The 72,089-nt window shown below is 36.1% G+C and overlaps 3 protein-coding genes across 4 annotated transcripts; 1 reads left to right on the forward strand and 2 right to left on the reverse strand.

The window, feature by feature from the left end:
* Positions 1-8,733: 8,733 nt before the first annotated feature.
* pxmp4 (peroxisomal membrane protein 4) lies at positions 8,734-19,159 on the reverse strand. Of its 2 annotated transcripts, none has more exons than XM_073851785.1 (5): positions 19,020-19,159; positions 18,672-18,734; positions 17,062-17,260; positions 14,092-14,353; positions 8,734-9,236 (listed from the first exon to the last, which is right to left on the reverse strand). In XM_073851785.1, exons 1-4 carry the CDS (start codon positions 19,130-19,132, stop codon positions 14,093-14,095), a joined length of 636 nt encoding a protein of 211 aa, XP_073707886.1. In that variant the 5' UTR covers positions 19,133-19,159; the 3' UTR covers positions 8,734-9,236; position 14,092. The 2 variants fall into 2 exon arrangements, with proteins under 2 accessions (XP_073707886.1, XP_073707887.1); XM_073851786.1 differs by lacking the exon at positions 8,734-9,236 and adding an exon at positions 9,247-13,560.
* Positions 19,160-21,647: 2,488 nt separating this feature from the next.
* acvr1bb (activin A receptor type 1Bb) lies at positions 21,648-42,973 on the forward strand. Its single transcript, XM_073851208.1, has 9 exons — positions 21,648-21,760; positions 32,227-32,472; positions 32,565-32,813; positions 33,808-34,038; positions 34,133-34,300; positions 36,380-36,536; positions 36,669-36,793; positions 36,916-37,046; positions 39,983-42,973. The coding sequence occupies exons 1-9, from the start codon at positions 21,697-21,699 to the stop codon at positions 40,106-40,108; spliced, it is 1,497 nt and encodes a 498-aa protein (XP_073707309.1). The 5' UTR covers positions 21,648-21,696; the 3' UTR covers positions 40,109-42,973.
* Positions 42,974-44,895: 1,922 nt separating this feature from the next.
* prkag1 (protein kinase, AMP-activated, gamma 1 non-catalytic subunit) lies at positions 44,896-53,040 on the reverse strand. The gene is made up of 13 exons (XM_073851213.1): positions 52,875-53,040; positions 51,627-51,678; positions 51,275-51,375; positions 50,267-50,348; positions 49,506-49,564; positions 49,376-49,421; positions 49,240-49,294; positions 49,032-49,158; positions 48,649-48,814; positions 48,488-48,525; positions 47,556-47,702; positions 47,288-47,387; positions 44,896-46,264 (listed from the first exon to the last, which is right to left on the reverse strand). The coding sequence occupies exons 1-13, from the start codon at positions 52,881-52,883 to the stop codon at positions 46,254-46,256; spliced, it is 993 nt and encodes a 330-aa protein (XP_073707314.1). The 5' UTR covers positions 52,884-53,040; the 3' UTR covers positions 44,896-46,253.
* Positions 53,041-72,089: the final 19,049 nt, after the last annotated feature.

Genomic DNA, 72,089 nt, shown 5'->3' on the forward strand with positions numbered 1-72,089 from the left:
ATAATCACATCATGTACAATGTATTTCCTGTTGTGAAAACATCCAGTGAATGCTCCTGTTTTTTTTTTTTGTTTGTTTTTTTTATTGCTGAAGAGTGTTGAACTTTCTTCTTCTGTGGTCTACTGTACAGACATGAATTTATATTTCCTTCAGCCCGAGACTTTTGGTGTAAAAGACCTGACTAACAAATTACTGATTCATTTCACCATAATAGAGGGAGAGTGATGAGAGGTGAAGAAGGAAGTAGCATTTTTAATTCACACACCCATCACAACAAACACACCTTAAAAAATTTGGAAGGTCATGTTTTCCTTCAGTGGATTAAATGGTCGTCCTTCATAGTTGATAGTCACTGGGAAGACCTGTCCAAAGTTCTATACCATTCTCTGCTGTTGGTTTGTGGACAGTCATGGCTAAGACAAAGGAACTCACTGAGGACCTGCTGTTGCGCATTGTGGCTGCTCACAAGTCAGGAAAGAGCTATAAGATCATATCCAAATGTTTTGAAGTTCCAGTGGCTACAGTGCATAGTACTATTAAAAAATACAAGACGTTCCGCACTGTGAAAAATCTCAAAGGTCGTGGTCAGAAGCCAAAAGTGACACCTGTGCTGGTCAGGAGGATAGTGAGAGAGGTAAAAAAGAATCACCAGCAAGGCCATCCTGATGAATCTGGGCTCTGCTGGTGGCAACATCTCAAGGCAGACAGTCCAACGGACACTGAACACCGCTGGGTTCCACGGACACTGACCAAGGAGGACACCACTTCTTCAGATAAGGCACACAAAAGCCGCTTGGCCTTTACAAATGCTCATCTGGACAAAGAAGAAGACTTCTGGTCTTCTGTTTTATGGTCAGATGAAACAAAAAATGAATTGTTTGGCCACAATGATGTAGCCTTCATTTGGCGTAAAAAAAGGAGAAGCCTTCAACCCTAAGAACACCATCCCCACTGTTAAACATGATGTTTTGGGGTGTTTTTCAGCCGGTGGACCAGGGAACCTAATCACAGTAAATGGCACCATGAAAAAGGAGCAATACATCAAAATTCTCAACAACAACATCAGGCAGTCTGCAGAGAAACCTGGCCCTGGGCACCAGTGGACATTTCAGCACGACAACGACCCAAAACACACAGCAAAAGTGGTCAACAATTATAGGAAGTGTTTGATTGCTGTAATAGCCAATAAAGGCTTTTCTATTGATTATTGAGAAGTGTATGAATAATTTTGGACATGGCTCTTTTTGTTCAAATGTAAATAAAAGATGAGTAATCATTTTTTCCACAATGATGCCTCTTGTATACCGTATTATTATCTCCTGGCAAAAGCCTGTGTCATTTCTAATTAAAAAAAGAAAAAAACTTGCTGGTTGAATAATATATATATATATATATATATATATATACTATATACAGTGTGTGTGTGTGTGTGTGTGTGTGTGTGTGTGTGTGTGTGTGTGTGTGTGTGTGTGTGTGTGTGTGTGTGTGTGTGTACAGTAAGACAATGGTGAAATCGTAATGATTCTGACCAAAAAAAAAAAAGCTTAATTTTCTTTAAGCAAAAGAAAAACGTGACTAATGCAATGCAGTCTCTTTTCCGGGGCAAAATATGAGATGCCCTTAACAGGTTTCGATTCACACTCATAGATGACTAATAATATTTCTTACTTTTTTGTGTAAGTTTGTAATTAACCTGCATTCAATGTAGGCAGACTGAACAGTCTGGATTTACAAAACACAACATGGTGAAGCTCAGTCACGGAAAGGGCTTGAGATCACACACCCTTACTCACGTCAGTTAGAGTGAATATTAGACAAATCATAACAGACACAAGAGACCAGTGTGCAGAAGGTGTGGAGGTGTCAGGCCTGGTCTCAGTTTCATGTCGGGTGACACCCATGTCACTCCTGTACTCCGCCTATTTTCCGAAATCTAATTATGACACTCTCGTACAGTAGCAGTATTACAAAACACTGTATATGGCATATGACGACATTCGCACTTACTAGGAAAAACATTAGTGGTATTTACAGTGTCAGTGGTGGTGATGAAGATTTCACAAGTCATGAGGAATTTCCTGTGTGAAACTTTTTGAAGTTGTATGTACAGTAGATGCCTGCATGAATACATTTTAAACAAGATGTTTTTATTGAACAAACTTCACAGCAATTTTCATGCATCTGTAATGGACAAAAATAGGTGTGGTTTGATTTCTGCTGCCAATTTGTATCCTACACACTATAATTTATGTGATTCAAACTCATTTGCATAGTAATTCATTCTGGTTCTGGATGCTGAATAGGATTTACAAAAATAAACAAACAGGCAGTACGAGGAAATAATATAGTTTATTAATCCAGGGACAGTTACAAGTTTGAGGACCTTCCCAATGTCAACACACCTTCAGTTCAGGTTTCTGAAATGACTCACTAAGCTTCACAAAGCCATTAAACAAAGCCACTTGATGATTCCAAGGAACTGAAGTGGATCATAAATGCCTTGTCAAACACTAAATGTACAATTCTATAGTCTAAAAGCACTCTTACTCTTGAAAAATTAGGCTGCTAAAGAGTCTGGTTCTTCAGGAAGGAAACAAACAAGTCTTAATGTCAAGTGAATATAAATGACAGAACGGCTTTCAAAAACAATGTTTCTACCAAAATCTGATTTTAAAATACTTTACAGAAAGTGAAAGTCTGGTTTTGGGAATATGAAGGGTGCTTTTGCTGAAGAACAGTTGAAACTGAATGTTTTCTTAATTTGTGAAGTATTGTTATTATATTTATAACATTAAAGGAGAAAAAATGTTTTATTTTAACCTTGAAAGTACAGTCATGAGGACATAAATCCATGCTTATATATATATATATATATATATATATATATATATATCTTTTATATTCCACTTAATTGGCATCTTTATTTTATTTAAAACAGCCAGTTAAAATACATTTTGGATTACAAAAAGCAAGTAAGGGGAAAAAAACCTGAATACTTTCCCAAAGTTTCAAGTTCCGTTATAGACATAAGTAAATAAGCATGTGCATAATATGACAATCTATGGATAATAAATATATTAAAAACAATATTAATGGGGGGTGGTCACGTGACCCGGAGCAAGATGGACGCCTGAGACTTTGCTCCTTGCTAAACCACGGTTAAAAGTTATTTTTTCTTTCAGCAAACGTCATTTAATCAGTTAATTTTTTATCTCAAGTATGCCTAAACCTCATCGTGACAAAGATTTTCCAATTTTTTCGTCGTCTGGCCCGTCCACCGGGAAGAAGAAAGCGACGACTCGACCGATCGCATGCTCTACTGATGAGGATAAGCACGCCGAAATCGACACCCCGGAGTCCACCTGCACGACTACAATGGATCAGATTTTGATTGAAATCAAATCTGTAGCAACCCGTGTTAATAGCATGGATGAATCTGTCGAAGCTCGCTTGAATACTATAAACAGTGCTCTGGGTGACATTAAAACATCTATCGCGTCAGTTGAGCTTTCTCTTTCCAATTTATCCAATCGGGCAACAGATTTGGAAAAGCGGATGGACGAAGCCGAAACTCGGATCTCAACTACCGAGGATAGTTGCGACAATCACGAAGCCCAAATATCAGCTATGCAAAAGATAGTGGATATGCTACAGCTGAAGGTTGACGACCTGGAGAACCGCGGGCGTCGGAAGAATTTAAAGATTGTCAATCTCCCGGAGAAAGCGGAAGGCTCCTCTTCACTCGCGGACTTTCTCCAAACTACCATTCCAACCTTAGTCGGCCTACCTGCTGACTTTCCTTCTCTGGAGATTGAGCGCGCCCATCGCGCCCTGGTCCCTGTCCCGGGCGCGGGTAAGCCACCAAGAAGTATTCTGGTGCGATTTCTCCGATACTCTCAGAAAGAAGCGGTTCTCAGGGCAGCTTTGAAGAAGCGCGACATCCTCTACAATGAATCCAGATTAAGGTTTTACTCTGACCTTTCGGTGGAGGTCCTGCGCAAACGTCGTGAGTTTGATTCCGTGGGGAAATTGATGGCCAGTCGAAATATGTATCGTGGCTTTGCTTACCCTGCGAGGCTTCGCTGCCTTCACAATGGGCAAATTCGTCTTTTTGATACCCCTGAATCAGCCGCTGCCTTTTTGGAATCTCTTACTTGAGGTATTTTTGCTGCTACTCTCGTTTGTTAAAGAGGATTATTGACTTGAATTACAGCGAGTCCCTTCCATTATCTTTTATTTTCTAATGACTATTTAAAGGAGCCAACCTTATTGCTAATGTCATTTTCAGCTACGTATTTATAAACATTTAAGTACTTTTTATTTTTTTTATTTTTTTTTTATTCCTTACTCAAAGTAGTTTGTAATAACTAAGAGGTTTGATTAATCTTAAGTATAGCTCCCCATGTATATTGTAGTTTCCTTTTATTCCTAAGGGACTCTCTTTTCCTTTAAGTGTTTTTATGTTTTTTATTCAGTCTCTTGGTTTGGCCGTCGTCTCTAGCAACTGAATTGTTATTGTGGTCACTAAATTGAGTTTGGATTTGCATTGATTATTACGTTCGTTGACTTCATTATGGGGGGTGTTACTCTGTCGTTTGGGGACAGAGTCGGGGTGGGTACGCGCTGCAGGGTGTTCTCTGATGTTTTATGTGTTTGTTGTAAGCCAACTCTCTGTTGTCTCTTTTCGCCAAACAAAATCGCTTTATCTTCGCTATTAATCCGTGTCTTTTATGGCAGGTTCACTTAAACTTATCACTTGGAATGTTCAAGGGATTGGACATGTAGTTAAAAGGAAAAAAATTCTAACGCATTTGAAAAAACAAAAACCCGACATAGTACTGCTTCAGGAAACAAAACTATCCGATGCAGAACACTCAAAGCTAGGGAAAGACTGGGTAGGTCAAGTCTACTTTTCTTCTTACTCACAGAACAAAAGAGGGGTGGCCATTCTTATTAATAAAAATCTACCTTTTATTTTAGAACATAAAGAATCAGATCCTGAAGGGAGATTTATTATGATCACAGGATCAATCTTCAAACATCATATAGCAATTCTCAATCTCTATGCTCCAAATTTTGATTCCCCTAACTTTATAACCCAGATGATTTTACTGTTCACTCACCACTGTAAAGGCTTTGGTTTTCTAGCTGGAGACTTTAATTGTATAATGAATACCTCCCTGGACAAATCCTCATCTGCAAATGTATCAAACCCTAAATCATCTAAGGTGCTCAATAACTTATGTTCTGACTCCGGTTTGATAGACGTATGGCGTCAATTAAATCCTAAAGTGAGAGATTATACATTTTTTTCTCACCCCCACAATTCATATTCCAGGCTTGACTATTTCTTTCTCCCCAAACAATTTTTGCATGCAGTTCAATCTTGTCATATTGACTCTATAGTCCTATCAGATCATGCAGCAGTACGTTTGCAAATTGATCCTGCTTTTAGTATTCCTAGAACTTCAAATTGGAGATTTAATACTTCACTTTTAAACAGTGATCCTTTTTCATCTTTTGTTTCAGATAGTTTGTCTCAATTTTGGCTCGACAACAGAGATTCTCCTGTGTCTTCTGCCATGATTTGGGATGCAGCCAAAGCCACTCTACGCGGTCATCTTATTTCCTACACTTCTCATCTTAAAAGAGCCAAAGATAGTAATAGGAAAAATCTTGAAAAGGAGGTGACCAGATTGGAACAAATACATAAACAATTCCCTACAGTTGCAAATTTAAAAGTACTGGTGAATGCAAGAACTAAACTAAATATGGATCATACCTCCCATATTCAGAAGCTTCTTCTCTTTACTAAACAAAAATATTATGAATTTGGCAATAAATCTAGCCGGTTACTGGCATACCAATTAAAGAATCAAAATAATGACAGGTCAATTAATATGATACGGAGTATAAATGGTGTCACTTCTAGTGACCCTTTAGTCATAAATAGTACTTTTAAGGAATTCTATAAATCGCTATATAGTTCTGAATCAAAAGCGAAAAACTCAGACATTGCTGCCTTTTTAAGTAATATCACATTACCGTCATGTTCTGAGGAGGATCGTTTTAACCTAAATGCTCCATTTTCAGTAGAGGAGGTTTGGGCAGCAATTCAAACCATGCCAAATGGAAAGTGCCCCGGTCCAGATGGTTTCCCATTGGAATTTTTTAAAAAATTCTGGCCCAATATCCATCCAATATTTATGCCTGCGATCAATGATATCTGGGATGGTGAAATTCCCCCATCGTGGAGACAAGCTTCAATTAGTTTACTCCTAAAAAAAGATAAAAATCCTCTAGATTGTTCTTCTTATAGGCCTATTAGTCTCCTTAATGTAGATTATAAAATAATGGCAAAAGTTTTGGCCCGTAGATTGGAATCTATTCTTCCTAAGGTTATAAATCCTGATCAAGCAGGCTTTGTGAAATCCAGGCATGGCTCGGATAATGTACGTCGAGCTCTCAATGCTATACATTATTTTAATACTCAGAAAAATACATCAATGATATTATCTTTGGACGCCGAAAAGGCTTTTGACCGTGTGGAGTGGCCTTTTTTGTTTTTAGTTTTGGAAAAATTTGGATTAAGCTCTAATTTTATTAATGTTATTAAGCATCTCTATTCAGATCCTATTGCCTCCGTCAACACAAATGGTTTGATGTCCGAAGGCTTTCCAGTACGTAGAGGTTGCAGATAGGGATGTCCCTTATCGCCCTTATTGTTCACATTATTTATTGAACCTTTGGCAGAGTCTATCAGGACTAATCCTGATATATCTGGAATTATAATTAATGGGAAGAAGCATGTCATCTCTCTGTATGCAGATGACGTCCTTTTATATTTAGAAAATTTACAGACCTCTACTTCTGCAGTTCTGACTTCCCTGGCTTTGTTCAGCACTGTGTCGGGATACAAAGTTAACATTGAAAAGTCTGTTTTTATGTCTTTTAATTACTCTAATAATCCTACGATACAATTTCCTTTTGAGGTTTCTAAGAAAGGTTTTAAATATCTGGGCATTTTCCTCACTCCTGATCTGAATAATTTATTTGAAGCAAACTTTTCTCCTTTAGTTCAAAAAGTTAAAAAAGATTTAGAAAAGTGGACCGCTCTGCCAATTTCCCTTCTTGGAAGAGTAAACGTCATAAAAATGAACATACTTCCTCGATTTAACTATCTTTTTCAAAATCTCCCATGCTACTTAGCTGCATCGTTTTTTAAAACTTTGAATTCTTACATATCTCGTTATATCTGGAATAATAAGCAACAGAGAGTTGGTCTTTCTAAACTTTGTAAACCAAAGGATCTTGGGGGTCTCTCCTTACCCAATTTCCAGCTTTATTATTGGGCTGCTCAACTCAAAATGATAACAAGCTGGGTTATGAATAGGCAGGATGCTCTGTGGATTGATTTTGAATCTTTATTTTGCCATCCAAGAAGACTAGATTCCCTGTGGTTTATTAATAATATAACTCAGATAAACTCTCTTACCGATAATGTGATTGTCTATAATACATTATTGGTCTGGAATGATGTGAAAAAATATTTGAATATCCCCCAAACTATATCCATCCACTCCCCTCTGGCTTTGAACGCAGACTTTCCCATTCAGATTAGGAGCATTGGATTGCTGGACTGGAGTTGTAAAGGTTTGTCTGACTTCTCAGGAATGTTTAGCTCTGAAATTTTGAGATCATTTGAACAAATTAGAGAAGAGTTTGATATTCCCTCCGGAGACTTTTTCAAATATCTTCAAATTCGGCATTTTATAGAGTCTCTTTTAAAGCAAAATAAATTCAGATTTAAATTATCGGAACTGGAAGAAACCATATTATCAGTTAAATCATTCAAAGGACTTATTTCAAAATTTTATGCCTTACTAGCTTATTCTGATTCTTCAATTTATGATTCTTTGAAACCACTATGGGAACGGGACCTAGGAGTTTTGTTTAATTCTGAAGATTGGACCAAGATCTGCGATGGTATTTTTCCAAAATGTACCTCAATTTCCATACATGAACAAAATTTTAAATTTTTCCACAGAATTTATTTTACACCGGTTCGCCTGCATAAAATGTTCCCAGGTTGTTCCGACCTCTGTTTTAAATGTAAAACTTGTAAAGGCACATTCTTTCATGTATTTTGGTCCTGTGTTCACATCCAACCATTTTGGAGAGGGGTTCACTCTGCAATCCAGGTGATAATAGGGAAACATTTTATTTTATCCCCCTCACTTTTTTTGTTGAATGACATTCCTAAAGACCTTTTTGACTCGGACCTCAAATCTCTGTTTACCACCCTTATATTTCTAGCTAAGAAATGTATATTACTGAAATGGTCTACATCTCAGATTCCAACTATTTCCATGTGGATTTCTCAGCTGTCAGCCTTTCTTCCTTTGGAGAAATTAACTTATGACCTCAACCACAAACAGGACAAATTCAGGAGACTCTGGGAACCTCTCCAATCCTTCCTACACAAATTTTGAAATTTTGAAATTTTTATTTAAGAGAGTTTTGGCTTTTTTTTTCTTTTATTTTTTTTTTTTAAGTACACTTGTACATTTTATTTAACCTGCAGCGCTTGGGATTTGTTTGTTTGTTTGTATGTTTGTTTGATTGTCTTTGTCTTGATTGTTTGTATTATTTGAAAATCCTTAATAAAAAAAAAAAAAAAAAAAAAAAAAAAAAAAAAAAAAACAATATTAATGACTCAACCAGACATTCTGGTTCTGTATTTCATTCATGTATTTAATTATTTCAATAATTAATTATTACGTACATTCTTACATCAAATCCACACCTACAAAATTACTCAAGAACACAATGGCACAAAATTACTTTTGTATTTCAACATACTGAATTGTTGCTCATAATGGCCTGTGCATTTTGATTTTTAAGTGTTTTAACAGAAGAATAAAATATTTTAAATTCACAGCCAATTTAGCAATGCTGTGGCGAGAATCCGGAATAAACTATGGACCCACAAGACCACAATTAATTGTAATAAAACAATAATCAAAAGAATACATGATGGCAATCATTCTGTTTAAATTTTGTGTCCTTTTAGGTTAGTTATAATGTAATGTGACAGCAAAAAGTGCTGCTTTACAAAACAGTAGTCAGATCTGGCAAATTTACGTTCATTAACATACAGTACAGACATCTAATGCAGTAACGGCAAAAACACCAGCTGCAGAATCTCACCAAAACATGCCTGGGTCACATTACACCTGAAAAAAGAAGAAAAGAAAAACAGGGAATTTTAATTGCATGCAGAAAGTGACATTTTGACAGGTTTCATGATTCACAGTTCTCATTATCAGTATGCAAAAAAGCATATGTTTTAAATTGTTAAATATTTAGACATCATCACTTAGAGAAACAAACTATAATGGTAATAAAAGCAATAATTTTCCATATACAAAATGTAAGCTAAATAATTGCTTTAGGATGAAATGTGGCCCGAAATAGTTTTTGAGAGATTTAAAATCATGTTGTGTTTCTGTTCTTACATGATGGTTTAACAAAGTTAACTTAATCTCATTTAAAATGGAGCGAATACAATCAAGAGCTAGAGGAGCTATCTACTAATCACAAAGTCAGTAGAGTTTCGTCATCCGGGTTGCCAGCTCTGCTCTAGTTGCAGCTGCAGCTACGAACGTATCGGATAACACATGTATAACGTTACGAAACCTAAAAGCCTCGTTATGAATCCGAAATACGTCGTGACAAAGTCCGAAATAAAATTTCTAATGCTAATTTTCTCCTGGACAGGTAAGATTCATCTATGTTTGGCTAACTTTGCTTCCGTACAAAGTGGATTTTCCACGGTCGCCCGTGCTAAATGCGTTCATAAAAAGCTTTATATCGCACCACTAGCAGGGTATGAAAACAATCTATGTTCTGACTGAAATGTGGTATTACAGTACATCTTTACGAAATATTTGGCTAAGCGCCGTTAGTAAATTTTTGCGATACATAATTACTTCACAAAACATCTCTTGTGAAGCATAAACATAATTAACAGAAGAAAAAAAATTACTCCTTGTAGCACGTTCCTGCTGGATTCTGCAGCTTAGCTGGCAACCTCGAGTCAGGGGGGATTGGGAGGGGATACACCGTTCTACAGTATTTTGAAAGTGATTACAGTACCAGTTTTGGCCACAATCCTACATACGGTTCCTTTAAGCACTCTATGTACAGTCAACCCCTAAATTATTCATACCCCTGGCAAATTCTTACTTAAAGTTACTTTTATTCAACCAGCAAGTTTTATTTTTGTCCATTCATCTTTAGCGATGAGCTCCAACTCTTTCAGGTTGGAAGGTCTCCTTGCCATCACCCTGACCTTTTTTTTATTTCCCTCAGGACTCTGGCTGGGCCACTGCAAAATGTTAATGTTTTTGTTTGCTAACCATTTCTTCGCCACTTTTGCTGTGGGTTTTGGATCGCTGTCATGCTGAAATGTCCACTGGTGGCCAAGGCCAAGTTTCTCTGCAGACTGCCTGATGTTGTTGTTGAGAATTTTGATGTATTGCTCCTTTTTTATGGTGCCATTTACTTTGATTAGGTTCCCTGGTCCACCGGCTGAAAAACACCCCCAAAAATTGTCACAAAAGGTGTCACTTTTGGCTTCCGACCACATCCTCTGAGATTTTTCCCAGTGCGGGACGTCTTGTAGTTTTTAATAATACTTTGCACTGTAGCCACTGGAACTTCAGATATGGTCTTATAGCCCTTTTCTGATTTTGTGAGCGGCCACAATGCACAGCCGCTGGTCCTCAGTGAGCTCCTTTGTCTTAGCCATGACTGTCCACAAACCAACAGCAGAGAGCTTCTGTTTTTCACCTGTTGAGTTGATTAAAACAGCTGTTCCCATAAATCATGCTAATTAGGATGCTTTAGAACAGCTTGGACTATTTGGAATGGTATAGAACTTTGGATTTTCCCATAGACTGTGACAGTTTGTAAAGGGTATGAATAATTTTGCACATGCCGCTTTTTGTTCAAATGTAAATAAAAGCTGAGAAATATTTTTTGTCCACAATGATTCCTCTTGTACATCGTCTTATTATCTTTTGGGAAAGGCCTGTGTCATTTCCGGTCAACAAAAACTTGCTGGTTGTATAAAAGTAACTTTAAGTCAGAATTTGCCAGGGGTATGAATAATTTCAGGCTTGACTGTATGTACTCTAATGCTGATGAATGAGAGAAGTTGATGACTGCACTATGAACAGAGTAAAGTTAAGTCTCTCTTAAACTGCCTCTTTGTTAGAAGTAACACATGGTGACATTACAGAATTGATTGAAGTGAAGCACTATAGACTAAAATGTCAATCACATTTTTTTTTTTTTTTTAAGTTATGAAAGTATGTCTGTTGTATTGTCGCTGGTTTACATAATCAAAATTGTGCAATTATTGCTCTTGCATCCATATCAATGTCGACATCAAACCTACGCCCTTGATTATTATCAATGTTCATATTTCTCTGAAAACCATGACACATTACCATTCAGAGAAAAAAAAAAAAAAAAGAAACTAGTACTTTTATTTGGCAAGGACACATTAAATAGTTTAAAAGTGACAGTAAAGGCATTTATAATGTTTTCTATATCAAATGAATGCCGTTCTTTTTAACTTTTTATTTTACGATTGATTATAGAATTCTGAAACATAAATTGTATCTCAGTTTCCACAAAAATATTGGGCAGCACAACTGTTTTCAACACTGATAATATTCAGAAATGTCTCTTGAGCAGCAAATCAGCATATTAGAATGATTTCTGAAGGATCAGTGACACTGAAGATTGGAGTAATGATGCTGAAAATTCTGCTTTGATCATTTTGGTCAAATAAATGCACCCTTGGAAAAAAAACTTAACTTGGCAAAGTTCCAAAGACTCTTGAACAACTATCACTAAACAAAAAACACAGCAGTGGATCATTCAGGGAACAACACAGTATTAAGAATGTAACTATGTAAATGTCTTTTATGTGAAATATCTTATTCAGGTCAGTACTAAATAAAAAAAATAACATGCATTTTGTATGATCCCTCTTATTTTGATAAAGTAATTAACATTTTGCAGATTCTGTAAGGTGTATGTACATTTTCGACCTATATTATTAAGCACCTTTACAGCCTCAAGTCTTTTTGGGTCTGATGTGACAAGCTTTGCACATCTGCATTTGGCAATTATCTGCCATTCTTTGCCTCACCTTTTCACCTCTCAAGCTCTGTCAGCTTGGATGGGGGCTGGCAGACATTTTCTAGAGTCCTAGTTGTTCCAGTCATCTTCCATTATGGAGAATGCTTCTGTGAATCTTCAATGCAGCAGATTTTTTTTCTGAACTTGGTTTTTGCTCTGATATGCATTTTCAGCTGTTAGACCTTTTCTGAGAGGTGTGTGCCTTTCTAAATCATGCTCATTCAAATTAATTTGCCACCGTTTAACTCCACTCTAAGTGTAGTAACATCTAGAAGCAATATGAATGCTCCTGAGCTAAATTTCGAGTGTCCCAGAAAAGGGTATGAATACTTATGCAACGGGATCTTTTCAGTTTTTTATTTTTAATAAATTTGCACAAATGTTAAAAACCTATTTTTTGCTTTGCCATTATGAAGTAGGGAGTGTAGAAGGGGTATGAATAATTTCGCAAGGCACTGTAAATCCAGACTCAAAACTCATATCATATAATACATTTATTTTTTACATTATATTACATTTTATGTTGATGTTCCCCTTAGTCTATTGACTATAAGCAGCTTTGCAAATACATGTCAACTAACTCTTCTTAGAGTATTAGTTGACTTAGGTTAAGGTTAGAGTAGAAAGTACAGTCATGAGGACATAAGTCCATTAATATTGTTTTTATTATATGCGCTTGTTATTGTTTACGTCCTTGAAGTGTTTTTGAACTTTATGGTCATCTGTATGAGAAAGCAAAATGTTTAAAATTATTTAAAAATTGATTTAAAGTAAATTTAAAACAGTTAAACATAGAAAAGGATTATACATAAAATACAGTGCAATCAGTTTGGACATGTGCTGATTCAGTAAATGCACAGCTAAACACATGAGTTTTAATATGAAGGGAGCTTTTGCTCAAGAACAGTTGAAAATGAATGTTTACTTAATTTTTTTTAATTATTGTAATTTTGTTTATAACATTAATCGAGAAAAAAGGTTTTATTTCAACCTGTGCATTTTGATTTTTAAGTGTTTCAGCAGAAGAATAAAATATTTTAAATTCATAGCCAATTTAGCAATACTGTGGCGAGAATCTAGAATAAACTATGGACCCACAAGACCACAATTAATTGTAAGAAAACAATAATCAACAGAATTAATGATGGCAATCATTCTGTTTAAATTTTGTGTCCTTTTAGGTTAGTTATAATGTAATATGACACCAAAAAGTGCTGTTTTACAAAACAGTAGTCAGATCTGGCACATCTACATCCATTAACATACAGTACAGACATCTAATGCAGTAACGGCAAAAACACCAGCTGCAGGATCTCACCGAAACATGCCTGGGTCACATTTCACCTCAAAAACAAAAGAAAAACAGTTTTAATTGCACACAGAAAATTACATTTTGAAAGGTTTCATGATTCCCAGTTCTCATTATCAGTATGCAAAAAAGCATATGTTTTAAAAATGTTAAATATTTAGGCATCATCGCTTAGAGAAACTATCATGGTAATGAAAGCTAAATTTGTCCTTACACAAAATGTAAGCTAAATAATTGCTTGAGGATGAAATGTGGCCCGAAATTGTTTTTGGGAGATTTAAAATTTAATAAAGGTTTAATAAAGTTAACCTAATTTCATTTAAAATGGAGCGAATATAATCTAGACCATGTGCAAATAAGTCACTTAGTGCAACCTGTAACATGTAAGGCAACACAGTTTTGAGAACGGTCCAGGTTAGGCATTTTTGATTTCTATATGCATCACAAATAAATTTAGAAATTAAACTCTACAATACATCAAAAATAAAAGGAAACAAAAACTCTAACGTGGTCTTTTATTTGGCTAATTTCTATAGTTTAATGCAAGATCTTAGACTTGTCAGTACCTCAATTTGTTTTTGGTTTGTTATAGATGAGAAAGTCTGAAATGTCATGCCAAGTGTTACTGTCGTGATAGAGGTAGTTCATGGAGGACTGGAGGGACGGCTGGAGCGTATGAGGATGATACTCAAACAGCCAAAGCACGATTCCCCACACCAGCGTGGCAAACAAGGGGAACGGGTCTTTCTTGGGCTGCGGGATGAAGCCTTTTTCCACGGCCAGTCGAGACAAAGCAAACAGAATCCTGGACAGCAGGTACATATTTATCTGGGGGAACAGACCAAAATAGCAGTAATCAAATTAGAGATATTACAGTTCCGGTGGAAATTTAACAACTGAAATACAATATACTACATATAACATACAAGTGCATATAAGAGCCCAGACTAAAGCATATACCTACAAGTATAGGTTTACTTTAACACAAAGTTTTTAAACAGCATGTGGAAAACAAACTGTTAGCTGTATTGTCCACAAAATTAAAAACAACACTGAAATAAAAGCTTGTGGTTTGGCTGTCAATCAGATGCACAAGAAAAAGTTGTGATCCTTACTAGAACAACAAAGCGTTCAGTTATACACACACACACAAATATACTGTATAATTCACACCTTCTTTAAGCGCTCTATGTACAGTCAAGCCCGAAATTATTCATACCCCTGGCAAATTCTGACTTAAAGTTACTTTTATTCAACCAGCAAGTTTTTTTTGTTCATTAGAAAGGACACAGACGTCTCCGAGAAGATAATAAGACGATGTACAAAAGGCATTATTGTGGAAAAAATTATTACTCATCTTTTATTTACATTTGAACAAAAAGTGGCATGTCCAAAATTATTCATACCCTTCTCGATAATCAATAGAAAAGCCTTTATTGGCTATTACAGCAATCAAACGCTTCCTATAATTGATGACCAGCTTTTTGCATGTCTCCGCTGGTATTTTTGCCCATTCATCTTTAGCCATGAGCTCCAACACTTTCAGGCCTGATCTTTAGCTCACTCCACAGATTCTCAATTGGATTTAAGTCAGGACTCTGGCTGGGCCACTGCAAAACGTTAATGGTTTTGTCTGCTAGCCATTTCGTCACCACTTCTGCTGTGTGTTTTGGGTCGCTGTCGTGCTGAAATGTCCACTGGTGCCCAAGGCCAAGTTTCTCTGCAGACTGCCTGATGTTGTTGTTGAGAATTTTGATGTATTGCTCCTTTTTCATGGTGCCGTTTACTGTGATTAGTTTTCCTGGTCCACCGGCTGAAAAACACTCCAAAAAACATTAGGTTCCCACCACCATGTTTGACAGTGGGGATGGTGTTTTTAGGGTTGAAGGTTTCTCCTTTTTTACGCCAAATGAAGGCTATATCATTGTGGCCAAAACAATTAAATTTTTGTTTCATCTGACCATAAAACAGAAGTTCAGATGAGCATTTGCAAAGGCCTTATCTGGAGAAGTGGTGTCCTCCTTGGTCAGTGTCCGTGGAACCCAGCGGTGTTCAGTGTCTGTTGGACTGTCTGCCTTGAGATGTTGCCACCAGCAGAGCCCAGATTCATCAGGATGGCCTTGGTGGTGATTCTTTTTTACCTCTCTCACTATCCTCCTGGCCAGCACAGGTGTCACTTTTGGCTTCTGACCACGTCATGTGAGATTTTTCACAGTGCAAAAAGTCTTGTATTTTTTAATAATACTTTGCACTGTAGCCACTGGAGCTCCAAAACATTTAGATATGGTCTTATAGCCCTTTCCTGACTTGTGAGCAGCCACAACGCGCAGCTGCAGATCCTCAGTGAGCTCCAACAGCAGAGAGCTTCTGTTTTTCACCTGTTGAGTTGATTAAAACAGCTGTTCCCAGTGAATCAGGGTAATTAGGATGCTTTAGAACAGCTTGGACTATTTGGAATGGTATAGAACTTTGGATTTTCCCATAGACTGTGACAGTTTGCAAAGGGTATGAATAATTTTGGACATGCCACTTTTTGTTCAAATGTAAATAAAAGCTGAGAAATATTTTTTTTTCCCAACATGATGCCTCTTGTACATCGTCTTATTATCTTTTGGGAGAAGCCTGTGTCATTTCCAGTCAAAAAAAAACTTGCTGGTTGAATAAAAGTAACTTTAAGTCAGAATTTGCCAGGGGTATGAATAATTTTGGGTTTGACTGTATGTACTCTGATGCTGATGAATGCAAGAAGTTGATGATTGCACTACTAACAGAGTAAAGTTAAGTGTCTCTTAAACTGCCTCTTTGTTAGAAGTAACACATGGTGACATTACAGAATTGATGTCACAGTGAAGCCACTAAGTTATGAAAGTATGTCTGTTGTAATGTTGCTGGTTTACATAATCAAAATTGTATAATCAATGCTCTTGCATCTATATCAATGTCAACATCAAACCTACGCCCTTGACTATTATCAATGTTCATATTTCTCTGAAAACCATGACACATTTCCCTTCAGAAGAAAAAAAAAAAAAGAAACTAGTACTTTTATTTGGCAAGGACACATTAAATAGTTTAATAGTGACAGTAAAGACATTTATAATGTTGCAAAAGATTTCTATATCAAATGAATGCTGTACTTTTGAACTTTTTATTGTACTATTCATTGAAGAATTCTGAAACATAAAATGTATCACCTGTTTTCACCTGTTTTCAATATTCAGAAATGTCTCTTTAGCAGCAAATCAGCACATTACAATGTTTCTGAAGGATGAGTGACACTGAAGACTGCAGTAATGATGCTGAGAATTCAGCTTTGATCACAGAAATATTGATAATTTTGGTCAAATAAATGCACCCTTGGAAAAAAAGAAAACTTAATTATTCCAAAATTTAAAAGAAAGTTCCAAAAAAAGAAGTTTATAGTGCCCCCAAATATAATTGAACACCTATAACGTATGAATGATAAAATAGATAAAACATTTGACTAAAGTAAGTTATTAAATGATAAATCTGACAATGCGCTCAGTTCCACTAACCTGGCTGTTGATGTTGTTATTTTCTCCAAATACCAGCCAGCCTCCAACACACGCAGCCAGAAACGAGTGAGACTGTAGTGTTTTCCCCTGTAAGCGCTGCTGGAGAGCCTGCAGACCTTTATACGTGAACACAAAGCAGGCTAGATTCCTGGAGTGAGTGTATGTGGCCTGAGCGATCGCCCTGAACTTCTCTCTCAGACTGATGATGATGATGATGATGATGATGATGTGCAGAGATAAAGCAATGATTAGATTTTATTGATTGCATGTTTCAAGCCATGCCATATATCTGAATATTCATCACATACAGCAGCAATGGAATTGCCACATCCCACGAAAGAAATGGCTATGTTTACCATATGTTTGTAATAATTATATATTGTATTATATTAGTATTATAAATTGTATTATATCAGATAGTACTGCATTTTAAACATTTTCCACAGCTACCAGAACAAAGCCATGTAATGCAAAAAGAAAAAAATTAAATAGTACAACAAATATATATTAAAAATGTGAAAAGAGAGAAATACTATGTTAATTAATATATACATGCAGCTGAAAAGTTTACATACACCTTGCAGAATCTGCAAAATATTAATTATTTTACTAAAATAAGAGGGATCATATAAAGAGAATATAATAGCTGAATTTATAAAATGGAACTGCTCAAAAGTTTACATACACTTGATTTTTAATACTGTGTTGGTACCTGAATGATCCACAGTTGTGTTTTTTTTTTTTTGTTTGTTTAGTGATAGTTGTTCATGAGTCCCTTGCTTGTCCTGAACAGTTAAACTGCCTGCTGTTCTTCAGAACAATCCTTCAGGTCCCACAAATTCTTTGGTTTTTCAGCATTTTTGTGTATTTGAACCCTTTCCAACAATGACTGTATGATTTTGAGATCCAGCTTTTCACACTGAGGACAACTGAGGGACTCATATGCAACTATTACAGAAGGTTCAAACACTCAGGTTCAAAAACAATGCATTAAGAGCCAGGGTGAAAACTTTTTTTAATTTGAAGATCAGGGTAAATAGTCCCTCAGTTGTCCTCAGTGTGAAAAGATGGATCTCAAAATCACACAGTCATTGTTGGAAAGGGTTCAAATACACAAAAAAATGCTAAAAAACCAAATAATTTGTGGGACCTGAAGGATTTTTCTGAAGAACAGCAGGCAGTTTAACTGTTCAGGACAAACAAGGGACTCGTGAACAACTATCACCAAAATAAATAAATAAAACACAGCTGTTCGATCATTCAGGTAGCAACACAGTATTAAGAATCAAGTGTATGTACACTTTTGAACAGGGTAATTTTTATAAATGTAACTATTATTTTCTCTTGTGGACTATATATAAATATCTTTTATGTGAAATATCTTATTCAGGTCAGTGTTAAACAAACAAAAAATAACGTGCATTTTGTATGATCCCTCTTATTTTGGTAAAGTAATTAACGTTTTGCAGATTCTGTAAGGTGTATGTAAACTTTTAACTTAATATTATCCGTATTTCAACAAAAGCAGCAGAACATATGCGTGTGCCAGACAAATTTATTTTGACATGAAAGTGACATGGCGCTATCTGAGAGTTCAAAGTTCACTTCACCTGCCACTTCTGAACAGAAACGTCATCACCAGGGCGTGAGGGGCACGAATTTTTGCCCCATATCTGAAAAATACAAAAATTAAGTAAGCTATATGACATCCTCTTTATATAAACAGCACATAATTACATGTTTACAGTGAGTCGCATGTCTAAAACTAGCAATTATGCAAACCTATTAATATGCATAACGTTCAAATAAAATAAAACAGTCATTTTCATACGCAAGATGAAATATAATTAAAAGTTTTTTCATGTCCAAAAGTAAACAACATTAGAAGTACAGATATATAAATGCATTTGATAGCAAACATGCATGAAAACGCTGTTGAAACGATCATTGTAACTCACACAGCTCCATTCCTGAAGCCTTTGACGACTGCCAGGGCAGTTTTGTATTTCTGTTGTTGCAGGAGATTGTTGATTGTGTATAATAAAGTTTTAAAGAGATCTGAGGCTGCCATGACATCCTTTTAAGACGGGCACTTCACACTGTAACACACGCGTGCGTGCGGCATTCCACACGAAAACATTCTTGTTCATAACGGTTCCGCTTGAAATGACCAGGAAAAACAATCACATGAAATATTCAAACTTTAAAAAAAATATATATTTTAATATTTTTACAAATGAAATATGAAATTTAGAAGGAGTTTATAGGGTTTTTCCATTCAAGTAAGGTCAGAAGAGTTCACATGTACAGTTGTCATACAGTATTCACCACTAAATATTAAATTTACTAAAAATATTGTAGTACCCTAAACTTTTGTACAGCGCTTTGCAACGATTCGTATTGTGAAAAGCGCTATACAAATAAACTTGAATTGAATTGAATTGAATTGTCATTACTGAGGTTCAGCATGAGAGGGCGCTGCTGCACGTGTTCTGTTTGTTTAGTCACACCTGTCAGTCATTCCTCACCTTTATCTTTAACCTTTATAATATATTCGTAATCTTTATGGCATTTTTGCATTCCGGTTCCTTTTGGCCCGGAAGAGTTATTTTATAAAACAGTCATGACTTAATATTTTACAACTAAAACCATATTGTACCTGATCATCAACTTCTTATTAATCATAAAGATTTGAATGTTATCATGTTATTACCATGTTATTACTGCATTTACCTTTCTTTTATTACTTAAAACATTCAGAAATTCCTTGAAATCTCTAATTACACATGAACGACCATTTGAATAATGTGATTGCTCGTTTGTAAAAATGATAAATTTATGAAAGCTATGTATTTATTGCTAAGAAAACAACAACAACAACAACAACAACAACAACAACAACAACAAATCTTTAAAACTAAATTAATTTTACTTGCGTAAAGTTCTCTCTCAGATGAAACAGTGAATAATTTCTCATACTGCAATGGTTCGTGTATTTGCAGGTTTAGCAACGAAGTTTAATGCCAAACGTTTATGTAATATGGGGAAAGGGCTTTTAATATATTTTTTGAGACTAATAAAATACAGATAATTTTACAAAAGTGTTTTTGACTAATACCCAGGTCCAAAATGATCCCAACGCATTTTTAAAAATCTTTAAAAAATAAATAAATGAAATTAAAATAACTGTTAATAAATAAATGTATAAATAAAAGAAACTGTTATAAATAAATAAAATAAAAAATAACTGTTAAAATAATATGTTAAAACTTTTACATTTATCTTTAAGACTGTATTTTTTAACATGGCAAGAATATAATTTAATTGATTATTAATAATGCATGCTCTTACATGAACATCCCCTCTCAGATGAAACAGTGATCCATTTCAAACCGCAAAGGTTTGTATATTTTCAGGTTTAGCAAAAAAAAATTCAATGCCAAAAGTTTGTAATATGGGGCAAAAAAGGCTAAATATATTTTTTGAGACTAATATCATACAGATCATTTTTAAAAAGTATTTTTGACTCATATCGAGGTCCAAGTTTAAAATAAATAAATAAATAAATAAAACGTTTAAAATAATAACTGTTAAAAAAGATATGTGTTTTGAGGGTATCAAAACATTTTACATGTTTTAAATGTATCTCTTTTGGGTCAAAACAGACCCAAACTTTTACATTTAACTTGTAACTTTAAGACTGTATTTTTTTAAATGGCAAGAAAATCATTTAATTGATAATTAATACTGCATGTTCTAACATAAATGTTCCCTCTCAGATGAAACCAAATGATCCATTTTTCATACTGCAATGGTTCGTATATTTTCAGGTTTAGCAACAAAATTCAATGCTAAAAGTTTGTAATATGTGAAAAAAATTATAAATATATATTTTTTTGAGACTAATATAATACAGATAATTTTTAAAAAGTATTTTTGACTCCAAGGTCTCCAAAATTTATTTATTTAAAAAAATATACTTTAAAAAATAATAACTTTTAAAAATTATATGCGTTTTGAGGGTCTCAAAACCCAGACTTTTACATTTAACTTTTAACTTTCATACTATATTTTTTAACATGGAAAGAATATAATGTAATTGATGATTACTTAGATAAAACATTGATCCATTTTTCATACCGCAATTGTTCGTATATTTTCAGGTTTAGCAACACAATTCAATGCCAAAGGTTTGTGATATGGGGGGAAAATGCATTATTTTAGACTAATATAATACAGATAATTTTATAAAAGTATTTTGACCCAGGTCCAAAATTACCTCAACACATTTTTGAAAATCTTACATAAATAAATAAATAAATAAATAAATAAATAAATAAATAAATAAATAAATAAAACTTTTAAAATAATAACTGTTAAAAATTAGGGTCTCAAAACATTTTTACATGTTTTAAATATCTATCTATCTATCTATCTATCTATCTATCTATCTATCTATCTATCTATCTATCTATCTATCTATCTGTCTGTCTGTCTGTCTGTCTGTCTGTCTGTCTGTCTGTCTGTCTGTCTGGGTATTGCGCGTGCTTTGTGAGCGCGCACTCGTCTAGCCATTGACGCGCGAGCAGCGGCCGTATTCACGCGCATTTTCAGTGCGATGGGAGTCCTGTGAGGATGGACACACGGCAAATCCTGCGACTCTTGATCGTTTTATCAGGATTGAACGGAGTGTGTGAAGGTGAGAATGAAGTGTTTGTTTAATCCAGAAGTGTTTTGTTTACAGCCGTGTGTCGGTTTGCCTCGTTTAGTGTGTTTTAGTCGCTGAACGTTTGGCGTTCAATATAACAACAACATGGCGCTGGGATTTAACCACTGGCCCCATAAACTCTCTGCCTTTTCACTGACTTTCTGTCTTTCTCCGTCAGAAATACGAATATCTCATGTGCTTGAAGTCGTGTTTTCTATATGTGGTGTTTAAATTACAATAATAACGCTGGATGAACCTGTTTATGATAGAAACTCAACGGTGAACGGCTAGCATGCTAACAGGCTAACGTAGTTAATATGGCTGTAAATTCGGATATAAACTTTAGAAAAACTAAAATCAGTTAGTGTGATCAAATGCCCTACGTTTAGGTTTATGTGAGTCTTAAAGTGGTAAAGTTAAACGAGTTTATACACTCTGAATTGTCATCTTTAACACATTCAGTAACGTTTAATTCTGTTTTAAAGCTACTTTACTGATCTTGTGTTTGTTTATAATTTTGTGTGTATTTGTTTTTCTGTCTAGGAAGTAATATGAGATGCTTTGTTATTTACATGACCACTGTATCATTTACAGTAAACAAAAATGGCTTTATTTGCCTGTAACATGTTTGTTTGAGTCAGAATGTAATTTTTAACAGTCAGATGAGCTTACATAAACACCCATCTTTGCTGACCCGCTGCACATTAACACAGGTGTACGCTCCTCCAAATGTTTATTGTTATTTTTGTTTTTAAATTTGGGTTCATGTGTTAACTAAGTAGTAGAGAGAAGCTCTTAGTTCACTATAAGTGCAGTGGAAATCAAGCAAATGGTTGCTCTCGGTATGAAATGATATGTTAATGTCAGGACAGAAGGAGGGTGTGTGGTCTGCAGGTCGAAGTATACGTCTGCAGCTTTCCTTTGAGTGATGATATGGTTTTGAGTAACTTCTGAGCGCAGGTTATGATAATGGTTGGGTATCGTCTTGTCACTGTCATTCTGTAGCACTGTGGAGCTCTGTCACAAAAACAAATTCCTAGTATGTGCAAACATACCTGGCAATAAAGCTCATTCTGATTCTGATTCTGATTCTGATTGTGTGGGTTAAATCTCAGTTCTTTGTGAAGAAGGGACAAAATAAGGATGTGACCGAACAGTGACCCCATTTTTCTTAGATATGCCTGTCTGACTCTTTCTCTCCGCATCATATAGAAACACAGCTCGTCTTTGTTCGTGTTTGGTTTGCCAGGGGGTTTTCTTTATTGCTGTTAAGGTTTCTTCTTAACCCGCTGCAAAAAAGCTCTTAATGTTTTCTGCATATTAAAAGTTGGCAGGCTTGGACCTGCACCCTAGTTTAAGAGCTCTGCATTTCCCCTCAAGGTTCAATAAAGTGCATCTATCTGTCTGTTGATCTGTTGATCAATACGCCCGGCTAGGAAAGAATAAGTTCATGGTGTTCTCTAATGATCTTTAAAAGCATAATACTTTAAATGTATTAATGTATAATACATTTGAATGGGGTTTAAAATTGATGATAATGTTGATACTTGGCAGCTACATCTTAGAGCTAAAATTGTAATGCAGCCTTTGATGATATTTATTATTGATTTATACATATATTTGTAACATGCAGCTGCACACTTTAACTCAGTTTATATTCTGCAGTGTTTACGTCTGACTTTGATAAAGTCTTCACTTTAGTCAGAAGTAAACTTATTGGAGTATGTTTTACATAAAAAAGCAATTTTAATCTTTCTATTTCTAACTTCATGTTTAATTCATTGTGTTACTTGCCATTTCCACATGATTCATTGTGAAATTTACTAGCAATTTTTCAGTGAAAACTGTTTCTAAACCAAATTTATTCAGTGTATTGTTCTTCACCGTTTTGCAACAGCATGGATAACATTAGTAATCCTCAGATAGCAGTTAATGCTCTTCCCACCTTGACTTACAACAGAGTAAATAGAGATTGTGTATCATATTTAATGAGAGCAGTGAAAAGCTTATCTGAACACACGACTGAAGCGTGCGAGGGATTACTCTGCTTCAGATACAAGGCATTAATGTGCAAATCTCAAAAAAATGCAGGGTGCAGAATTATTTTGGCACATCATACATAAATATGCATATAAAAAATGTAACTATTTAGCAGTTTTTTCCTTGTTTTGTGGTGTACAGCACAGGTCATCATGTCAATCACAGCATCATATTCAAGATGAAGCAGTCTGTGTCTCATCGCTGCATCAAGTGGTTTTGGGTTTGGTGAAAATCCCATGTCTGTCACCACATGGAGTTCTTGAGAAGAAACTCTTGATGTGTTAGCAAAACTTCTGGGAATTAGTTTTGCACAGAGAAGTTGTTATTGACAGACTCGCGACAGTCACTGATGTTTTCATCAGTAGGTGACGGTTTGTTGAACTGCTAACGTCACTTACATCAGTGAGGGTCTGGGTGAAAAAGAAAACTCTTAGTTATTATTGCTTTCTTAACCTAACTGATTTGTTGCAACCAGTTATTTAAGTACCTACTATTATAATTAGATTTAGTTTTATATTTTCTGTTTAGTCATTTTGTTGCATCATGTTTTTGTAATTGTTTTATTATTATTTTTTATATGGTAATGTCGTTTTGTATTAGGTTTTTAGTTAGTATCGTTAAATAAACGAAAATGAGATGTTGTCTTGGCAAATAGTTGACATTTTTTTTGTTTTTTTCAGTTCAGGTATTTTGTAATGTAATTGTAAAATCACTGGTTAACTGGCAAGTGACAAGTTTTATTTACTCAATATTTAATCGCTTTTGTCATGTTGAGGGTTTATTTTGGGCCCTCCTTGTATGTAATAAATATTTTTAATGTCTTAAAGACATATTTGACATTTATTTTCAAGTGTATACAGTTCCTAACATCATATTATTGTAATTTTTTCAAATGTCTTTGTAAAATACTCTTTGCAGAAGTAAAGTTTTCCAGTGTACCTTCAGTTAATCAGATACATGATTGTTAATTATTGTTTTAGTCTTAGTTGTGTTTTACAAAAAGTTTACTAGTTTATACTCTTCACAGTTGAGAGATTCCAGCTTTCTCTTCAATGTGTGTCAGATTGAGACGCAGGTGTATCATTTACGTCAAACGGTTGCCAAATAAGTAAGTGTTAGTCAGTTCGAAACTATCACTGGCAGAAGCAGGAAGATGTGGTTGCATCTGAAAGTCATTTCCAAGTTTCAGTCTCTTAAAAACAAATGTCATCATTGATAGTGTGGCAGTGACAAACTCACCTGTCAGAACACTAGTCATTAATTCACATGTGATATTTGTAAATAACATTATTTTATAGCAGTTGCACAAGGAGAAAAAAATAGCTTGATTTGCAGAAGGATAAAAATAAGCAAAGAATCATTGACTGAATGCTTGTCACATAACAGTGCATCAAGAACTTTTCTTTTCTGTTTTTAAATGAAACCAAGTCATTATTTTTGCTTTGCATCTCTCTAACCTAAGTTGTTATTTTGAAACATTGTGTAGATGACATTATCTGAGCTTGCCAGCCACTGCCATTAGCTGGTTATAGATAAGCAGGCTTAAAAGTGCCATAGCAGATCCAGTTTAACTGGTCCAGAACAGCCTTTCTTTGGAGGAATTGTCTGGAACTGGGATGAAAACGTGTTGTAAAAGTGGTTACTACAGAGAAACCACTTTTTTTTTTCAAAAATAGGTAGCATTACTGCATATCCATTTACTTGAGACCACCTGCATGTTTCACAGCTCTGCTGAAAATGATGCTCTTTACATAGAAAAGGCAACACTTCTGGGTAATCAAATACTGCTTGGCTGCACCAAAATCCCAATAGTAAAGTATGTTTAGGCCAGTGTTACTGTTTCAGGACTTGGCCAGCATTGCAGGCATTGAGACCAATGAGTTAACATTTAACCAATTGAAAAATGTATATGATGCATTATGCACTGGCTCAATTTACAACTGATTTATTGTCAGCTGAACATTGTCAACCAGAACTAAGTAGCTTCAAAGACACCAGTAGTGTGAACGGCTTTAGATAGACTTTGTGTTTGTATCTTAGTCATACCTTTATCATGCTTGTCAGTCATACCTTGAGCTGAAAGGAGCCCATTGTGAAATGTAAAAGTAAAAACCTGAACTTAGTTTAGATTTATGCCACACTAAAACAGTCATATGACGGCATGTGATATATATGTCTGGTATGGTTTAGAAATGGCGTTGTAGTTTGTTGACAATGTGAGCAACCCCATTGTTGATCTAGAATCATTTTTATCCATCAGCTGTAACTTTACATAAATGCAAGTGTCTGATGTTCTGTCCTGAGCTGTTCGTGACAGCACTCAGACAGACCTGCGAGTCTCGCTGTGTTTTGCACATGTGTGGGTGTTTGCTTGGAACGCAGGGAAATTGCCAAATTATTGAATTGTTCTTTGAATAGAAAATTAAGACTTACGCTATTAAAAGCCTATGAGTTTGCATGGATCTGTACATCAGGAAACACAAACCTTTGAGAGATCAGGGCCTGTACACAAGAATCAGACATCCAAGTTCACTACCTCTAAAGTTCCTAATTTTTCCCCCAAGGGCTGGCCTTCCGATTAAAGAACAGCTAGACTGGCTAATATTCCCATCTGGATTTGAATGGTTTCCTGTTATCAGGGTGTAGAGCCTCAATGATGTTTTCCATATTGTCAAATGGTATTGCATCATATTTAGTAATGCAGTTAGACCAAACTCTGTAAATAAGGACCAAGGACTTATTCACTGCAGATGATTTCATGTAATTCAAGAAACAATTAACAAACACATTTTATATTCTACTATGTAGAAAAGGACACAAGACCTGCACACATGACTTTAAATTACTAACACTGAGTCATAGTGTCTCATATTTGCTAAACATGCTGTTTACGGGTGTTTTGTTGTAGCTGCATGTTAGCAGTTCTTTGTAAGTAGTATTTAATTTTTCCCATTCACAAACTGTAAAACAGTTACGCATTTTGACATGTCCACTGTGGAATTTTATGATGTCGGTGTTCCATGTGAAAAAAACAAGTTTCTAAAGTATTATGCAATATTTATTCACACTTTTTCTTTGTGTGTGTGGTTCATTAGTGAATAGCAGTGATAGATTTCATTTTATCAGTGAGGGAAAATATGGACTGTTTACTGCATAATATACAGTGGATAATGTCAGTTTTTATTAAATAATATGAGATCTGATGTGGTATAAAACTTTTCAGCAGTAGATTGTTTTCACTATGGTGCACATTTAATTCATCAGGTGACATCTAGTCTACAAAATAAAAAGGTTCATTGTTCATTTTGGCTTAACATCTTGTCTTAAGGTGTCAGGAACTTTATTTTGGAAATGTATCAGCACTTTACCTGTGTACCTGTGCAAGCACTAACACGTTTATGTCAGAATGAGGATATAGTGTCCTGAAAGAAGGATTTAGTAGTGAGATCATATTCTCATGCGATTTAGCTTCTGTTTTACTTTGCAATACTATTATACACTACCAGTTTTGAATAGTAAGATTTTCAAGTTTTTTTTTTCTGCTCACCAAGCCTGCATTTATTTGATGTGAAGTACAACAAAAACAGTACACTTTTGAAACATTTTATTATTTATAAGAACTAATTGAGTATATTTTAAAATGTAATTTATTCTTGAAAGCTGGATTTTTAGCATCATTACTCCAGTCACATGATCTTTCAGAAGTCATTCTAATATTCTGATTTGCTGTTCAAAAACATTTTATTATTATTATTATTATTTTGTAAAAAAAAAAAAAAAAGCTGAGTAGAACAGCATGAAAATATAAAATATAAATCTTTTATAAAAAAAATTTAAAACAATTTTTTACATTGAGCATCAAATTGCAACCTAAAAGTTCTAAAATTGAGTAGTAAGCAGGTGTACTTAAATTAAATTGCGATTAATTTGCAGAGGCATATTTTTTAATTGCATATAGTAAATAGGAAAACATAATTTTGCTCCCTACTGTTCCTTCAAATTTAACAATAAAGGGATGTGAGATGTGCTTTCTTCTTCCTGTTGGTAATCCTAATTATTTTGCAATCCTAAATGCATGATTATATGAGCAAGTTGAATTTTTATTATTGGCATTTAGAACGGAACGTTGTTTTTCCTTCTGTCGCTATCAGATAAGACTCATCAGTTAAATCTCAGTTTTCAAGTGCGACATCGACCACAAATGACAGCATCATAACATCTGTCCTCGAGTAGTTTCACTCACTTAATAGCCTTCAGGGGAAGCTCCCATGATGATAAGGCGTCTCTTTACGTCATATTGTGTGAATGGGTGTAAATAACAGGAAATCCTGTCAATTAACTGTCACTATACATGCAATAATGAAACAAGTTCGGTGGAAAACCAAGCTCACATGCTAAATTTAAACATTCTGCAATGACCTACATACATGCAAACACTTTTATTAGTAAAGCAGAAGTCCTGTGCTTGTCTGTTGCTGAAAGCGGAAAATGTAGAAACTCCCTAGCCAATGCTGCAAGAGTATACCGTAAAAACCAGATCCTCTTAATGTGAATTGATCACAGGCTTAATTTGTTTAATCACTCTGCGTTTTTGGCTCGAATCGAGTCCTGTTGGCATGAGCCGGAACTGTGTTCAGTCACGCCACAAATGCAACACGCCGCAGCCTGCATTCAGCGCTGTGAAAACAGAGAACGTTTTGGACACAATCGCAGCAGCTTTTTTTCAATTTTCAGTTCACACTTTCTAATTATCCATATGCCGTGAAAAAATATCTCAATAATCACATTGTGTAGGAGCTTCAACAGAGAGTGAATCAAGCGGCAAACGAATGTTGCTCTTTAGAGAGGTGCAGCTGTTGCGTAACTCCTTAACACGACTTGTTACATGACTTAGGACTGCCAGCAATTAGTAAAGCTGTGTTTTACACTTAGATGGCATTTTTTTCCCCAATGAAATCTGTTGTCATGGCAGTTAGTCATGGTTTCCTATACCCAAAAAAGTAAGGCTGTTGCTGCAGTATGTTTCAGATTTCTGTATGCAACTCTTTTATAATTATTTATAAATGTATAAATATTTTTAAAAATGGAACATTGTGATTGCATCAATGTACTGGCAAAGTTCACACTGTTATTTATCAGCGCATGCAGAGATGCTGTAAATTAATAGGTGTTATGTAAACGTTGGTGGTCGATTTAAAAAATCCACTCTATGCATAGTGATGGGTTGAGATGGTTAGTGAGGTCAGTATTTTTATCTTCAGCTTTCGTTAAAAGGGATTCAACTTCTTGGAGAGGATTTTTAGTAGGGCTGGGCGATTAATCGAAAAGTAATCGAAATCGACATTCAGAACCTATAATCGATCAAATTTTTCCAGGTCAATTATTTCAATTACTTTCCCTTTAAAAACACTACTGCGTGTGGAGTCACGTGACCCCGCTCCGTTACGTTGCGTTATTCCGCCGACATGTCGATGGAGAGCTTAAACAGTATCTATACAGTAAAAAGTATTTACAGGATATACAAGAGTAATTTTATTTAGAAGAGATACTGCTTATTTTCTACTTTTAATATTTATTATTATTTTATAAATAATTTATTTTGTTTCCAAAAGTGCAAGTTATTTATTTTCACTAATTTAAGAAAAATGTGACTTTTCATTTTAAGCAATGTGTGCTTTAATTTCAGTTGTTCAACACTGATGTTCAATAAATAATCATAGATAGTAGATAGTGTGTGCACCCTTCATTCAAAAATCTCTCACTTGTAATATGTGCGCATATTTACTGTACAAAACTTGTCAGTGAACTATGAGGGCAAAAAAATAAATATTATTTAAATATAATTAAATATAATTTTATTAATGAATAAAATAATCGTTCATTAATCGTAATCGGGTTAAAATGTTCAATTAATCGAGATTTTGATTTTAGGCCAAATCGCCCAGCCCTAATTTTTAGCCTGAAACGCATTAAAACAAAATCTTCAAGAAGCTGCGTATCTAAAGTCAACTTCCTTTACACTGCAGACAGGACCTTGTTGTCTTGTTTTTTTATTGTTCTTGGTTGTTTTTTTTTTTCCCCAAGGCATCTTACACTTTTATTGAGGATGAAATGTCAAGTTAAAAGTAGTTTGTTTTAGAAAACATGTCTTGAAACTTTCTTATGAACAACAATGCTTTAGTTCTTCAGTTTAGGCACATATCTAGAATACTTCTTATCTCTGTGTTGAGTCTGTGTGGACTGCAGTTGAGTGACGTCTGCTGATCTTTACTTTTGACCGTCTACAACCTCTATTTACATGTGCTCTGGTCCCAGTTTGATCGAATCATCTCTGTCTGGCTGCTCTTAGTGAACAGACTTGATGAATGAGTCAAACTTTGAAAAAATTATGGAGGGGAGGAAAATAAAAAGCAGTTTTATGTTGTCATATGTATTCCAAGGAAACAAATGTGGGACTTTATTTAATCAATCAGGAGATTATTAGATCATGAAAGTAATATCTTCTACCATGATCGCCCTTTTAAACTTTGTGTCTTGCCGTGATGGCAGCCGAAAATGAAAGTTGTTTTAAGGCATTCAGATGAAAGATTATAAAACATTTTCACACACTCCTTTTTGTTTTTCTAAAGATGCCGTATGCTGAGGTTGATCCTGTATATAGCCTACCACTAATCTCCAGCCATGAAACTTTATTTTAAACCATTTTATAAAAAATATAAATTAATGTTATAAATTATATTATTTATAAATGATATACACTACCAGTCAAGTTTTTAAACTAATTTTTTTTTTTAAAGAAATCTCTTCTGCTCACCAAGCCTGCTTTAATTTGATCCAAAGTCCAGCAAAACACTAAAATTTTGAAATATTTTTACTATTTTAAAAAACTGTTTTCCATTTAAATGTAAATATAAAATGTACTCTTTTTTTCTGTGATCAAAGTTAAATTTTCAGCATCATCACTCCAGTCTCCAGGGTTACCGGATTATTCAGAAATCATTCTAATATGCTAATTTTCTGTTCAAGAATATTTCCTTAAAATATTTTTATTGATATTAAAAAAGTAGAGTACATTTTTTTTTCAGGATTATTTGATGAATAGAAAGAACCAAAGATTAACATTTATCAGAAATAAAAAATCTTTTGTAACATTATTCAGTATACTATTCAAATTGACTTGACTTGGAGTCAGTATAATTGATTTATTTATTTGGGAAATAAATGATAGAAATTAATATTTTCATTTAGCAAGGATGCTTAAAATTGATCAAAAGTGATAATAAAGACATTTATAATATTACAAAAGATTTCTATTTCGGATAAATTATTGTTCTTAACTTTCTATTCATCAAAGAAACCTGAAAAATTCTATTCAGCTGTTTTTAACAATAATAGTTTTTGTGGAGCAAATCGGAGTATAAGAATGGTTTCTTAAGGAAAAGTAATGATGCTAAAAATTCAGCTTGGAAATCAAAGGAATAAATTACATTTTAAAAGGTATTCAAATAGAAAACAATTATTTTAATTAGTAAATATATTTCAAAATTTAGCTGTTTTTGCTGTACTTTGGATCAAATAAATGCAGGCTTGGTGAGTAGAAGAGACGTAAAAAAAAAAACATTAGAAATTCACGGTTCAAAAACTGTTAACTGGCAGTGAATAATATTTACAGTATACAATTATCTATATAATGATATTATTGTGTAATTATTATAATATATAAGTATTTGTAATAAAATTGTTGGCCATTATTCAGTCGTCACTTTAGTCAGTCATTGTGATATATACTGAAAAAAGGCATTACTTTTATGTTACGTTCACATGCTCAAAAAAAATTACAAAATAAATGATGTTTTTTTATTATAGTGTTTCTCTACAAAAACAGTCCTGGAGATCTACCTACCTGCAGACTTTAGTTCCAGCCCTGCTCCAACACAGTAATTAGCAGGTGCTATCTAAGAGATTAATTAGCTGGTTCAGGTGTGTTTGATTAGGGTTGGAGCTGAATTGTAGGATGGTAGAAAAGGGATGGCAAAAGGGATACATCTCCGACCGGAAACTAACAATGAAATTAATTTTTCTACCTATTAGATTGTGTTTTTTTTTTTACGTCTACACCTACCCCAACCCTAAACTTAGCCCTTACTATAATACAAAAATAGTATTATTGTTGTACAGTGTGATAAAAATAACGTTAGATTGATGTGTGCATGCCCAGTAGCGAATCCTGTCTCCCTTCTAGTTTTTACCGTTGGGCACCCCTGGTTTACAGTATGTGACTCAACTGCTCTCTGTCCCCCCCTGCTGTTGAAAAGATCTGCAGGTCCATTCACTGCAATGTTCGTAGCTGTAATATAATATATTGATGTATATAATAGTTAGTTTAATAAACATACATTTTTTTAATCTCTTTGCAGCTTTGTTCTGTAACTGCACCACACCACAGTGTGAGAAAGATGGGTATAAATGCGAGACCAACGGGGCGTGTGTGGCCTCCACGTCGGTCATTGAAGGACAGGAGCAGCACGTGCGGCTCTGCATCCAGAAAGAGAAGCTGGTTCCTCCTGGCCAGCCGTTCTACTGCCTCAGCGCAGAGGGACTAATGAACACACACTGTTGCTACTCTGATTACTGCAACAGCATCGACCTCAGACTACCAACCGGTAAGCATCAGTACTTTATATTGGCTATAATCAATTCAAAATATAACTAGTGAATTCCAGATGAGGAGCTAATCCAGCATGTTTTCTGTCAGTGACGAACGGACCAGGTTCAGGGCAGGACTGGGGGCCGGTGGAGCTCACTGCAGTGGTAGCGGGGCCGGTGTTTGTGCTGTGTGTGCTGGTTCTGCTGGGTCTTTTCCTGTTCCAGCACCACCAGCGGGCCTACGGTCACCGGCAGAGACTGGAGGTGGAGGATCCCAGCACTGAACATATGTTCCTGGCTAAGGACAAGACCTTACAGGACCTCATCTATGACCTCTCCACCTCAGGATCAGGCTCGGGTTAGTATCGCAGAAGAAAATGTGGTGTTTGTTTTGTAGAATTTACACAACAGTGTTATTTTAATATTGTTTATATACTATTATAGTTTTTCTATTCATTTAATTTATTTATTTATTTTTAGTATTTTCTTAGTTATTATTTATTTATTTATCATATTTTGTTTTAATTGCAGTTTTATTTAATTTTTTCCCCGTTTTACTTCTAAGTCAACATTTCTATTTTAAATTGGCTTTTATTTTTATTTTTTTGTTTAATTTTATTGATTTTTTTTTTTGTTGTTGTTTATTTATTATTTTCTTTGCATTTTTTTTTTCAGTTTTACTGCTTTAACATAGTTGCTAATTCAACATTTCTATTTTGAATTGTCTTTTATTTTTCCATTTTTATATTCAATTTAATAGCTTTTTTGTGTGTTTTTTTTGTCTTTTTTGTTAGTATTTATTTATGTATTTAGTATTATTATTATTATTATTTAGTGTTTTTTATTGCAGGTTTTTTTTTTTTTTTTTTAAATAAGATCCTAGATCCTAAGTCAGCATTTCTACTTTACTTTACTTTTTACTTTATTTTTTAATCTGATAGATTAATTAATACACCACTATAGGTTTTATTATTATTTTGAATGAGCTTTTATTTTTATTATTTAATACAAATTTTAGTTCAGCTTTTTTGAATGCTTTATTTCAGTTAACAAAACAATATAAATAAGCCTGATCTAACATTCATAATCACATTGTGATTTTGTTCGGGGTTTTTTATTTTTTATTTTATTTATTTACATTATTTTACTATTATTTATGATTAGTAATAGTTTTATTATTTTATTTTAATTTAAGCAAGATATTAATTTTATCTGATTTTGTTTCATTATTATTATCATTTTTTAAATTACAATTTGAATTATTTTCAGTTTACTTACTTTAAGTAGTTCACTAATAATTTACTGATAATTTTCTCCTCCGGCATATTGATTTGTTATTTGTTCTGCTGCAGGTCTGCCGCTGTTTGTGCAGAGGACAGTGGCCCGTACCATAGTGCTGCAGGAGATCATCGGTAAAGGCCGCTTCGGTGAGGTGTGGAGGGGGAAATGGAGAGGAGGAGACGTTGCTGTGAAGATTTTCTCCTCTCGTGAGGAACGCTCCTGGTTTCGTGAAGCTGAAATCTACCAGACCATCATGCTCCGCCACGAGAACATCCTGGGCTTCATTGCTGCTGACAACAAAGGTGAACAAACATACCTTACAATGTACTGAGCTGTTTTATAGTATGCATATCATTGCCATCTAGGTTTAATAATGTTTAATTCTCTCTGCCACAGATAACGGCACATGGACGCAGTTGTGGTTGGTGTCAGACTATCATGAGAATGGATCCCTGTTTGACTATCTGAACCGATATTCAGTCACCATCGAGGGAATGATTAAACTAGCACTGTCAGCTGCCAGTGGCCTGGCGCATTTGCACATGGAAATACTGGGCACTCAGGGTGAGTGCATTGGGGTTATTTGATTAAATTAGTTTCATTTCAATACTCAGTGAGTGCAGCCTTTTGCTGTTGTTTTAACTTGTTTGTAATGAAAAAGCTGTGGAATTTGGCATGCTGTTAAATAACTAACAAACAAAAAAACATCAGACATGCAACGCATTATTTTTCTGAGCCAGATTCTGCTTAATAAGCCAACCCATTTTCATTTATCCAAGGTTTAAAATCATAAAATTCTTAAATCAGGATAAATTCAAATATAAAAGTCTTGAAAAACATAACAAAATTAAGTGAATTTATGCTTAAAACAAGAAAATATATCCGTCAGTAGGGACTAAAAACTTGTTTTCTCTTTGAATGAGGTTGTATTTTCTAGCCCATTGACAGATGTTTGTTCTTTTGATCATCAAAACACTTCAGTTTCACAGAAACCAAGACTTCATGTAATTTTGCTTCTTAAGTAAATGGATCTTTAGAAATTTTCATCGGAAAATGACAAATACTGGTGAACCTCAGTTGATTTCCATATTCTTGTGATTGTGAGGTATTCAAGGGTCAAGCTTTTTATTTTTTGTAAAATGGAAAACACAAAGTCAGCTACACAAATTGTTTTGTTGACAGTAATATGGAATAACCTTTAAGAAAAAGGTTATTGGTTTGTTTGTAAACCAGTGAAAAGGCTTATTTACGTAAGCTATTATTTTTTGGCATTTATCAGCAATCCTGAAATGAAGTGCATGAAAAGTTTACTTAACACTCACCATTGAATCTAAGAGAGTCTGATGTTAGTGACTCCAACAAACATACAAGGCACACAAATATTGGGTTGATAAACAATTTTTATCAATACGTTTTGGTACAGAATCAGATATATTTTTAAAGGGGTCATATGATGATGCTAAAAAGAGCATCATTTTGTGTATTTATTGTAATGCAATGTGTTTATGCAGTTTGAGGCTCAAAAAACATTATTTTCCACATACTGCACATTATTGTTGCTCCTTTCTGCCTTGCCTTTCTGAAATGCTTCGATTTTTTACAAAACTCATTGTTGATGGAAAACGAGGTGTTCTCTGATTGGCCAGCTATCCAGTGCGTTGTGATTGGCCGAATACCTCAAGTGTGTGACGGAAATGTTACGCCCCTTACCATGCTGTTTCTCGGGGTGACGAGACAGAAACAATAAAACCCATTATAAATAAGGCATTTGTTGCATCCAGTGGGGACATAACTATTGATTATAATGACTCATACTCTCTTTTTTTACATGCTGCGTTGCGGGCGTCACGCCGCGTAAACATGACACCATGTCTGCATTTGCGATCGTAGAACGAGAAACAACAAGCACTACTCTGCACTGCTCAAAACTCACATTTGAATAGTCAGTACGGAATTCTTTAAATGTGAAAACGTACTTACAGGCTTTCAGTCAGAAGCGCAGACTGTTCTTGCAACATTGGAATGCCTTAATAGCCTTAAATCTTTGTGTAAGCTGCTTTCCCAGGTTCAGGAAACACTCCTCTGTGAAATGAGTACAACCCACTCGAATATTTGCGTTGTGTTTTTCCGAAACAATGTTGTAAATTTAACTTCCACTGATTTCTAGTTGTGTCCTCATTTGGAAGGCCAAACAAAGTGCTTTCACTTTTGCAATGAAACGCTGCGTCTCTACAACATGGCGGCTGCAACACTACTACAGCCGGTAAAAGTTACGCCTTTTAACTTTAATAATAAATATCTCTTTTGTTTTGAGACTTTAAGCTTTGCAACTTTACAGATCATATCTATGCGCAAACAGCATGTAACACCCCAAAGACAAAGGAAAACAAGAAACCACATCATATGACCCCTTTAAAACTAATACTTTCCTACTGCAATCTTGAATGCATTCTGGGATTTCTGGGATAGTTATCTCTTTGAAGGATGCGTGCAATGGTGACTTGGTCTGTTATTTTGCAGCCTACTTTAAAACAGTCGTTATGCTTAATGTTGTGTATGTGGGTGCTCATGAAGGTGTGGAGCACTTTTCTTCTCCGGTCAGAGAGTTTTTACCAGATGTAACGGTTTTGTTTTGCTCATCAGGTAAGCCTGGCATCGCTCACCGTGATCTGAAGTCCAAAAACATCCTGGTGAAGAAAAACTGCACGTGTGCTATCGCTGATCTCGGCCTGGCGGTTCGTCACGAGTCAGTCACTGACACCATCGATATCGCCCCCAACCAGCGCGTCGGCACTAAAAGGTACAGCTCACAATACTGACTAAACTAACAGCCAAGAAAAACGTATATAAACATACACACCTGCTCAAATGGTCAGTGGTTTGTATTTTCTCTATCATGTACTTTGAGTGATCCTGTTTCTGTGTGTTTCAGGTACATGGCGCCTGAGGTTCTGGAAGAGACTATTAACATGCGTCACTTTGATTCGTTTAAATGCGCTGACATCTACGCTCTAGGACTCGTGTACTGGGAAATCGCTCGCCGCTGCAACGCTGGAGGTGATGAAATGAATCAACCTATTTCCTGAAAGAAACATTGCACGAGAAGCACTTGAAGGCCTTTCAGTTAAAAGTTAAAGTGAGAAATGTTTTGTTTTCATTTATGTTCTGTTTGTGTTCAGGTATTCATGAAGAGTATCAGCTTCCCTACTACGACCTGGTGCCCTCTGACCCATCCATAGAGGAAATGAGGAAAGTGGTGTGTGATCAGAGGTTACGACCCAACATCCCCAACTGGTGGCAGAGCTATGAGGTGAGAGAGACTTTATCTTTTTCATTTTGCAAATATATTGATTTCTGAATCACCCATTTTTGCTGCTTTTTGATATATGTGATGCGATCTGGGAAAACCTGTCGGATGTCGTGCTGGGATATTTTCTGTAAATTCGAAAAATAGGTTGAATGTCCATTTTTTTTTTTTGGTCAAAATTAGGTTTTCATTAAGTTATGATTCTATAACATCTTGTCTGTTATCTCTGGAAACATCTTGGCAAAATTCACTTCTTTAGTGCAAAAAAAGCGATTTATTACAGCAAACAGAAAAGACTGTTTTTCTCTTATATAAAGAACATGCTGCAGAGGTGCTTTCCCTTAACACTATGATACAAACAGTTTTGGAAAGAGCTTTCATATGGTATCAAAACTCAAAAAAGGTACAATTTCACCATGTGTTGGGTTTTCCTAGATCACATCACTATAGTCTTTTCAAACTAGGAATTAAGTGCTGATTTCTGAAGGATTTTTCTTTTTCCAAATTTTTGGTCTTGCAACTTTAAAAAAAAAAAAAAAAGGTGCTTTCATTCATTAAAATAATAATTAAATCTTAGCACTTTTATTTTTGCATTTTCTATTTTGACTGTCATTTTCTAAAATAATATAAAATATTTAATTGTACATATGTGTATATCTATATATATTTAAATGGTAAAGTGTATAATGTTTTAAGCTTTTTATTTCATATAAATGCTGATCTATGGATCCTGAATAATCCTGAAAATATTTACTCAACGGTTATAAATATTGATAATAATAATAAATTATTTCTGAAGAATCATGTGACACTGAAGAAATTATGCTGAAAATGTAGCTTTGATCACAGGAATAAATTACATTTTTAAATATATTTAAACATATGTTTTTATTAGGGCTGTCAAAATTAACGCGTTAATAGCGCGTTAACGCAAATTCATTTTAACGGCACTAATTTTATTAACGCGCGGTTAACGCAGCGTGCATTTTCTGTTTGACCCACTACGTAGCCCATAGTTAAAGAAATGGATGCACAGTGTTGCCAACCTAGCGAAAAGTGTCTAGCAACAATACATAAACACATAATTGGACAAACCTAATATAGTCTCTCCGGTTTTACTGAACGAGCGCGAGGTCTCCCAATGCGCGCGCACCTCCCTCTCTTTATATCTGCGTCTGCTCTGTTCAGCGAGCGGCAGAGGAGCAGCGCTTTCAGTTAAAACAGATGTTATGTTCATTCCAGTGCTTGAAGTGGGCCAGTACGCAGGCACTTCTGTATTTTATCCTTTTGCGTACTTGCACTTTTTCATGCGTACCGGCACTTCTGGCATATTTAATGAATGCAAGCGGAGTCGGTGTACGTTAGGATTGGTGCTGTGGAGTTGATGCGTAAAGCCACATACGAGTATGCACGCGAAAACGGCGTATTATATGCACGTCAAACACATGCATATCATATGCATGCCAAAGTTAATTTCAGCTTATAAATAGCACGCCAAATAGAAACAGAAAGTCGTGCTAGTGCGCATTTTCATGGGACCAGGCTCTCCAATCAGTACATTATAACCAAAACAATACATTAAAAAAAAGAAGCAGGTTTTTGCGATCACATAACTTTAAATGAGTAAACTCCTAAAAAGTCAAAGGATCCTGAAGGAATTCAGACAGGAAGTTAAAAACAACGATAATAATGCAGGGAGTGACTTATGTCCAGATGCCGGTAAATGATTCTTTTCAGTGATTGAATCATGATCATAATTCAGGATTTTTTTTTTCAGTTATTATTTCATATTACTTTGGTTGTCTGATAACAAAAATACTTAATCAAAACAATGGAAACAGTTTTGTTGAGGACTTGGCTGCATCAGATTACAGTATGTGGGCACCGAGAGGCAAAGAAATGTAATAATAAATGTAGATTTTGCTTGTTCAGAAGAAGTGAGCTGCCCTGTCCGGCAAATAATATAAACAAGCTTGTGTAAGTAAATTGCTCAGTGCAAAGAAAGAGAAGTAATGGGAACCTGGTGTTTCTATGTTCTTTTTTTCATGTGTCTAATAGACATGAACAAGTTATTTGAAAAACATCTATGACATTTGAAACAAGTTAGTCTTCATGTCGAGTATGGTTTCACTGATAATAAACACATATTTGCTTAAAGCATCCATATTTGTCCATGCCAATGTTGATTAGAGTATTAAAAACTTTAAAAAGTATTAATTTAAGGTACATTTAGAACAGATAAAAATGTGTGATTAATCGCGAGTTAACTCATGACAACCATGCGATTAATCGCGATTAAAAAAATTTAATCGATTGACAGCCCTAGTTTTTATTGATTTGAATAATGATTTCTAAAGGATCATGTGACTAGAATAATGATGCTAAGAATTCAGCTTTTAAATCACAGGACTAAATTACATGTTCAAATATATTCAAATAGAAAACAGCTATTTTAAATAGTAAAAATATTTCAAGATTTTACTGTTTTTACCATTTTAATGTGAAATGTTGCATTTATTGAAAAAAAAAAATACTTAAATACAAAAAATATATTAATTCTAGTGGAGAAAAGAAAAAGTTTATTAAATTTTATAATTATTGCATAGTATCATAAAAACTCCTCAAAATTCTAAATAATTATCACAAAATATTATTGAACAAAAATATATTTCATTGATTTTCCTGAAGAAAAAAAAAAGTTACTTTATAAGGCTTCAGTCACCTTTGACCGCGAAGGAGCCAAGCGTGACTCCTAAACGAAGAGGCCCAGAGGGTTAAAAAACAAAATGATTGCTGCTTTGTCATTTTACAGTAGACATTTTAATTTGTTTGTGCAATTAGTGACTTGTAGTTATTACATGAAACACAATTGCAAGTAATAAAATATAAACCGCTTACTGACATGAACTCACATGCTAAATTCACTTTTGCTCCTGCAGGCGTTGCGTGTGATGGGGAAGATCATGCGGGAGTGCTGGTACGCTAACGGCGCCGCACGTCTGACAGCTCTCCGCATCAAGAAAACCCTGTCTCAGCTCAGCGTGGACGAAGACATCAAAATCTGAGTGAAACACTACCTTCTGCCAGAAACACTCCTAGGAAAGAGAACGTGTACAGACATGCGACCACTCTAAACTCTCCTGCCAGTTTAAAAGTATTTCCGTCCGCCGAGTCGGGACGGGGCCTACCTCACCCCACCGCCAAAACTACTGAACCTACGGTACCCATTAGTTCTCCTCCTCTGCTGTCTACCACATCTACTACTACTGCTACCGGCCAGCTCGCCAATCACGGACATGTGACTCTTATCCATTCTCTTCAAATCAGTTTGCCCCAAAGATCACCGCTCATATTCAATATTGCGTTGACCTAGATCAGTCTAATCAGAGCAGACTACCTCGGTTAACTAACTAGAGGCGATAACGGGTGGGTTAACGTGGTGAATTGGTGCAAGATGGCACTGCTAGATCAGCCGATTCCTTTCATAACCACGTCAAAGCTGTTTGCAAAACCACCTTATTTGCACTTTATTCCGGAGGTTTTGTGAGCGTGAAGTGGATTATAGCCATTTTGGTTTTTGGAATCACACACTGGCATTGGCACTGGCGTCTATTCTTACTACTGAACGGTACGGAGATATCTATTTATTTTAGCTCGTAGATCCTTCATATTGTCCTTATTTTTTTACCGCCGTTAGAGTTCCTCCTCCTCCTCCTCCTCCATGGGCAAACAAAGCTACTGTACATAGTATATTTTTTAAAAGTATGGAAGTGTAAATAGCTTTCCCTTTTTTAATTTCCAACTCCTTTGACTAAGCTAAAGGTTTGATCGTTCAGGAACAGCAGAGATGTGAAGCTGTACGGGTCAGTGGAGGCGAAAGTACAGTAAACCTGTTTGTTGCTTCTCACTGTAGCATTAAATGACACTAAAGTGATGCACATTTTATTAGCTGAGGAGCGTTGGGACTGTTTTGCATGGACTTGAAGCTCGTTTTTAAGGAATAATTTACGCAGACGTAACAAACGAGTCTTTAGTGTACAACTCGAAAGGAGATATTCAGCAGAATGTTCGAGCTGCACTCAAAAATGTTGAACTACATCTGTTATACTTTATTAGAGCTTAATGCTCTCAGAAGTCATGTGGTTTAATTATTAGGCAAACGTTTGCATGAATTTGTCCAATGTCATGCAGGTTTGCAGCATTATTAAACGAGTAGTTCACTTTCAGAACAAAAATGTACAGATAATGTACTCACCCATTGTCATCCAAGATGTTCATGTCTTTCTTTCTTCGGTCGTAAAGAAATTGTGTTTTTTGAGGAAAACATTTCAGGATTTCTCTCCATATAGTGGACTTCTACGGTGCCTCAGAGTTTGAACTTCCAAAATGCAGCTTCAAAGGGCTCTAAATGATCCCAGCCGAGAAAGAAGGGTCTTATCTAGCGAAACGATGGGTTATTTTCTAAAAACATCTACAACTTATATACTATTTAATCTCAAACGCTCATATTTCAAAGCTAGACAAGACGAGCATTTGAGGTTAAATAGTATATAAATTGTCATTTTCTTTTTAGAAAACAACCCATCGTTTTACTAGATAAAACCCTTCTTTCCTCAGCTGGGATCGTTTAGAGTTCTTTGAAGCTGCATTTTGGAAGTTCAAACTCAGGAGCACCATAGAAAATCCATTAAATGGAGAGAAATCCTGAAGTGTTTCACTCCAAAAAACATCATTACCTTATGACTGAAAAAAGAAAGACATGAATATTTTGGACGACAAGGGGGTGAGTACATTATCTGTACATTTTTGTTCTGGAAGTGAACTACTCCTTGAAGAGGATATTTGCATTGTGACATGATTTTAGGAAACACATCTGATTCATCTCCATGCACTGGGTCTGTAATGAGAAGATCGACTTGAAAATGTAACTTGACTTGAAGCGCACCGCTTTACTCCTACTACACTGTATTTATGACTCCCGACAGACAGACGTTACTCCGTGGATAAATACTACTGCCCTTCTGTCCCTCTCAGCTTAATATGCAAGATGTAAATATAGTTTCTATGATGTATGACCTTTTTTTATTAATCATATTTGATTCAGTAGACAGTAGTGTGGTCGTAGCTCGCTGTATTTATCTGTTTTGTGGTTTGTTTTTTAAAGTGACTCCATTTTAATTCAGGTTTATTTGTATAGCGCTTTTAACTGTAGGTTTTGAAGCAGCTATATGGGGTTTTTGGTCTGTGGTCTTTCCTTTTTATTTTATTTTAATCTCCCAGATTCGCTTACATGTTTCAAGAATGTCTGGAGTTTGTGTTTTGACAATCTTAATGAGTACTGTTATTCTCCTTTGTCCATTTGCAGCAATTCAGCCACCTTAAAATATTCAAATGTGTTCGGAGAACGCCAAAAATGAGTGCTATAGTCTTTACATGTTGTTGTTGTTATTATTATTTTATTTCTATCCAAAATGACAAGCTACCATGTGAACTGTGTTTGTAACACTGGATTGAATCACAACACTACTGAGAAACGTAAGACGACACTGACACATCGGCTGCTGATTGAGAAAATCTTGTTGAGTTGGGGTTTGATCTGTATGTTTCTACTGTTGATTTGAGTTTGTACATATATTTATAGTTTCCAGAAAGCATGTCACTGCTGGCAGGATTTGGGCTTCATAAGCGTCTGCTCCCTTTCATCCACTGGCTGTAATGGAGACACCCGTCGCCTGGCTAATTATAACGGATAAACGATGGCGACGGTGTGATTAACGGCTGTGCAAACGGGTCTTAGTCCCGTTTTAGCGTAAGGAAGTTGTATAATCTGAGTGCATTTCCCAAACCTACAAGGAGAGACTTTTCAGGAATTTCAGTTTCCAATCATGTACATGGGTAATTAAATGGTAATAAATACAGATTTTCCTACATTTGTCATGTTTATTTTTGCTTCAGAACTTTAGAAATGTGTTAGTAAGCATGTGCGGTTCAGTGACTTGTTCAGACAATAGAAAACGTAGTTTATGTAGTCATAATTGACATTTACACAAAGCGTTTGCTGGGATGTTATTAAAAACTGGTTGGACTGGAATAAAGCCTAAGGGAACGTCACGAGATCAGCTCATAATGATAATGCAAGTAAATTAGCTTTTGTAGTCATGACAGTAATTTTGTTTTTAAGAATCTGATAGTGTTTAAGTAAAAATACACTGCCAGTACAAACATTTTAGATTTTTTTTTTTTTTTAAGAAGTCTCTTCTGCTTATCAAGCCTGCATTTATTTGATCCAAAGTACAGAAAAAGCTGTAAAATTTTGAAATATTTTTACTATTTAAAATAACGGTTTTCTATTTGAATATATTTTAAAATGCAATTCATTTCTGTGATTTCAAAGCTGCTTTCAAATTATACAAATTAATACTTTTATTTAGCAAGGATGCTTTAGTTTGATTAAAAAGTGATGATAAAGACATGAATAATTTTACTAAATATTTCCATTTCAGTAAAACTTTCTATTCATCAAAGAAAACCTGAAAATAAAACTACTCGGCTGTTTATGTTTTCAACAAATGTTTTTTTTTGTTTTTTTTAGTAAGTCACAATATTAGAATGATTTCTGAAGGATCATGTGACTGGATTAATGATGCTAAAAATTCAGCTTTTAAATCACAGGAATAAATTACACATTGAAATTTATTTAAATAAAAAACAGCTATTTTAAATAGTAAAAATATTTCAAAATGTTACTGTTTTTGCTGTACTTTGGATCAAATAAATTCAGGCTTGGTGAGCAGAAGTGACTTTATAAAACATTTTTAAAAATCTTTGTAGTGTAAGTTCACATTTATGTTTGCTTTCTAAAGACTACTCGTTAAAGATTTCTTAAGCTTTGAAATTACTCTTAAGGCTTCTGAGAAATTTTGCTGTGAGAAACAAACTGGCTATTACTGAATTCATGCGCACTGAAAATTAATTAGCACAATTATTATAACAGTAATGAGTCAGAGACAGCTAATTGATGACACATGCTTAGACAAGTATATATGACTCTAAGAAACGTAAACTTTTAAATCATGTTTTAGATGCCAAAGAATATTAAAAGATGTGTCATTTGTGATCATGACAATGTTTTTTGTGAAAAATAAAAGTCATACTTTTAATCAGCCAAGGTTGCATTACAAAATATTTACCTGATAATTTACTCACCCCCATGTCATCCAAGATGTTCATGTCTTTCTTCAGTTGAAAAGACATGAAGGTTTCTGAGGAAAACATCCCAGGATTTTTCTCCATATAGTGGACTTCAATGGGATCCAACAGGTTGGAAGTCCAAATTGCAGTTTCAATGCAGCTTTAAGCATCCCAGCAATGGAATAAGGCTCTATCTAGTGAAATATTATCTTATACCAAAAAAATTATAAACAATAAAAAAAAAAGTGTGCGTGATTAAGTAATGCATGAAGTTAAGTTTTTAGTTAAAAAGTACATTTTATTTTTTTAATGACTGATTGTTTTGCTAGATAAGACCCTTATTCCTTAGCTGGGATCGTGTAGAGCCCTTTGAAGCTGCATTGAAACTGCAATTCGGACCTTCAGCTCATTAGCTACAGAAAAATCCTCTGGACTGTTTTTTTCTAAAAAACTTATTTTTGACTGAAGAAAGAATTTATTTTTTATGGAAGTGAACTAATTCTTTAAATTGATTAAAAATGACAGTATGTAACATTATATAGAATTCTATTTCAGATAATTGCTATTCTGACCTCCATTCATCAAAGAATCCTGAAAAAAAAAAAACACTGTTTTCCACAAAAGTTCTGTTTACCCCCAACATAGAAACTGCAACAGTTGATAAACTGAATACATTTTATTTTGCTTGTGCCTTGAATAAAACATCTTTGAGAGAATCCATGAGAGAATTAGAAAACAGTTCAGGTGTATTTACAGATCCATCATGTGTGGCATAAAAATGATAACAGAGCGAGAAATACCAGCAAATATATATTACAATAAAATGACGGAATGATCTTATGTCATAGCAAAACTAGCAACAATAAAAACAAGAAAAGTGCGAGTCGCTCAGAGCTGATCCGATGTTTCTCATGATGGGTTACAAAAATGTATGAAAATTCACTGTTGGACCTTAACAGTACGTTTTCATCAAATTATATCAAACAGCTAATTGTGGAAGCACATCCAACTGAAATGGCATGACAATTTACCCACAATGCACAGCTGACAGGAAAACAGCTGTGTGATGTTAAGTCTATGAAAACACTCTGCTTCCTCTTCAAATGTTAAAACACTGATCAAATCCATTGAGATCATGTGGCTAGCAGAATCAAATCAGTAGCAATATGTTAAAAGTAACTAGAAGTCAAACACACTGATCTGTCCAGCCCAAAACAACAGGGAAAATAAGATTAACTATACATTTCTGTGATAATATACTTAAAATACATGATGCTAATATTTGAGCTGTGTTTGTTTCCAATGCTATAAATATTCAATGGTTAATATCAAAACATTTTAGCATAGCATTTCATCTTCACATTATAAAGGAAGTTGGCTCTTAGTGCTGAACTGGTTTGATGTTCAAAGAAACTGGATCTGAATAAACCAATGAAACTTCCTCTGAACACTGCCAGAGAGACAGTGCGTGTCGTATCAGTGTGTAGTGTGGAAACAGTCTTCAACATCAAATGCCCACGACAGAAAAACACTACGTTACCCTGCAAAACCGCGTCCTGATCAATAACGGAATGGTTCAGTCTGTCAGCATGAATTCATACTCGCTTTCCGCTTCACTGACACTCCAACACCTGCACAAAAATCTCATCTGCATTTCCAACGCTCATCTGTTTTCCTTCTCTGAGGGAAATAATGTGAAAGATGGATGTCAAGTCAGCAAAAACAGTATGCCGAGTAACATAATTAAAATTATTTAAATTCTATCCAATTAAATGATGTAATTTCCTTGGTGACTCCCTGAAGTGGTACAGAGGCTCTGTTAATAAAAGAGTTTGTTCTTAGAAAAGAGTCAAATGTCTTTTCTGAGCATGTCTTTCTTCACTCTGATCAGTCGGTTGTACTTTTTTAGCTCCTGTGTCTGGGATGGTTGTGTCATAGACGTCTTTATCAATCTGGAAGATCTGCTGGCTTATTTAGAGATGAGGAAACACAGAGACGTCCTGCTTCACTTGTCTTCCATCAAGCACTTCCTGAAGAGAGAGAGAGAAAAAAAAAGGCTAGTCAACAGATCAAAATAATCAATCACAAATAAACTGATCCCTAACAACAGCTGTAGAAGAAGCCATAAAGTTAACTACAAAGGCACACTTTTGTCTTTTTGTCATATCAAGAAGGTTGTATAAAGATTATTTTGTGCTTGACTGAAACAACACAATATGAGCATTGAAGGATCACTCCTGATCATTTACTCATCCCCATGTCATCCAAGATATTCAAGTCTGTCTTTCTTCAGCTGCAAAGAAATTACGATTTTTGAGCGAAATGTTCCAGGATTTTTCTCCTAATAGTGAACTTCAATGGTGCTCAACGGATTAAAAGTTAACAATGCAGCTTAAAAGGGCTCCAGACGACCCCAGCCGAGAAATAAGGGTCTTCTCTAAATCAGTCAGTCATTTAAAAAAATAAATAATAATAATAATAATAATAATAATAATAATAATAATAATATGTATATACTTTTGAACATTAAATGCTTGTGTTGGTCAATGCACATGTGCACGCTGTGTACTCCAGTTTAAGACAGTTAGGGTATGTCGAAAAACTTAAACTTCTTAAACACTGGGTTAGTACTTCTGCAGCGATGTAGGATGATTTTAAAAGTTGGAGGAGAAAGTAAGTTTTTCGACATTCCCTAACTGTATTGAACTGGAGTACACAGAGTACACTCAGAGCCAGACAAGACAAGCATTTGAGGTTAAAATCTATATAAATTGTAAGTTTAAAAAAAAATAAAACTATTTCTTTCACTAGATAAAACCCTTATTCCTTGGCTCGGATCACGTAGCTGCATATTTAACCTTCAATCCGTTGCGCACCATTGAAGTGGAGAAAAATCCTGGAACGTTTTCCTTAAAAACCATAATTTCTTTGTGACTGAAAAAGAATGACATGAACATCTTGGATGACATGGGGGTGAGTAAATATTCAGGATGTTTTTATTTTGAGAGTGGAGTAATCCTTTAATGCTTCACTATATCATAATGCAGTCTTACCGTCGTCTCCATTGGTGAGCACCAGCGCCTGTAAGATATCAGACAGAGACACGATGCCTTTCACAACCTCTTGCTCATCCACGATCACTAACCTGTGAACCTGAAAATCAGCATATCAGCATATTACAATGATTTCTGAGAGGGTCATGTGACACTGAAGACTGGAGTAATGATTCTGAAAATTCAGCTTTGACTCACAAGAATAAATTACATTTTTAAACGCAAACTTGGTGAACAGAAAAGACATATAAATGTGTGTATTTCTCACCTCAGCTTCCACCAGTCGGTTGATAATGGCCTCTAGTGTCTCACTGGCTCGGCAGGTGAGCACACCCTCAAAATACTGTGAGCGATGCTGAAGGGCTTTAGTCACTGTGATGTCCAGGTTATTATACGTCTTCTCAGCGGCCAGATTCTGTGTGATGACATGACATAACCACATTGAGACACAAACATATGCAGAGAGATACAAAACAGAGACTTTGAAGTAATAGTTAAAACTAACATTTAAATATCTTCCCATTATAAGGCCTCCTCCAGTGAAAAAGTCGTCTGATTATTATCAAGCACCATTTACAAGCCAAGACAGTCAAAAAGAGCTCTAAACAAATATGTGGATGTGAGAGACAACAGTGGATGGACTTTTTCTCTGGAGGAAGCATTATTATGGATTATGAACTCATATTTTAGCTGGAAGCAACAGTTTGAAGTCAGAATGAAACATCTTAATGATGGGTTTTTTCTTACAAACACACAGCTTTTCGCTTCAAAAGATGTTAACCGATGGACTGGGGTGGTGTGGATTACTTGTGAATTATTGCGATGTTTTTACCCACTGTTTGGTCATTCTGACGGCACCCATTCATTACAGAGCATCTATTGGTGGGCAAGTGATGGAATGCTACATTTCTCCAAATCTATCTGATCTACATCTTGAATTTATTTTGGATCAGAATTTTCCTTTTTGGGTAAACTCTTCCTTTATTATTTAGAATTAAGTAAATAATGTTAAAAACAAAATCATGTACTGGCTGCATTCATCCAAACCGATCGATACAACAAAAACACCAGAGGCTCTAAACACACAATGAGTCCAATCGAAACAGAAACACCATCACACACACATTCAATAAACTAACACCACCAGCACAGATCAATGTGCACCGCTCTAGTTAGAAACAACAAACACACAAAACTTACTATAACATCAAACTTGGAGTAGATGTCAACCACACGTCCTGTTGGAAGAAACGAAACGGGGAAACCATGAAAAAAACAGGTTTAACCAGAGATTTGAATTTAGAATATATTAAAATAATAATAATAATAATAATAATAATAATATATTAATTTCCATTCACCATTTTCATCCACCACAGGAAGGGCAGACACTCTCTGATCCACGAAGATGCCGAGCGCGGAGTAGAGCGGCGTATCTGAGTGAACCACTGCGATGTTGTGAAATGTTCCGATGTTCATCTCCTCCAACGTTTGAGACAGAAACGCAGGCTTGGGCATCTCAGATATCTGGGACAGATTGTTAACAAACATGAAGACTGTGGTTCTAGAAAAAACAAAATCCCAAGTTGTGCCAATTGATTGACAGGAAATTTAGCAACAGTTACTTAAAAAGTTGTGATAGAATTACAGCAACCGCTCTGTGACAGAGCATTACCACAAATGAATGTCTAGATTTAATTTCATGCATCACATTCAGTGAGCGGATACAGGACAGGAAGCTTACAAAGAGTTTCAGGAATTTGAGGATCCTCTTGTGTGTCAGGATGTAGAGTGTGTTTCCTGTTAGAGGATCAATGACGGGTAATCTGTGGATCTTATGCTTTAGGAGAGATGAAACGGCATCGTATAGGCTAAGAGAGAGAGAGAAAAATGTCAGACCTAATCGTAACTCTCCAACAGAACCATTCGATATGCACTCAACAAACTCTTACCTGGCATTGGGCGATATGCTGACGAGAGGTTTGAAGGAGTCTTGTAAGTAGACCTCTGTAAGATAAAGAACAGATCAGTCATAGGCTCATACATCAGAGTGTAAATATCACGATTACACATGAACATCAGTCCCACCTCTCCATGTTTCTATTTTGTGCTCTTCTAACTCATATATCTGGACCTAAAATAGACAAAAAAAAGAATGAAATCTTTAAACACTCATCAAAAAACCTGATTAAAATGTCAATGGGAAGAGGAGACCTACCAGAGGAGACTTGTAATAGCGATGAAGTATATTGATGAAATCTGTGATGGTCAGCATACCTACAATAGAAAAAAAGAAACACACATAAGCTGAATCTCAATTACTTTTTTTTTTTTTACAATTAACTACTGTGAATTAATTATGCAATTTTAATTAAGTATTAATAATATTAAAAAACTACTGTTAAAAACTTAAGGTGTCAGTAAGTATTTTGGTTTTTGAAAGCAGGCCGCATGCATTTGAATGAAAAACACAGTAAAAAAAAAAGTAATATTGTAAAATATTTTTACTACTTAAAGTAACATTATCTATGTAAAATAACTGTTATTGTGAAATGTAATGAATTGCTGTGATTTTCAGCATCATTACTCCAGACTTCAGTGTCACATGATCCTTCAGGAATCATTCTAATATGCTGATTTGCTGATTATTATCAATATTGAAAATGTTGTGCTCCTTCATATTTGTGTGAAAAACACGATAGATTTTATTTTTCACAATTCTTTGATGATAAATGTCTTTACCATCATCGTTCATGTTGAATAAAAGTATTACTTTTTAATTAATTTTAAAATTGTATACATTTAATTTTTAATTGAAATGCTATTAAAATCCACATGATATTAAAACATAATTGTCAAACTTGATTCAATCAAAACACAATACATTTGCTCTACCTTTGTTGTGTTGTAATATGCCATGTAATCTTATTAAACAAACACAATAAGTTAAATTTTACAAATATAAAAAAGCTTGCTTACCAACAAAGCATTGCTTCTTGCTGTCCCAGAGAGGCGCTGCTCTCACCCCATTAGACACCAGAGCAAAGAACGCCTTCTTCACCTGGTAACCATACAACCACAAAATAACCAGCGGGCACTCGGACAGTTTAAATGTCATGAATGTTGACACAGAGTACAGAGCATATCTATCCAAGCCCTAAAGTCAACATGAAATCAATACTGACCCCATGTGCCTGATCCTGATATCAATTATTCATATAATTCCAAATATTTTGTGTGTGTGTGTATGTTAATTATACTTTATTAAAAAGTAATAACGTGTTCTATGTCTTAAACAACGTACCTTTCGTGCTAACATCACTTGTTACATTAATAATGATAAAATAGTTGAAATGCTATTTAGTCATGGTTTTAGCAAATGCACATTTAGGCTGGCTGTATTCTGACATGGAATAGACAATTCGTTTACATTTTCTAATTAATTAAACAAATAGTTCATCCAAACATGAAAATGTTCTCACCCTCAGGCCATCCAAGATGAAGATGAGTTGTTTCTTCATGGGAACATGTTTAGAGAAAAGTAACATTACATCATTTGCTCACCAATGGATTCTCTGCAGTGAATGGGTGCCGTCAGAATGAGAGTCCAAACAGCTGATGTATTTGTTTCTTAAAAACAGCAGCTTTTTTCTTCTCAAGATGTTAATTGATGGACTGGAGTGTGAATTAATTGGGATGTTTTTATCAAGTGTTTAGAGTCTCATTCTGATGGCACCCATTCACTGCAGAGGATCCATCGGTGAGCAAGTGATGTGATGCTACATTTCTCCATGTTTGATTAAGAAACAAACTCATCTACATCTTGGATGGCCCAAGAGTATTTTTGGTTGAAGTATTCCTTTAATTATGAGTAAAATAAAGTTTGTTTTTTTTGGTTTCACACAGAAATGTGTGATATTATGAAAATGAATGAGTTGTAAACAAGGTTGCACATTTAAAAACGTTTGTTTTTTTGTGAGTACTCGCCTGTAGAGAAGTGTCAAACACCACTAACTTTGAGCTGGTGGGCACCAGGTCATAGCAGCGGTGGGATTTCATAAAGCGGGTGTAGACATTGTGCTCAGGATCTGGTTTGAAAGACAAGGAAAAAAGGATTCAAAAATGCATTATCTAAAACATCAGACCACAACCAACAAAAATATGAGAGAAAAAGTGTCTGAGAAGTGTGATTAGATCAAATTTCTGTTGTCACTTCAGTCTCAGATTTCACTCTAAACACTGAAGTCAAACCCCTGCTAGGATCTGCTTACATATCTCACACACGAGCCGCAGGTCATCGCAGGACTACAGTCTCATTTTTATTTATTCACATTCTTACCCTCTATGTGCACCTCCTTTTTACCGTCCAACTCATCTAGAACAGCAGGAACCTGAAAAACAATGTCAAGGTGTCAACACTTTCAAAGCTCATTTTTGTTTTTCCCTAATAAATGTAATAGTTCTTGTGATAAACCCAGTAAATCCTGAGATATTCAATAATAGTTAGGTTAGAAAAATCACATTTTAAAGGTATGTCTACTGAACCTATATATGTAAACAACATTCCTCATATTTAGATTTTACCCAAAAATTATGCTTATTGTAAACTTGAAAATCTTGTTGAAAAGTTATTTCAGTCCCTTTGTGTTGTGTTCGTTTGAGTTTAAAATATTACTAACAATATACTTTTTTGTATTTATTATATAAAAATCAGTCAAGATTGCACAACAAAAAGATACATGAACAACATGAAGGTGGACTTTATACAATGCCTTTTGCTTGCTAAAAAAAAAAAGTATAAACTATCAATCATGTACTAGACTGAGTGCAAGAAGATTTTCAGCAACATTTTGATCATTTAGAGGCCTTAGAAATTGTATATTAAAAATAATACAGTAGAGTTAGGAGAGGGTTAACAATAAGTTGAATTTAAGTTGTTATACTAAAGTAACCAAAGGCTTAAAATGTGTTTAGCAAATACACATTAGCCAGAGGAGCTAACGTTAATAGCAGGACAGTTCTGCTCCCTTGAAAGTATTCAAGTTGTTTTACATTAATTAACTATTTCAAATAATTAATAGCTTCAGACAATTAGAGTTTAACCTCAAAGCTTAAGCTCTGTCGGTTCATCTATGGACTAAGTTTGCTTTGCCTGTTAACTGACCAATAAGTGAGAAAGTTGACAGATATCAGTAAGGTGGTGTGAGAAACTTAGTTTACTAGCTAGACCATTATGTTAAGATAAACACTGATAGTCACAATAAGATAAATACTGTCTAACAACAGCAAACTAAAGCACTATTAGTGTAAAACGTAGTAAACTTGGTACTAGTAACGTTAATAACAATACACTAACGTAACCTCAGGCGAACTGTAACTGGCTTCATATGAATGGGAAGCATTACACGACACAACAGTCACTACTCTAACAACACTCAGTGATCTATTTGAACATTTTAGCTGATACTGCATATTGTAACACAATAATAAACAAAAACCGCCGTTAGTTTAATTGCCTCTCGTTGTCATTCAGTTACACCGAGTCTGTCAGATCAACTCTGCCTCAGTTTAAACTCGCACTACTTACACACTCCATGATCCATCCACGGTGTGAAAACGCTAATGATGTTTACTTCGAATTCGGAGTGCGGAAATGCAGTTTAATTCAGTCTCCGGTAGCTGAAAACGTTGTGTAATTCGTTTCTGCTCTCACCGCCCGGTGACTCCTTCGAGGATGAGGAAGACCGCTGCTGACGGCCGCGACCGGATGTGACGACACACACGTGTGCGCGCTTCTCCATAATAATAATAATAAGAAGAATAGATAATCGTATTTAATAATTAATCCTGATAAAGTGGTTATAAAATAGATTACATATGAGTTTTAACACATCTCTAATACAATGAGAGCCTAACCAGAGTGTGGTTGATAAACGTGTATTTAGATTTAGATTTGTATTTATTTAATTTGGCAGACACCTAAAAGTTTAACGATTCTAAGCAGAAGAAAGTAAATAATATTGTTGTCAAGGCAACAAAAAACTATCGTTTAAACATAATTTTGAACAGGTTGGAAATGAAACCATAGCACACCTGCAAACCAAAACACAATCAAGAACTATAACATTTATTAAACGCAACTAGGAAACTTTGCATACTATAATTGTATCAACGTTGTCAGTTAAACTCATCTTTGTGTGTCAACATATTTGCAGAGAAAACCATCAACATGGAACTCAAATTTCTCCTGAAAGATGAAGTTTTTGTGGATTTCTTCAATACATTTCTAAGTCTTCCAGTAAGATGAAACCCTACATCTGCTTCTTATTTCTATATATTCTATGTACTGGTTGTCCTGGACTGATCATACATGTTTATTCTGTTTTTAGGTGTTTGGACAAACCCCGCTCTACATGCTCAATGAAAACAAGTGGTTAATGTGGCCAAGTGTGCCCTTTGCTCAGGTAGGATGGTATTTATGAGAATATTAACCAGACCACCATAGCTGTTGGCTAAAACATCTAATATCTGTAAAAATATTTACTCTCAGGTGAACACTGGAGCATTTCTGAAATGGTTAGAGACGCATCGATGGGTTTTCTTCAAGCAAACTGAGCTCTATCACACTTTCCTTCTCTGCACTGAGATTCTTGACTTTGTATCCTCTAAATCCACAGGTAACATTACATGCATATGACGTGATTTGTGAAAACATACAGTACTGTGCAAAAGTCTTAGGATACAAGAATTTTCACCTGCTAAAAATGGTTTTAAGTCAGTAATTTCTATCTTTTGCTGTAGTGTGTCAGTAGGAAATATCAGTTTACATTTCCAAATATTCCTTTTGCCGTTAATTGAAATAATCCAGTGAGATTTTTGTTTGCACAAGGAGTCTGACAACAGCCAGTGCTCCACACAGAGATCTGATCTCGTCATCATCCAGTCTGTCTGGAATCACTTGAAGAAACAGAACAAACTGAGACAGACTAAATCCAGAAGAACTGTGGCAACGTCTCCAAGATGCTTCAAGAGACCTATCTACAAAGCTACCTGAAAAACTATGTGCAAGTCTAATTAAGGCGAAAGCTGCTTTAAACACTGCAAAAAATGCTTTTCTAGCTTAGAATTTTGTCTTGTTTCCAGCCAAAATATCTAAAAATTCTTAAATCAAGAAGGATATTCTAGACGAGTAAAAATCATTTTCTTGTTTTCAGAAAAAACAAGTCAAAATTAAGTGAGTTTTTGCTTAGAACAAGCTAAATAATCTGCCAATGGGGTAAGCAAAAAAATCTTATTTCAAACAGACAAAACAAGATTATTTTGCTTATCCCATTGGCAGATTATTTTGCTTGTTTTAAGCAAAAATGCACTTAATATTGATTTTTTTTTTTTCTGAATACAAGACAATAATTTTTATTCGTGTAGAAAATCCTTCTTGATTTAAGAATTTTTAGATATTTTGGCTGGAAACAAGACAAGAAATCTAAGATAGAAAAGCATTTTTTGCAGTGAACTCAAATGATGGTCACACCAAATGTTGATTTACTTTAGTTAATAGAGGTTAATTGATAAAGAAACTTTATTTATGACATTATTTTTGACAGCATCCTTATTTTATAGCATTTTTACACAAGAGGCTATAACTTATAACAGCTTTGCAGATAGGTCTCTTGATGCATCTTGGAGACGTTGCCACAGTTTGTGGATTTAGTCTGTCTCAGTTTGTTGTGTTTCTTCATGTAATTCCAGACAAACTGGGTGATGATGAGATCAGATCTCTGTGTGGAGCATTGGATGTTGTCAGACTCATTATGCATACACAAATCTCTCTGAATTTGTACAATTAATGGCAAAATAAATGTTTAAAAATGTGAACTGATATTTCCATCTGACACTACAGCAGAAGATAGAAATAACTGATTTAAAACCTTTTTTTGTTAGTGAAAAAACTAGTGGCCTAAGACTTTTGCACAGTACTGTCTCTCTTCTTTATGTGCTGTAATTGTACTCTACACTTGTATGAAAGTTTTCTAGAGTGTGTCACACTGAAGGAATATTGATGAAAATGGCTCACCCTCCATTCAAGATGTAGATGAGCTTGTTTCTTCACTGGAACAGATGAATCCTCTGCAGTGAATGGCTACCGTCGGAATGAGAGTCCAAACAGCTGATGAAAACATCACAATAATCCACAAGTAATCCTCGCCTCTCCAGTCTGTCAATTAACATCTTTTGAAGCCGAAAGCTGTGTGTTTGTACATTTATCATCAAGCCATCTTTAAACCATCACTTTTGGCCAACATAATAAATAAAAGTCTATAATCCATAATAACGCTTCCTCCAGTGAAAAAGTCTATCCTCTCACATTAAAATAGAACAGTTTTGCACTGTTGCGAAGGGTTCTTGATTTGTGCATTTTTCTCGCCAGATTCAGACCAGATTATTTTTTTTACTGGAGAAATCAATATTATGGACAGAGGACCCATATTTTAGCTTGAAACAATTGATTTAAAGTTTAAAATTATGGATTTGTTTCTTATAACCACGCAAAGTTTGGCTTCAAATGATGTTAATTGATGGACTGGAGTGGTGTGGATTATTGTGTTGTTTTTATCAGCTGTTTGGACTCTTATTCTGACGGCACCCATTGACTACAGAGGATCCATTGTTGAGCAAGTGATGGAATGCTACATTTCATCAAATCTGATGAAGAAACAAACTCATCTACATCTTGGATTTAAATATTCAGCATTTTTTTGTGGGTGAACTACACTTTTAATATACTGTATTAGTTTTTTCATTTGTTTTTGATGCTGCTGTTTTCAGAGGATTTGAAATGGACTCTGGCGGATCAGTGGCTGTTAAGGAAGTGTTTTGGCAGCGTGAGGGGAATCCAGAGATTTCGTTCATTTCTCAAGGCCACTGCTGGTGTGAGATTGCACTGATTTCCTTTTAAATTAATTTTGTATTCAAACCATATTAATGTTCCAAGGCCTCCAATTTGGCATTTAGATATTAGATTTTACATTAAGAGTGAAAGCTAGTAGAGTCCATCTGAATATAGGCACAAATGCCAAAATAAAGGTAAACTAAATTATGCAAATGATATAATGAGTATAATGTGTTTTTGAACAGAGGAGGAGCTTTTTCTGTTTTGTGTGAGAGTGTCCATGTTGTTGAGTATGGACGAAGAAAATAAAGATGAGTATCAGACTTTGAATCGTCAAGCTCTTCAGACAGCGATCAGACTCTCTCACCTGAGCAAAGGCTCTGCCATCCTGTCTGTCTGCCATATACACACAGGTGAGGCAATGCATGTGTTTCTCTCCTCTTCCCTTATTAAATACCTCACTATTCCTGTTCTTCTCTTTTACACTACACTCTTATAAATGAAGGTGATTCACGATGCCATAGAAGAACCTTTTTTGTCTAAATGGTTCCATAAAGAACCTTTAACATCTGAACTGAAGGACCTTTCTCTTTTACAAAAGGTTCTTTGTGTGAAAGAAGGTTCTGCAGATTATAAAAAGGTAAGAAAGAGATTGTTCTCTAAAGAACCTTGGACTTAGAGGTTCTTTGTGGAACCAAAAATGGTTCTTCTATGGCATCGCTTGAAGAACCCTTTAAAGCACCTTTATTTTTAAGAGTGCACCATTCAGAAGTTTGGGGTTAGATCGATCTCTTAATATTTTTTGAAAAAAGAGTCTCTTCTACTCATGAAGGCTGTATTTATTTGATCAAAAAACTAAATCAGTTTATATTATATAAATTAGTAATATTGCGAAATATTATTTAAATATAAAATAACTGCTTTCTATGTAAATATATTGTAAAATGTAATTTATTCTTGTGATGCAAAGCTCAATTTTCAGCAGCATTTCTCCAGTCTTTAATGCCAGACGATCCTTCAGAAATCAGTCTAATATGCTCATTTGGTATCATTTTTTTTCTTTTAATATTATATTATTTTATTTTTATTATATTATTTTAGCTTTTATATTTCAATTTTGATTATAGACTAATTTTAGTAATTTGCTTGTCTTGTTTAGTAATGTGCTTTTGTCATTTTTATTAGTTTTTTCTTTAAAACTATTACTATTTACTTTTAATTTATTTTTAATATGAATTATTTTTGTAGAATTTTAGCTGATTTTATTGAAGCTTTTTTCAGGTGACAAAACATTTTTGCAGTTTTAGTTAACAATAATACTCTGTTTGCAGCTCAAGAAACATTTTGATTATTATTAATGTTGAAAACAGTTTTTCTGCTTCATATTTTCATAGAAATATTGATACATTTTAGTTTTCGGATACTTTGATCTACAGTAACTTAAAATAAAATTTAAGAATTTTTTGTAACATTATAAATGTCTAAACTATCTCTTTTGATTAGTTTGATGCATCCTTGAATTATTCATTTAAAACTATTAACTTTTAAACGGTAATGTAAACATATTTTTGTCTTTTAAGTTCTGAATATGCATGTCTACCTTTTTTTTCACATTTTATTGAATTATATTTATGTTTTTTCTTTTAGATGACATGACTGAGCTCTTGTCCAAAGAGTGCCTACTTAGTTCCCAGAAGCGTGTTTTGGCAGAGATGAGAGAGAAAGCTCTGTGTCGACTGCAGTCCTATTGGCTTCCTCAGTTCTTACACAGCTGTAAATCCTGGCTGTGGCATGTGCCCGAATGTCAGCCAATTGTAGAGAAATACATGTCGTTCTCCTCTCCTCCTGCTTCATCTCCCTCCATACGTAAGCGTGAACGGTGCAAGACGAATCTCACACCGAGTCCAAAATCCTACTGCAGTAAACACAGCAAACAACACCTGTGGAGTTCTTATGAGGCGAACACAGTCCGTTCACAGTCCAACAGCATCTGCTTGTGGCTTCCACCAGCCGGGCAGGAGGATCTAAATGGTTCCCAGTGTTCAAACATGGTACATTCTTCTCAGAAAAATACAGAAACCTCTTTCCAAGCTTTTGTCAATCACACATGCGTCCAAACCCCGGCGTGTCAGATTCCCTGCCGTGTGAATGTTCATACTCCACCATCAGATGTCCACTGCTATCTGCAGCCGGCCCTGTCTGCCGAGGCTCTGGCTGGAGGTCCTTTTAGGTCTTATCTAAGACTTCAAAACCTGGTGGAAAAGCAGCAGATGCTGGATCTGTTGGAGGATCTGGACTTTTTCCTCCTGCTAGTTCTGAAAGCACAAGGAGAAGATCCAGTCTGTGCAGAAAGACAGACCACAGCCCAGCGTATAATAGAGACGTACCTGAAAGAAAACATGCCATGCAATGAACGCCTGGATTCAAACACCAGACACCATCTGCGTTCGCTTTTACCCAGCAGTGCGGCTGTTCCGTGGATTTACAGAGCTAAATATGAAATATGCAAGGTAAATGTCTATTAAATTAGTTTATTTTGCTTTAAAGTCAACATGAATTTTTCTATCTTAAAAAAGTTATTGGTCTTACTGTATGTGATTCAGTCTTTGTGTTAATAAGTATTCATCAAAATGAATCAAATTAAAACTTGGGTAATGCCACCAATCTCTTACTAGTCCTAAGAGTTTACATTTATATTTGCCTGATAATTTGAATCCAAATGATCTTACAATGCATTCAAATTCTTTTTTATTTTAGTTAATTTTTTTATTCAACATTATTATTAAATCATGCGTTCTCTGAGACCCTGCAGGCGAATATGGTAAAAAAAACAACTAATAGTTATTGCCTTACTTAGCCAGTTGATTGATTACATTGATAACATTAATTTTTGTTTAAAAATATTACTATTTCGTTTTTATTTATTTTTATTACAGTTTTAGTTTTTTATTTTCAGCTTTTTTCAGTTAACAAAAACAATTTAGTAGCTTTAGTTAGCAATAATAATACTGCTCAAGAAATATGATTATTATTAATGTTGAAAGCATGCGTGTTTTGCTGCTTCATATTTTTATGGAAATATTGAAACAGTTTAGTTGTAGGATACTTTGATCTATAGAAACTTAAAATGAACAGCATTTATTTAAAATGGAAATATTTTGTAACATTATATATGTCTTTAACTCTTTTGATTAGTTTGATGCATCCATGAATTATTTATTTAAAACTTTCAAATGGTAGAGTGAAAGATTTTTTTGCATCTTACTCAGTTGATTACATTGATAAATAAAAGTTTTCTAAAAAGTTAGGTTTAAATATGCAAATGAGGCATTTTTTAATGAAAAATGCGCAAATTTGCATACATTTCTGGTACTAAAATCTAAACACTGGATGAAGTCAGTTTCAAAATTCTTGTTTAAATTTTTTGACATTTTAGAGTCAAATGTTTTTACAGAGGGAATTTTGTCACTCTGTAATTCAGAATAAACTTAGAACAGACAGAAAACAATATAATTTTTTTTAATTTTTGGGGAAATAAAATTATATATGAACAAATCCCTCTGTAAAAACATTCAGGATATAGGCAGGAATGAACGTGCTGCTGAAGTAGAGATTTATGACTCGTTCTGAGAAAATGGCCTTTAAAAATATGGATTCATTATTGAAATCAATTGACACAAATAGACAACGTGCTATAAAAGAAACATTTAACAATGTGTGGATGTTTTCTTTCCACTAGTCTGAAAAAACACTTTATGAAAAATCAAAAAGGCCAAAACCTAAAACTTGACAGGTGCATGATAAAACAGCGTTTTTGCCTGCAGTGCCTCCTCCTTAATCATTTTAGCAGCCACTACTCACTATTAATTTTCATTATAAAATTAATTGTCTATTCAAATCATTTTTTATAATGGACAATTTCTGTCTGGATATTGGAAATTAACACTTTTTATTCAGCGAAAATGCAATAAATTGATCAAAAAATGATAATGATTTCAAAATAACTTTCCATTCATATTTCTTGCATCACAGAAATAAATTACATTTTAACATATATTCACATAGAGAACCGTCATTTTGAATAGTAATAATATTTCAGAATTTTACAGCATTTTTGACCAAATAAATGCAGCCTTGGTGAGCAAAAGAAATTCTTTAACATGAAAAAAACTTTTGAACGGTAGTGTATTTAAGTGATAAGATATGGCATATGTTCTATTTTCAGGAACTACAAGATGTATATGACCCATTTTTAGATGCAGAGGATAAAGCTCTAGTGTCTCATCTGGTGAGTGACCTGTACTAATGGCTCAAAGCAGTAGATGCTTTCACTGCAGTTTTCAGGAGCCCTTTCCCGTGTTCTCCTTTCAGAGTTCATGCAGTGAGGAGATTGAAGAACAGCTGCTGTTCTGTGGTTTTGAGACAGAAACAGAAGCTCGCTTTACTCAGATAGAGGCGTTAGTGTTGTGTGGAGGATGCTGCAGTTGTCTTGACCCCGTCGATCTGTCTCAGGACAGCTGGGCTTTAGTGGCCCTGCAAGACCTGCAGAAAGGAGGGTCACTTCTGTACAGGTACAACACAGGTGAGAAACACAGTAAACGGGCCACTCATGACTCTTTCATCCCAAAATTACTAATTCTCTCTGACTTGTATTGGGCAGATGCATCTAAGGGGCCAAAGAGCACATCAGAGAGTGATATTACAACACCCCAAGGTACTGTATATGTTAAACATTTCATCATTACTTGTAAAAATTAAGGCTTCTTAGATGGTGTTCTTAAAGGAGAAGTTCACTTCCAGAACAAAAATTGACAGATTATTTATTACTGACCCCCTTGTCATTCAAGATGTTTATGTCTTTCTTTTTTCAGTCGTAAAGAAATTATGTTTTTTGAGGAAAACATTTCAGGATTTCTTTCCATATGGTGCCCCTGAGTTTGAACTTCCAAAATGCAGTTTAAATGCAGCTTCAAAGGGCTCTAAATGAACCCAGTCAATGAAGAAGGGGCCTATCTAGCGAAACTATCTGTTATTAAAAAAAAAAAAAGTACTTTTTAACCTCAAATGCTTGTCTTGTCTAGCCCTGCGTGTATTCTGTGTATTCCAGTCCAAGACAGGAATATATGTCGAAAAACACCCATCTCATTTTCTCCTCCAACTTCAAAACTTTTTTGTAAAGGCCGTTTGATCTTCTTTGCACGTTCACTTTGTATACACTGGTTGGAGGAGAAGTTGAAGTTGTAGGAGAAAATGAGATGGGATCGTTTAGAGCCCTTTGAAGCTGCATTTAAACTGCATTTTGGAAGTTCAAACTCGTGGGCACCATAGAAGTCCGCTATAACCGGAATACGCAGAGTAGAGTACACGCAGAGCTAGACAAGACAAGCATTTGAGGTTAAAAAAGTAAATAAATTGAATTTTTTTGGAAAATAACCGATCGTTTTGCGAGATAGGAGCCTTCTCCCTCGGCTGGGATCATTTAGAGCCTTTTAAAGCTGCATTTTGATAGTTCAAAATCGTGGGCACCATAAAAGTCCACTATAACTGGATTACACAAAGTACACGCAGAGCTAGACAAGACAAACTTTTGAGGTTAAAAAGTACATAAATTGAATTTTTTAGAAAATAACCAATCGTTTTTTGGGAGATAGGAGCCTTCTTCCTTGGCTGGGATCATTTAGAGCCTTTTAAAGCTGCATTTAAACTGCATTTTGATAGTTCAAAATCGTGGGCACCATAGAAGTCCACTATAACCGGAATACACAGTACACACAGAGCTAGAGAAGACGAGCTTTTGAGGTTAAAAAGTACATCAATTGTAATTTAAAAAAAAATAACTAATCGTTTTGCGAGATAGGAGCCTTCTTCCTCGGCTGGGATCATTTAGAGCCCTTCGAAGCTGCATTTAAACTGCATTTTGGATGTTCAAACTCATGGGCACCATAGACATCCACTATAACTGGAATACACAAAGTACACGCAGACCTAGACAAGACAAGCATTTGAGGTTAAAAAGTACATAAATTGTTTTTTTTTTTTTTAAATAACCAATCGTTTTTGTGAGATAGGAGCCTTCTTCCTCGGCTGGGAACATTTAGAGCCTTTTAAAGCTGCATTTAAACCATTTAAACCACCGTAGAAGTCCACTATAACCAGAGTGTGCAGTGTACACGCAGAGGTAGACAAGATGAGCATTTGAGGTTAAAAAGTACATAAATTTTAATTTTTTAGAAAATAACTAATAGGAGCCTTCTTCCTTGGCTGGGATCATTTAGAGCCCTTTAAAGCTGCATTTAAACTGCATTTTGGATGTTCAAACTTGGGGGCACCATAAAAGTCCACTATAACTGGAATACACAGTACACACAGAGCTAGACAAGACAAGCTTTTGAGGTTAAAAAGTACATCAATTGTAATTTTTTAGAAAATAACTAATCGTTTTGCGAGATAGGAGCCTTCTTCCTCGGCTGGGAACATTTAGAGCCTTTTAAAGCTGCATTTAAACCATTTAAACCACCATAGAAGTCCACTATAACCAGAGTGCGCAGTGTACACGCAGAGGTAGACAAGATGAGCATTTGAGGTTAAAAAGTACATAAATTGTAATTTTTTTTAGAAAATAACTAATAGGAGCCTTCTTCCTTGGCTGGGATCATTTAGAGCCCTTTAAAGCTGCATTTAAACTGCATTTTGGATGTTCAAACTTGGGGGCACCATAGAAGTCCACTATATGGAGAGAAATCCTGAAATGTTTTCCTCCAAAAACATAATTTCTTTACAACTGAAGAAAGAAAGGCATGAACATCTTGGATAACAAGGGGGTGAGAAAATTATTTGTACATTTTTGTTCTGGAAGTGAACTACTCCTTTAAGGTGAGATTTACAAAGCATCCAAGACAACTTTTATTTTTAAGCTGTGTGTGTTTGTTTTAGCAGACTGTATTCAAACATGTACTTTACTGTATGCTTCACTTCCAGATGTGCCTGTATCTAAAGCCAAATGGCCTGATAATTTCCAGATCAAAACACTTAAGAAGGACAGCATTATTTTTGAAAAACCATCTACAAAACCCAGGTTCACCCTTGTTTCTATTAACTGACATACAGCTGACAAATAGTTCACCCAAAAATTAAATTAGCTGAAAATGTACTCAGGCCCTCAAGGGCCCTCAGGCCATTTAAGATGTAGATGAGTTAGTTTCTTTATCAGATTTGAAGAAATGTAGCATTTCATCACTTGCTCACCAATGGAAGCTCCGCATTGAATGGGTGCCATCAGAATGAGAGTCCAAACAGCTGATAAAAACATCACAATAATCCACAAGTAATCTTCACCACTCCAGTCCATCAGTTAACAGCTTGTGTTACATGTTTGTAAGAAACACTATCATCACTATCTATCATTAAGACGTTTATCAAATTGTTATCAAATTGTTATCAAATTGTTATCAATTGTTTATCAAATTGTTATCAAACTATCTATCAAATTGTTGCTTCTGGACAAAATATGAGCCCATAATTCATAATAATCCTTCCTCAAGTGAAAAAATCTATCTCCTGTTGGCTCTCACATCAAAATCCACCTATATATTTGTTTAGAGCTTTTTACTGTATTCACTTGATCTGTGCAGATTTCGCTCCTGATTCAGTCAACATGACTTCTGCATAAAGGACCAGTATTGTTTTGATGTCAAAAATGTTATAATAATGGATTTGTTTCTTACAATCATGCAGATTTTGGCTTCACAATATGTTAACTGATGAACTGGAGTGGTGTGGGTTACTTGTGAATTATTGTGATGTTTTTATTAGCTGTTTGGACTCTCATTCTGACGGCACCCATTCACTGCAGATCATCCATTGGTGAGCAAGTGATGGAATGCCACATTTCTCCAAATCTGTTTCCATTAATAAACAAACACATCTACATCTTGGATTTGTTATTTTATTTTAGGGTGAGCTATTCCTTTTAAGCCTTAACTGAGGTTATATATATATTTGTGAGAAACATATTTATATCAGGGTAAATTATTTCTGAAGCTGAGAGTAAATTGTCTGTTTTTTTTTACCTAATTTCCAGGTCATTTGAAGAGGTCCTCAAATCTTCTCAGTTCATTGGTCATTTCAGACAGTTCCTCCAGGGGCACAATGCGGATGGAGCTCTTTTCTTCATACAGGAAGCAGAAGCTTTGCGTACTGTCGAACCCAAAAGACAAAAGGCGAAAATCCGTGCCATTGTAGACAAATTCTTTCGGCGACAAGATCCCAGTACTGTATTATGTTGTTATTTCACTTTAAATTCAATGTTAAAGGAACAGTTCACCCAAAAAATGAACCACCTGCCATAATTTACTCACCTTCATATCTTCTTACTGGGAGAATGTTTGGCTGGATGTTTGTGCATCCTTACAGTATGTAAGCAAAGATTCAAACTGACAATTCTGACAAAAAAGAATAATGAAAGTGCATTGCATGGAGAAAAGAAGCAAAATAACACAGGTCTGAAATGACGTGAGCGTGATTAAATGACTCTGTTCTTTAAACTCTAGCTATTTTTTTTAATCCTCCAAAGAAGGAAAGAAATAACATAATGGTTTGTTGTCCCTCATGCAGTGGGGTACCTGCAGTGCAACGCCGACATCATCAGCAGTGTGCCGCAGATGGACACGGTTCCTCAAGAGATCATCTTCACCATTCAGCATTTGGTTGCCAAGTCACTGGAAGCCACGTGGTATTGTGATAAACTTATGGGAAAATGTTATTGCTCAGATGTTGCTATTTCATGCACTCTTTAAGATTCAGAAAAAAGGGGAAAGCTGTCACTGTGTAACTACTCTAAAGGAAAAGTACATCTTTGCACTTTTTTTTTTACTACTAAATTTTTTCTGTAAGAGTAGAATTATTAGTGTCACCAATAACGCCTCTGTGGCCCTCTCTGAACGGACGCAGCGGGAACCATCACCTGAGTATTAGTGCTACCCGGACTCCTTTCACCCACGTACCTCGGTTAGTTCCGCCTCAGCTGTTTACAATCTGATCATTAGCTTTTCGCCTATATTAGGCGCTGACTTTCTCTGTGTCATTGCGAAGTCTTATCGTTCCATATGGTCGTAATTCTAAGCGTTTTTCTCTGTGTTGGATTTCCCGTGTATGACCCTGGACTGTGTTTCTCGTTTATGATTCTTGCTACATACCATTGTGACCATTGCCCGAGTATCGTACTGTTTGCTGGATTTCCTACGTTGTTCCTGTTTACCGGCGATTACTCCTGCTTGTTGATTATTCTCAATAAAGCTTGGCAAATGGATCCGAACGTCTCTGACTCCTCGTCACAGAAGACTTCGCCGCAGCAGGATCCAGCGGCTTTAGGCAACGTCGTTTCTGAGGTAACACGGCAAGCCTCTCTGCTTACAGTTCATCATCAACAACTGGATCGGTTAACTACCATGACCGAGGAGTTGGTGCGATCAATGCAAACGCTCACCCTGACTGTGAATCAAACCGCCGCCATGATTAATCCCCCCGCTGCAGCCGCCTCAGCGGTACCTCCCGCTGTCCCGCCCACAGCGGCCACTGCACTTCGAATGGCACTTCCGGAGAAGTATGACGGTTCCCCAGGCAAGTGCAAAGGTTTTTTGTTGCAGTGTGCTATATATTTGAACTCACAGCCTCAAGGTTCGATGTCTGAAGACAGCAAAGTCTCACTTGTTTGCTCTCTGCTCACCGGCAAAGCTTTAAACTGGGCCACGGCTCTCTGGGAGGGGCGTCAAATGACTTTTCCCTCGTATCAACACTTTCTTACTAAATTCCGAGAGGTGTTTGATCACGCTGAGGACGGCAAGGAGGCTGAGGAGGAGCTTTTGGATCTCCGCCAGGGGTCTTCTTCCGCCGCTGATTACTCTCTCATGTTCCGTACCCTAGCAGCCCGGGCGGGCTGGGAGGGGAAACCACTTAAAGCTATGTACCGCCGGGGTCTCAGAATGGATCTGCAGGCTGAACTCACGTGTCGGGATGAGAAAAAGACTCTGGAGGAATTCATGGACATGGCTATTAAAATGGATCACCTGCTTCGTTCCCGCAGGAGTCGTTGCCCGCGACCTTCCTTCACTCCTCTCCAGACTCCCTCTCACACCTCCGAGGAACCCATGCAGGTGGGATTTACTCGCTTAACCGAGGAGGAGCGTGACCGAAGGATGAGAAATCGGCTCTGTCTGTACTGTGGCCAAACCGGACATTTCCGAGCCCAGTGTGCAGCTCGTCCCCCTAGATCCACTAATACTCGGGTAAGCCAGCCTCCCTTATCACCCTCTCTTCTGCTCGATGTGTGTGTAATAATCCAAGGCCGCCATGTCAAGACTAAAGCCTTTATTGATTCTGGGGCGGCCAGCAACTTTGTGGATCAGGATTTTGCTAACCGTCATCGCATGTCTCTCATTCCATGTACTCCTCCTATGGCGGTGGCAGCCCTTGACGGACGACCACTAGGAGCTGGGAGGATTCACCACATCACCGAAGCTGTCACCTTGATCACCAGCTCCTTGCACACTGAGACCATCCAGTTTCACGTCACCCAGTCACCTCACCATTCTATCATCCTCGGCCATCCCTGGCTCGCTCTTCACGACCCTCTGATCTCTTGGAAGGATCAAGACATCTCCCAGTGGTCCCAGTTCTGTCAGCAACGTTGTCTCAAAAAACCCCAGAGGAACCATCCTGTCATCCCTGACACACAACCTGAGACTCAATCACTGGAGGACCTTCCCGAGGTTTACCAAGAGTACCACAGGGCCTTCAGTAAAATCCGGGCCACTCAACTTCCTCCACACCGAGACACGGACTGTGCCATCGAGATCCTACCTGGCGCCACGCTTCCAAGAGGCCGGGTATACCCCTTATCCCAACCTGAGACCCAGAGCATGCAACAGTACATCGACGAGGAGCTCGCTAAGGGGTTCATTCGTCCCTCCACCTCACCTGTGTCTGCTGGATTCTTCTTTGTGAAGAAAAGGGACGGATCCTTACGACCATGCATTGATTATCGAGCCCTCAACGAGGTGACCATTAAATACCGCTACCCCCTGCCACTGGTACCCTCTGCTCTGGAACAACTTCGTTCAGCCCGCATCTTCACCAAACTTGACTTAAGGTGCGCATACAACCTCATCCGTATCAAGGCAGGTGACGAGTGGAAGACGGCTTTCTCCACTACGACTGGTCACTACGAGTACCTAGTCATGCCCTTTGGTCTGTCCAACAGTCCCTCTGTCTTTCAGTCCCTAATTAATGACATTTTCCGAGACATGCTCAACAAATTCGTCATTGTCTACATGGACGACATCTTGGTTTATTCAGAGAACTTATCTGATCATGTCCGCCACATACAAGCCGTACTCAAAAGACTTATCCAGAACCAGTTGTACGCCAAACTACCCAAGTGTGAGTTTCACCTCTCTACCGTCTCCTTTCTGGGTTACATCATTTCTGCCGAAGGCATCACCATGGACGACAACAAGGTCTCCGCCGTCCTGCAGTGGCCTCGTCCCCAAACTGTCAAGGACCTCCAACGCTTCCTGGGCTTCGCAAACTTCTATCGGAGATTCATCCGCGGCTTCAGCCAAGTAGCAGCTCCCTTGACCTCCCTCACTAGCAACGGCCCCAACAAGCTTGCGTGGACGTCCTCCAGTGAGAAAGCTTTCCAAGACCTTAAGACTCGTTTCACCTCTGCACCCATCCTGAAACACCCAGATCCACAACGCCAATTCACGGTAGAGGTAGACGCCTCCAACACTGGCATTGGAGCCATTCTGTCCCAACGTCATGGAACTCCCGCTAAGCTATATCCTTGTGCCTTCTACTCCCGCAAGCTCACTCCGGCAGAACGGAACTATGACGTCGGGGACAGAGAGCTACTGGCTATGAAGGCGTCTCTGGAGGAATGGAGGCACTGGCTGGAGGGCTCCAACGTACCCTTTCTCATCCTAACTGACCACAAGAATCTGGAATACTTGAGAGCAGCCAGACGTCTCAACGCTCGCCAAGCTAGATGGTCGCTGTTCTTCTCCAGATTTCAATTCACTATAACCTATCGCCCCGGGTCTAAGAATGGGAAGGCAGATGCACTCTCCCGCCAGCATGACCAATCTCAGAATGACATCTCACCGACCTCCATCATACCCACCTCCCTGATAGTCTCTCCTGTACAATGGGACATCATGGCCGAGATCTCCGAGGCCTTAAAGACTGATCCGTCTCCTCCAGAATGTCCCCCCGAGTTAACATATGTCCCCACTTCTCTTAGGCAACGACTACTTACCCTGATCCATGAAAACCCAAGTGCAGGCCACCCCGGCATTCAAGCAACCAGAGAGCTGGTACGTAACAAGTTTTGGTGGCCCTCCATGACTCAGCAAATCATAACCTTCGTCAGAGAGTGCGTTACCTGTAACCAAACCAAGTCCCAACATCAGCACCCTGCTGGTCTGCTCCAGCCACTCCCTGTCCCAGACAGACCCTGGTCACATCTAGCTGTGGACTTTATGACCGACTTACCACCCTCCAACCACAACACAGTAATCTTCACCGTCATTGATCGTTTCTCAAAGGCATGCCGTCTCATTCCCCTTCCTAAACTCCCCACTGCCTGGGAGACAGCCCAAGCTCTGCTTCACCAGGTCTTCCGTTTCTATGGTTTACCCGAAGACATTGTGTCAGATCGAGGACCGCAATTCACGTCACGTGTGTGGAGGGCACTCTGGTCACAGTTGAATGTCAACATCAGCCTCACGTCAGGCTACCACCCTCAGTCCAACGGACAAGTGGAGAGATTGAACCAGGAATTATCCCGCTTCCTCCGTGCCTACTGCCATCTTCATCAAAACGACTGGAGTGACTACCTCCTGTGGGCAGAATACGCCCAGAACTCCTTGAAGAAACACTCCACCCAACTAACTCCGTTTCAGTGCGTTCTGGGGTTCCAACCTCCTCTATTCCCGTGGTCCGGGGAGCCCACAAACCTCCCAGCAGTGGACTCTTGGCTACGGAGGAGCGAGGCGACTTGGGACCTGGCACACACCAACCTTCACCGGGCCATCCAACGAGTAACCCGCCAAGCTAATCGCCTTCGGAGAGCTGCTCCGGAGTACCAAGTTGGACAGTGGGTCTGGCTCTCCACCAGGGATCTAAGACTTCGACTTCCATGCAGAAAGCTCAGTCCGAGGTACGTGGGTCCGTTCAGAATCATTAAACAAATCACTCCTGTTGCTTTCCGTTTGGAATTGCCTGCCCATTACCGTATCTCACCCACTTTCCATGTCTCTTTGCTTAAGCCCGCTGTAGATCCGGGAGGAGAGGGGGACCAGGACGAGGCTGCTCCGACAGAAACCCCTCCCCTAATATACGATGGTGAGAACATTTACCAAGTCAACCAGATCTTGGACTCTCGGCGCCGAGGCGGGGTTCTCCAGTATCTCGTGGACTGGGAGGGATACGGTCCCGAGGAACAGTCCTGGGTCAACTCGAAGGATATACTTGACCCCCAACTTACTACTACGTTCCATCAGGAACATCCGGAGAGACCCGCTCCTCGTCCCCGTGGAAGACCTCGGCGCCGAGGAGTAGCTCACGTCGGGAGCCGTTCGCAGGGGAGGGGCTCTGTCACCAATAACGCCTCTGTGGCCCTCTCTGAACGGACGCAGCGGGAACCATCACCTGAGTATTAGTGCTACCCGGACTCCTTTCACCCACGTACCTCGGTTAGTTCCGCCTCAGCTGTTTACAATCTGATCATTAGCTTTTCGCCTATATTAGGCGCTGACTTTCTCTGTGTCATTGCGAAGTCTTATCGTTCCATATGGTCGTAATTCTAAGCGTTTTTCTCTGTGTTGGATTTCCCGTGTATGACCCTGGACTGTGTTTCTCGTTTATGATTCTTGCTACATACCATTGTGACCATTGCCCGAGTATCGTACTGTTTGCTGGATTTCCTACGTTGTTCCTGTTTACCGGCGATTACTCCTGCTTGTTGATTATTCTCAATAAAGCTTGGCAAATGGATCCGAACGTCTCTGACTCCTCGTCACAATTAGCTAAGATTTCATATGATTTTAATCAACATCAGATATTTCTCTACAAATTAATTTAGAGAAAATACAAGTATAGAGCAATAAAATTAATGTATCATTTAATAAAGTATGTTTGAATCAGTGTTATTGTTAAATGAAACAAACCTAAACTTATTAAAAATTGCTTTTGGTAATTGAAATGAAGCTATTATAAAATAAAATATAAATATTAGATTAAACTTTAAAAAATTAAATATTGTCTTTGCAAATGTCTGAATTGACAAAAAGAATTAGTTGAAGTATTAAAAATTACTAAAACTGAAACTAAAGTAAAATTCAAAGCTATATTTAATGTGTGCATGACTAAAACTTAAACTAAAAAAAAAGCTACAATAATGGTGCTTTATGATGCCGTAGAAGAACCTTTTTGTCTAAAGAAGCCTTAATATCTGAACCTTTCTTTTAACAAAAAGGTACTTTGTGGCAAAAGAAGGTTCTTCAGATTATAAAAAGGTAAGAAAGAGACGGTTCTTTAAAAAACCTTTGACTGAATGGTTCTTTGTAGAACCAAAAATGGTTCTTCTATGCCATCGCTGTGAAGAATCTTTTAAAGCACCTTTATTTTTAAGAGTGTATTTGAAAGTATTACTGAAAATCATATAATTATACATGCTGTAAAAGTATATAAATATAAGGATACTAAAATATCACTGGTTTGAATTCATATTGAAATCTGTGGATTTTGCTCCAAGACTGTGACTTTGTTAAGATCCCCTTTAACACTCCAGTGGAGAAACATGAGATTATTTGGCTTTTCCTCTGGAAAAAAATATGTCTAAAGAAGCAAAACATTTATTCAAATTGATATAAACACCAAATCAAATTTTCTTGATTGCTTGCAGCATTGCTAAATGTAAACTGTATTATAGCCCAGACCTGATCTGCTAAATGCAACTTTAAGTCATGAAGATATTAAGATATTACAAACATTAACATCATGATTTTTTTTTAAATCTGCTTTGAAACAATATGTATTGTGAAAAGTGCTATGCACATAAATTTGACTTAACATTGAACTTTTTTGATATCTAGGAGATAAAAGAGATCCCATTTGATCACTGCAGCACAAAATGTTCTTTTTGATCTCAAACAGGTTCAAACTGTATCTGGAAACATTTTATTATTGTTCCCCTGTTTCATCTGAATCGAATGTGAGAGGTCCGATGCTGCTGTGCAAACTGGTAAAACACTTCAATAAATTCAAAAACCTGCATTTTTCATATGATTTTTAGCAAATGTTGAGCTCGTTTTATTTGCGTTTTTCTTCAGAAGACGAATGCTTGGACGGTTTTCAGCAACTTCATTCGCAGTGTGACAAAGTTTCTATCCGCCCTAGAGGACCGTGACTTTAGGACTGAGTTTGAAGACTATCTGATACACGACTACAAGCACTTCTCACAGCGTAAGTCCCTCCACAGTCCATCTGTTCACTGCTGATGTCTATGGCAAGCCGTTTTAGCCTCAAATATACTAAGCATTACTCGTCGTAATTGCATTTTTTTACTAGTAACAATTTAATTACAGAGCTCTATAATTACATTTTTACTAGTAACAATTTAATTACAGAGCTCTATAATTACATTTTTACTAGTAACAATTTAATTACAGAGCTCTATAATTACATTTTTACTAGTAACAATTCCAAATACAGAGCTCTCTAATTCAATTCTTTCTAGTAACAATTATGGCAAGCCATTTTAGCCTGAAATATTTTAAGTGTTACTCATTGTAATTGCATTTTTACTAGTAACAATGCCAATTAAAGAGCTCTCTAATTCAGTTCTTACTAGTA

This window comes from Garra rufa, chromosome 12, assembly GCF_049309525.1.
Source record: "Garra rufa chromosome 12, GarRuf1.0, whole genome shotgun sequence".
Classification (NCBI taxonomy): domain Eukaryota; kingdom Metazoa; phylum Chordata; class Actinopteri; order Cypriniformes; family Cyprinidae; genus Garra; species Garra rufa.

Excerpts from the sequence above, each read along its gene's own strand:
- pxmp4 (XM_073851785.1), bottom strand. The coding sequence starts at position 19,132 with ATGGCAGCCTCAGATCTCTTTAAAACTTTATTATACACAATCAACAAT. Across the intron at positions 17,261-18,671 it reads TTTCTGTTCAGAAGTGGCAG|TCTGAGAGAGAAGTTCAGGG; the intron begins GTGAAGTGAACT and ends CATCATCATCAG. Across the intron at positions 14,354-17,061 it reads ATAACAACATCAACAGCCAG|ATAAATATGTACCTGCTGTC; the intron begins GTTAGTGGAACT and ends CTGTTCCCCCAG.
- acvr1bb (XM_073851208.1), top strand. The coding sequence starts at position 21,697 with ATGGACACACGGCAAATCCTGCGACTCTTGATCGTTTTATCAGGATTG. Across the intron at positions 34,039-34,132 it reads CATTGCTGCTGACAACAAAG|ATAACGGCACATGGACGCAG; the intron begins GTGAACAAACAT and ends TCTCTGCCACAG. Across the intron at positions 34,301-36,379 it reads GGAAATACTGGGCACTCAGG|GTAAGCCTGGCATCGCTCAC; the intron begins GTGAGTGCATTG and ends TTTGCTCATCAG.
- prkag1 (XM_073851213.1), bottom strand. Across the intron at positions 49,422-49,505 it reads GCTATTACAAGTCTCCTCTG|GTCCAGATATATGAGTTAGA; the intron begins GTAGGTCTCCTC and ends TGTCTATTTTAG. Across the intron at positions 48,815-49,031 it reads TCAAATTCCTGAAACTCTTT|ATATCTGAGATGCCCAAGCC; the intron begins GTAAGCTTCCTG and ends AATCTGTCCCAG.